The 72,089-nt window shown below is 44.2% G+C and overlaps 1 protein-coding gene across 1 annotated transcript; it reads right to left on the bottom strand.

Moving 5' to 3' along the window:
- Positions 1-39,697: 39,697 nt before the first annotated feature.
- Positions 39,698-40,207, bottom strand: LOC109780516 (uncharacterized). The gene has a single exon (XM_020339098.1). The coding sequence runs from the start codon at positions 40,205-40,207 to the stop codon at positions 39,698-39,700; it is 510 nt and encodes a 169-aa protein (XP_020194687.1).
- Between the last annotated feature and the right edge of the window lie 31,882 nt (positions 40,208-72,089).

The raw sequence follows: 72,089 nt of genomic DNA on the forward strand, positions 1-72,089 counted from the left end.
GATTATCTTGGGGTTCCATGGGCATCCCCAAGCTTAGGCTCTTGCCACTCCTTGTTCCATAATCCATCAAATCTTTTACCCAAAACATGAAAACTTCACAACACAAAACTTAACAGAAAATCTCGTGAGCTCCGTTAGCGAAAGAAAACAAAACACCACTTCAAGGTACTGTAATGAACTCATTCTTTCTTTATATTGGTGTTAAACCTACTTTATTCCAACTTCTCTATGGTTTATAAACTATTTTACTAGCCATAGATTCATCAAAATAAGCAAACAACACACGAAAAACAGAATCTGTCAAAAACAGAACAGTCTGTAGTAATCTGTAACTAACGCAAACTTCTGGAACTCCAAAAAATCTACCAAAATAGGACGACCTGGACAAATTTTTTATTGATCTTCTGCAATTGGAATCAATATTTTATCACGTTCTGGTGATTTTAATAATTGTTTTCGTGAACAGAAAGTTTCTGGAATTTTCAGTAAGATCAAATAACTATCATCCAAGAAGATCCTATAGGTTTAACTTGGCACAAACACTAATTAAAACATAAAAAAAATCTAACCAGAGGCTAGATCAAATATTTATTCCTAAACAGAAGCAAAAAGCAAAAAAATAAAAAATAAAATTGGGTTGCCTCCCAACAAGCGCTATCGTTTAACGCCCCTAGCTAGGCATAAAAGCAAGGATAGATCTAGGTATTGCCATCTTTGGTAGGCAATCCATAAGTGGCTCTCATAATAGATTCATATGGTAGTTTAATTTTCTTTCTAGGAAAGTGTTCCATGCCTTTCTTTAACGGAAATTGGAATCTAATATTTCCTTCCTTCATATCAATAATTGCACCAATCGTTCTAAGGAAAGGTCTACCAAGAATAATAGGACATGAAGGATTGCAATCTATGTCAAGAACAATAAAATCTACGGGCACATAGTTCCTATTTGCAACAATAAGAACATCATTAATTCTTCCCATAGGTTTCTTAATGGTGGAATCCGCAAGGTGCAAGTTCAAAGAACAATCATCAAATTCACGGAAACCTAGCAAATCACACAAAGTTTTTGGAATCGTGGAAACACTAGCACCCAAATCACACAAAGCATAGCATTCATGATCTTTAATTTTAATTTTAATAGTAGGTTCCCACTCATCATAAAGTTTTCTAGGAATAGAAACTTCCAACTCAAGTTTTTCTTCATAAGATTGCATCAAAGCATCAACGATATGTTTAGTAAAAGCTTTATGTTGACTATAAGCATGTGGAGAATTTAGCACGGATTGCAACAAGGAAATACAATCTATCAAAGACCAATTATCATAATTAAATTCCTTGAAATCAAAAATAGTGGGTTCATTAATATCTAGAGTTTTGATCTCTTCAATCCCACTTTTACCAATTTTTGCATCAAGATCTAAAAACTCCAAATTTGGGACGCCTTCTAGGTAAAGGTGGCTCATATTCAGTCCCATCATTATCAAGATTCAACTTGGAAAACAAAGATTTAATAGGGGACACATCAATAACTATTAGATCTTCATCTTTATTCTCATAAAAATTAGAAGAACACGCCTTCACAAAGCAATCTTTCTTAGTACGCATCCTAGCGGTTCTTTCTTTGCACTCATCAATGGAAATTCTCATGGCCTTGAGAGACTCATTGATATCATGCTTAGGTGGGATAGATCTAAGTTTCAACGAATCAACATCAAGAGAAATTCTATCAACGTTCCTAGCCAATTCATCAATCTTAGGCAACTTTTCTTCAAGCAAAGCATTGAAATTCTTTTGCGGATTCATAAATTCTTTAACACTAGTCTCAAATTCAGAGGGCATCTTATTAAAATTTCCATAAGAATTGTTGTTGGAATTACCATAATTATTAGAGGGATTACTAGGATACGGCTTAGGATTAAAGTTTCCTCTATACGCGTTGTTACCAAAATTATTTCTACCAACAAAATTCACATCCATAGATTCATTATTATTTTCAATCAAAGTAGACAAAGGCATATCATTAGGATCAGAAGAAACACTTATATTAGCAAATAATTTCATAAGTTCATCCATCTTCCCACTCAAAACATTAATTTCTTCTATCGCATGCACCTTTTTACTAGTAGATCTTTCAGTGTGCCATTGAGAATAATTAACCATAATATTATCTAGGAGTTTAGTAGCTTCTCCTAAAGTGATTTCCATATAAGTGCCTCCCGCGGCCAAATCTAAAAGATTTCTAGAAGCAAAATTCAATCCGGCATAAAAAAATTGTATAATCATCCACAAATTCAAACCATGTGTAGGGCAATTACGTATCATTAATTTCATCCTCTCCCAAGCTTGTGCAACATGTTCATGATCAAGTTGCTTAAAATTCATAATATCGTTTCTAAGAGAGATGATCTTAGCGGGAGTAAAATACTTAGAGATAAAAGCATCTTTGCACTTATTCCAAGGATCAATACTATTTTTAGGCAAAGACGAAAACCATGCTTTAGCACGATCTCTAAGCGAAAAAGGAAATAGCTTCAATTTAACAATATCATTGTCCACATCTTTCTTCTTTTGCATATCACACAAATCAACGAAGCTATTTAGATGGGTAGCAGCATCTTCACTAGGAAGGCCGGCGAATTGTTCTTTCATGACAAGATTCAACAAAGCAGCATTAATTTCACAAGATTCAACATCGGTACGGGGAGCAATCGGAGTGCTAAGAAAATCATTGTTGTTGGTATTGGTAAAGTCACACAATTTAGTATTATATATCTTGAGCCATCGTGACAAGCAAGCAATCCAACACACGAGCAAAGAAGAAGCGAGCGAAAAAGAGGCAAACGGAAAGGCGAGAGGGCGAATAAAATGGCAAGGGTGAAGTGGGGGAGAGGAAAACGAGAGGCAAATGGCAAATAATGTAATGCGGGAGATAAGAGTTTGTGATGGGTACTTGGTATGTTGACTTTTGCGTAGACTCCGCGGGAACGGCGCTAGAAATCCTTCTTGCTACCTCTTGAGCACTGCGTTGGTTTTCCCTTGAAGAGGAAAGGGTGATGCAGCAAAGTAGCGTAAGTATTTCCCTCAGTTTTTGAGAACCAAGGTATTAATCCAGTAGGAGGACACGCTCAAGTCCCTCGCACCTACACAAACAATTAAAAACCTCGCAACCAATGCAATAAAGGGGTTGTCAATCCCTTCAAGGTCACTTACGAAAGTGAGATCTGATAGATATGATAAAATAATATTTTTGGTATTTTTATAATAAAGATGCAAAGTAAAATAAAATGCAATAAAAATAGCTAAGTGTTGGAAGATTAATATGATGGAAAATAGACCCGGGGGCCATAGGTTTCACTAGTGGCTTCTCTCAAGAGCATAAGTATTACGGTCGGTGAACAAATTACTATTGAGCAATTGATAGAATTGAGCATAGTTATGAGAATATCTAGGTATGATCATGTATATAGGCATCACGTCCGTGACAAGTAGACCGACTCCTGCCTGCATCTACTACTATTACTCCACACATCGACCACTATCCAGCATGCATCTAGAGTATTAAGTTCAAAAGAACAGAGTAATGCTTGAAGTAAGATGACATGATGTAGAGGGATAAACTCATGCAATATGATATAAACCCCATCTTGTTATCCTCGATGGCAACAATACAATACGTGCCTTGCTGCCCCTGCTGTCACTGGGAAAGGACACCGCAAGATTGAACCCAAAGCTAAGCACTTCTCCCATTGCAAGAAAGATCAATCTAGTAGGCCAAACCAAACTGATAATTCGAAGAGACTTGCAAAGATAACCAATCATACACAAAAGAATTCAGAGAAGATTCAAATATTGTTCATAGTTAAACTTGATCATAAACCCACAATTCGTCGGTCTCAACAAATACACCGCAAAATAAGATTATATCCAATAGATCTCCACGAGAATCGTGGAGAACTTTGTATTGAGATCCAAAGAGAGAGAAGAAGCCATCTAGCTAATAACTATGGACCCGAAGGTTTGAGGTAAACTACTCACACATCATCGGAGAGGCTATGGTGTTGATTTAGAAGCCCTCCGTGATCAATGCCCCCTCCAGCAGGACGCCGAAAAAGGCCCCAAGATGGGATCTCACAGGTACAGAAGGTTGCGGCGGTGGAATTAGGTTTTCGTGGATGCTTCTGTTGGTTTGGGGGTACGTAGGTATATATAGGAGGAAGAAGTACGTCGGTGGAGCAACATGGGCCCCACGAGGGTGGAGGGCGCGCCCAGGGGTGTAGGCGCGCCCCCCTGCCTGGTGCTCTCCTGGTTGATTTCTTGACGTAGACTCTAAGTCCTCTGGATCACGTTTGTTCCGAAAATCACGTTCCCGAAGGTTTCATTCCGTTTGGACTCCGTTTGATATTCTTTTTCTGCGAAACTCTGAAATAGGCAAAATAACAGCAATTTGGGCAGGGCCTCCGGTTAATAGGTTAGTCCCAAAAATAATATAAAAGTGTATAACAAAGCCCATTAATCATCCAAACAGAATATAATATAGCATGAAGCAATCAAAAATTATAGATACGTTGGAGACGTATCAAGCAATTGACCGATAAAGATCTTCGTAGAATATGTAGGAGCCAATATGAGCATCCAGGTTCCGCTATTGGTTATTGACTGGTGATGAGTCTCGGTCATGTCTACATAGTTCTCTAACCATAGGGTCCGCACGCTTAACGTTCGGTGATGATCGGTATTATGAGTTTATGTGTTTTGATGTACCGAAGGTAGTTCGGAGTCCCGGATATGATCACGGACATGACGAGGAGTCTCGAAATGGTAGAGACATAAAGATCGATATATTGGATGACTATGTTTGGACTTCGGAAGGGTTCCGGATGAGTTCGGACGAATACCGGAGTACCGGGGGGTTACCGGAACCCCCCGGGGAGTGTGATGGGCCTCGTGGGCCTTGGTGGAGAGAGGAAGGGGCGGCCAGGGCAGGCCGCGCGCCCCCTCCCCCTCTAGTCCGAATTGGACAAGGAAGGGGGGGCGGCGGCCCCCTTTTTCCTCCCCCCTCTCTCCTCCTTCCTTCCCTCCTACTCCTACTCTTGGAAGGGGGGAATCCTACTCCCGGTAGGAGTAGGATTCCCCTTGGGGTGAGCCTAGGAGGCCGGCCTCCTTCCCCTCCTCCACTCCTTTATATACGGGGGTGGGGGGCACCCCATAGACACACAAGTTGATCATTGATCTTTTAGCTGTGTGCGGTGCCCCCCTCCACCATAATCCACCTTGGTCATATCGTAGCGGTGCTTAGGTGAAGCCCTGCGTCGGTAGCTTCATCAACACCGTCATCACACCGTCGTGCTGACGGAACTCTCCCTCGAAGCTCTACTGGATCGTGAGTTCGTGGGACGTCACCGAGCTGAACGTGTGCAGATCACGGAGGTGTCGTACGTTCGGTACTAGGATCAGTCGATCATGAAGACGTACAACTACATCAACCGCGTTGTCATAACGCTTCCCCTTTCGGTATACGAGGGTACGTGGACGGCACTCTCCCCTCTCGTTGTTATGCATCACCATGATCTTGCGTGTGCGTAGGAATGTTTTTGAAATTACTACGTTCCCCAACAGTGGCATCCGAGCCAGGTTTATGCGTAGATGTTATATGCACAAGTAGAACACAAGTGAGTTGTGGGCGATACAAGTCATACTGCTTACCAGCATGTCAGACTTTGATTCGGCGGTATTGTTGGATGAAGCGGCCCGGACCGACATTACGCGTACGCTTACGCGAGACTGGTTCTACCGACGTGCTTCGCACACAGGTGGCTGGCGGGTGTCAGTTTCTCCAACTTTAGTTGGATCGAGTGTGGCTACACCCGGTCCTTGTGAAGGTTAAAACATCACATACTTGATGAAATATCGTTGTGGTTTTGATGCATAGGTAAGAACGGTTCTTGCTCTGCCCGTAGCAGCCACGTAAAACTTGCAACAACAAAGTAGAGGACGTCTAACTTGTTTCTGCAGGGCATGTTGTGATGTGATATGGTCAAGACATGATGCTAAATTTTATTGTATGAGATGATCATGTTTTGTAACAGAGTTATCGGCAACTGGCAGGAGCCATATGGTTGTCGCTTTATTGTATGAAATGCAATCGCCATGTAATTTCTTTACTTTATCACTAAGCGGTAGCGATAGTCGTAGAAGCAATAGTTGGCGAGACGACAACGATGCTACGATGGAGATCAAGGTGTCGCGCCGGTGACGATGGTGATCATGACGATGCTTTGGAGATGGAGATCAAAGGCACAAGATGATGATGGCCATATCATATCACTTATATTGATTGCATGTGATGTTTATCTTTTATGCATCTTATTTTGCTTAGATCGACGGTAGCATTATAAGATGATCTCTCACTAAATTTCAAGGTTTAAGTGTTCTCCCTGAGTATGCACCGTTGCGAAAGTTCGTCGTGCCGAGACAGCACGTGATGATCGGGTGTGATAAGCTCTACATTCACATACAACGGGTGCAAGCCATTTTTGCACACGCAGAATACTCGGGTTAAACTTGACGAGCCTAGCATATGTAGATATGGCCTTGGAACACTGAGACCGAAAGGTCGAGCGTGAATCATATAGTAGATATGATCAACATAATGATGTTCACCATTGAAAACTACTCCATCTCACATGATGATCGGACATGGTTTAGTTGATATGGATCACGTGATCACTTAGATGATTAGAGGGACGTCTATCTAAGTGGGAGTTCTTAAGTAATTTGATTAATTGAACTTTAATTTATCATGAACTTAGTACCTGATAGTATTTTGCATGTCTATGTTGTTGTAGATAGTTGGCCCGTGCTGTTGTTCCGTTGAATTTTAATGCGTTCCTAGAGAAAGCTAAGTTAAAAGATGATGGTAGCAACTACATGGACTGGGTCCGTAACTTGAGGATTATCCTCATTGCTGCAGAGAAGAATTACGTCCTGGAAGCACCGCTAGGTGCCAAACCCGCTGCAGGAGCAACGCCAGATGTTATGAACGTCTGGCAGAGCAAAGCTGATGACTACTCGATAGTTCAGTGTGCCATGCTTTACGGCTTAGAACCCAACGACATTTTGAACGTCATTGAGCATATGAGATGTTCCAGGAGTTGAAGTTAATATTTCAAGCAAATGCCCGGATTGAGAGATATGAAGTCTCCAATAAGTTCTACAGCTGCAAGATGGAGGAGAATAGTTCTGTCAGTGAGCATATACTCAAAATGTCTGGGGTATAACAATCACTTGATTCAACTGGGAGTTAATCTTCCGGATGATAGTGTCATTGACAGAATTCTTCAATCACTGCCACCAAGCTACAAGAGCTTCGTGATGAACTATAATATGCAAGGGATGGATAAGACAATTCCCGAGCTCTTCGCGATGCTAAAGGCTGCGGAGGTGGAAATCAAGAAGGAGCATCAAGTGTTGATGGTCAACAAGACCACCAGTTTCAAGAAAAGGGGTAGAGGGAAGAAGGGGAACTTCATGAAGAATGGCAAGAAAGTTGCTGCTCAAGTGAAGAATCCCAAGTCTAGACCTAAGTCTGAGACTGAGTGCTTCTACTGCAAAGGGACTGGTCACTGGAAGCAGAACTGCCCCAAGTATTTGGCGGATAAGAAGGATGGCAAGGTGAACAAAGGTATATGTGATATACATGTTATTGATGTGTACCTTACTAATGCTCGCAGTAGCACCTGGGTATTTGATACTGGTTCTGTTGCTAATATTTGCAACTCGAAACAGGGACTACAGATTAAGCGAAGATTGGCTAAGGACGAGGTGACGATGCGCGTGGGAAATGGTTCCAAAGTCGATGTGATCGCGGTCGGCATGCTACCTCTACATCTACCTTCGGGATTAGTTTTAGACCTGAATAATTGTTATTTGGTGCCAGCGTTGAGCATGAACATTATATCTGGATCTTGTTTGATGCGAGACGGTTATTCATTGAAATCGGAGAATAATGGTTGTTCTATTTATATGAGTAATATCTTTTATGGTCATGCACCCTTGAAGAGTGGTCTATTTATATTGAATCTCGATAGTAGTGATACACATATTCAGAATATTGAAGCCAAAAGATGCAGAGTTGATAATGATAGTGCAACTTATTTGTGGCACTGTCGTTTAGGTCATATTGGTGTGAAGCACATGAAGAAACTCCATTCTGATGGACTTTTGGAATCACTTGATTATGAATCACTTGGTACTTGTGAACCATGCCTCATGGGCAAGATGACTAAAACACCGTTCTCCAGAACAATGGAGCGAGCAACAGATTTGTTGGAAATCATACATACTGATGTGTGTGGTCCGATGAATGTTGAGGCTCGCGGCGGGTATCGTTATTTTCTCACCTTCACAGATGATTTGAGCAGATATGGGTATATCTACTTTATGAAACATAAGTCTGAAACATTTGAAAAGTTCAAAGAATTTCAGAGTGAAGTGGAAAATCATCGTAACAAGAAAATAAAGTTTCTACAATCTGATCGTGGAGGAGAATATTTGAGTTACGAGTTTGGTCTTCATTTGAAACAAAGCGGAATAGTTTCGCAACTCACGCCACCCGGAACACCACAGCGTAATGGTGTGTCCGAACGTCGTAATCGTACTTTACTAGATATGGTGCGATCTATGATGTCTCTTACAGATTTACCGCTATCGTTTTGGGGTTATGCTTTAGAGACGGCTGCATTCACGTTAAATAGGGCACCATCTAAATCCGTTGAGATGACATCTTATGAACTCTGGTTTGGCAAGAAACCAAAGTTCTTGTTTCTTAAAGTTTGCGGCTGTGATGCTTATGTGAAAAAGCTTCAACCTGATAAGCTCGAACCCAAATCGGAGAAATGTGTCTTCATAGGATACCCAAAGGAGACTGTTGGGTACACCTTCTGTCACAGATCCGAAGGCAAAATATTCGTTGCTAAGAATGGATCCTTTCTAGAGAACGAGTTTCTCTCGAAAGAAGTGAGTGGGAGGAAAGTAGAACTTGATGAGGTAACTGTACCTGCTCCCTTATTGGAATGTAGTTCATCACAGAAATCTGTTCATGTGATTCTTACACCAATTAGTGAGGAAGCTAATGATGATGATCATGTAACTTCTGGTCAAGTTACTACCGAACCTCGTAGGTCAATCAGAGTAAGATCCGCACCAGTGTGGTACGGCAATCCAGTTCTGGAAGTCATGTTACTTGACCATGACGAACCTACGAACTATGAGGAAGCGATGATGACCCAGATTCCGTGAAATGGCTTGAGGCCATGAAATCTGAGATGGGATCCATGTATGAGAACAAAGTGTGGACTTTGGTTGACTTTCCCGATGATCGGCAAGCCATCGAGAATAAATGGATCTTCAAGAAGAAGACTGACGTTGACGGTAATGTTACTGTCTACAAAGCTCGACTTGTTGCGAAAGGTTTTCGACAAGTTCAAGGAGTTGACTACGATGAGACCTACTCACCCGTAGCGATGCTTAAGTCCGTCTGAATCATGTTAGCAATTGCTGCATTTTATGATTATGAAATTTGGCAAATGGATGTAAAGACTGCATTCCTGAATGGATTTCTGGAAGAAGAGTTGTATATGATGCAACCTGAAGGTTTTATCAATCCAAAGGATGCTAACAAAGTGTGCAAGCTCCAGCTATCCATTTATGGACTCGTGCAAGCATCTAGGAGTTGGAATAAACGTTTTGATAGTGTGATCAAAGCATATGGTTTTATACAGACTTTTGGAGAAGCCTGTATTTACAAGAAAGTGAGTGGGAGCTCTGTAGCATTTCTAATATTATATGTGGATGACATATTGTTGATTGGAAATGATATAGAATTTCTGGATAGCATAAAATGATACTTGAATAAGAGTTTTTCAATGAAAGACCTCGGTGAAGCTGCTTATATATTGGGCATCAAGATCTATAGAGATAGATCAAGACACTTAATTGAACTTTCACAAAGCACATACCTTGATAAAGTTTTGAAGAAGTTCAAAATGGATCAAGCAAAGAAAGGGTTCTTGCCTGTGTTACAAGGTGTGAAGTTGAGTCAGACTCAATGTCCGACCACTTCAGAAGATAGAGAGAAAATGAAAGGTGTTCCCTATGCTTCAGCCATAGGCTCTATCATGTATGCAATGCTGTGTACCAGACCTGATGTGTGCCTTGCTATAAGTTTAGCAGGGAGGTACCAAAGTAATCCAGGAGTGGATCACTGGACAGCGGTCAAGAACATCCTGAAATACCTGAAAAGGACTAAGGATATGTTTCTCGTTTATGGAGGTGACAAAGAGCTCGTCGTAAATGGTTACATCGATGCAAACTTTGACACTGATCCGGATGACTCTAACTCACAAACCGGATACGTGTTTATATTGAACGGTGGAGCTGTCAGTTGGTGCAGTTCTAAGCAAAGCGTCGTGGCGGGATCTACGTGTGAAGCGGAGTACATAGCTGCTTCGGAAGCAGCAAATGAAGGAGTCTGGATGAAGGAGTTCATATCGGATCTAGGTGTCATACCTAGTGCATCGGGTCCAATGAAAATCTTTTGTGACAATACTGGTGCAATTGCCTTGGCAAAGGAATCCAGATTTCACAAGAGAACCAAGCAGAGACGCTTCAATTCCATCCGCAATCAAGTCAAGGAGGGAGACATAAAGATTTGCAAGATACATACGGATCTGAATGATGCAGACCCGTTGACTAAGCCTCTCTCACGAGAAAAACATGATCAGCACCAAGACTCCATGGGTGTTAGAATCATTACTGTGTAATCTAGATTATTGACTCTAGTGCAAGTGGGAGACTGAAGGAAATATGCCCTAGAGGCAATAATAAAATTGTTATTTATATTTCCTTATATCATGATACATGTTTATTATTCATGCTAGAATTGTATTAACCGAAAACTTAGTACATGTGTGAATACATAGACAAACAGAGTGTCACTAGTATGCCTCTACTTGACTAGCTCGTTGAATCAAAAATGATTAAGTTTCCTAACCATAGACATGAGTTGTCATTTGATTAATGGGATCACATCATTAGAGAATGATGTGATTGACTTGACCCATTCCGTTAGCTTAGCACTTGATCGTTTAGTATATTGCTATTGCTTTCTTCATGACTTATACATGTTCCTATGACTATGAGATTATGCAACTCCCGAATACCGGAGGAACACTTTGTGTGCTACCAAACGTCACAACGTAACTGGGTGATCATAAGGTGCTCTACAGGTGTCTGTGATGGTACTTGTTGAGTTGGCATAGATCGAGATTAGGATTTGTCACTCCGATTGTCGGAGAGGTATCTCTGGGCCCTCTCGGTAATGCACATCACTATAAGCCTTGCAAGCAATGTGACTAATGAGTTAGTTGCGGGATGATACATTATGGAACGAGTAAAGAGACTTGCCGCTAACGATATTGAACTAGATATTGAGATACCGACGATCGAATCTCGGGCAAGTAACATACCTATGACAAAGGGAACAACGTGTGTTGTTATGCGGTTTGACCGATAAAGATCTTCGTAGAATATGTAGGAGCCAATATGAGCATCCAGGTTCCGCTATTGGTTATTCACTGGAGATGAATCTCGGTCATGTCTACATAGTTCTCGAGCCCGTAGGGTCCGCACGCTTAACGTTCGGTGACGATCGGTATTATGAGTTTATGTGTTTTGATGTACCGAAGGTAGCTCGGAGTCCCGGATATGATCACGGACATGACGAGGAGTCTCGAAATGGTCGAGACATAAAGATCGATATATTGGATGACTATGTTTGGACCTCGGAAGGGTTCCAGATGAGTTCGGACGAATACCGGAGTACCGGGGGGTTGTAATGGGCCTCATGGGCCTTGGTGGAGAGAGGAAGGGGTGGCCAGGGCAGGCCGCGCCCCCCTCCCCCTCTAGTCCGAATTGGACAAGGAAGGGGGGGCGGCGCCCCCTTTTTTCCTTCTCCCTCTCTCCTCCTTCCTTCCCTCCTACTCCTACTCTTGGAAGGGGGGAATCCTACTCCCGGTGGGAGTAGGACTCCGCTTGGGGCGCGCCTAGGAGGCCGGCTGAGGGAGTCCTGGACTAAGGGGTCCTCGGGCGTCCGGCCTGTTAGCCATGGGCCGGACTGATGGGTTGTGAAGATACGAAGACCGAAGACTTCACCCGTGTCCGGATGGGACTCTCCTTGGCGTGGAAGGCAAGCTTGGCAACAAAATATGAAGATTTCCTTTCTCTGTAACCGACTTTATGTAACCCTAGATTCCCCCGGTGTCTATATAAACCGGAGGGCTTAGTCCGGATAGATATATCCATTACCATAGTCATACAGGCTAGACTTCTAGGGTTTAGCCATTATGATCTCGTGGTAGATCAACTGTTGTAATATTCATATTCATCAAGATCAATCAAGCAGGAAGTAGGGTATTACCTCCATCAAGAGGGCCCGAACCTGGGTAAACATTGTGTCCCCCGTCTCCTGTTACCATCGATCCTAGACGCACAGTTCATGACCCCCTACCCGAGATCCGCCGGTTTTGACACCGATATTGGTGCTTTCATTGAGAGTTCCACTGTGCCGTCGTTGAAAGGGTTGATGGCTCGCCTTGTTGTCAAGGAAAATATTACCTCCGGAGTAACCCTGGCCCCAGGCCAAACCGTCCGGCTGGGCGGCTTCGTTATGACCGCCTGTCCGGCCCTTAAGCCGACGATGACCTCTCGAGTCATCGAAAATTGCCTCCGCGTTGATCTTGAACACTACAAACGGATGGATCCGACGGAGCTATCGTCCTTAAACGAACTCCTAGATCGCATCGCCGCCCTGGGAGTCACTATAGACTACGATCGGATTGGGATTAAACCCGACCAGAGAGAGATTAAAACTCCGCCGATCACCCACCAGATAGCGGTAGTCGAGGAGCAAGACAACTCTTCCTCTACGTTGAGGACGAACTATGTTCCGATCTCCGATCTCGAAGAGCCGGACACCCACCGGCTGAAAGACACACCTTGTACTCCGAACATAGAATCAGATGGCAAGCCTGAAAATCAGTTAATATCTCGGAGCCCGAACTGTTATTCCGGAAGATCTTCAAACTCCGGATCCAAAGTTGGGCCAGGGTTCAGATTTAAATCCACCCACCCACCCGAACATAAGCGCTCTCATCAGCACACAACAGCACTCTCAGGAAACGGTCCATCACTTCTGGGCCAGATTCCTCTTTGTCAAAGACAAGATAAAATATTGCCGTGACGAAGACGCGATCTCAGCGTTCCGCAACAACTGCACGGACGAAGGAATCCTTAACGCCATCAATCGTCGCTGCATTTTACACTTCGCCGACTTGGCAACTATCGTACAAAAGTACAGCGCAATGGAAAGCGCCTGGTAGACTCAGGCGACCTGCTGGGAATCATCGGTCCCCACTCAACCCCTCGTTCAGGCAAAAAGGGCGCACCCTCGTGGCACGTCCGGTCCAAGAGTAAAGAAATACAAGCCCATTATGGGGCGCGGAACCGTTCTGGAAGGATGGCTCGATGGGCCATGCAGAATACATACAACACCGGATAACACGCCAACCCACAGCCTTAGAGCATGTTGGGTACTCTGGCAAGTGGCCAAGAGCGGCGAGGATATCCTCACCAAGAGCACCCGAGAACAACACCCCCCAGAAGACAACAACCTCAAAGTATTAATGGTCTTCGAGACATTTGCTTCAAACAATAGGCGCAAAAGGGCACTCCGCGAACTCGCTGAAGTCTGCCAAATCGCAGCAATAAACCCTTGGAATGACACGGCTATAACTTTTAATGCCGGTGACGAAGCAAAGTACAGGACAGTCCGAGCACCAGCCGCCTTGGTCCTCAGTCCAATTGTGGACGGCTTTCGGCTCAACAAGGTCCTCATGGACGGCGACAGCGGACTAAACCTCATCTATGAGGATACACTCCGCAAAATGGAAATAGACAGGAACCGCATCGAGCAAACCAGCACGACCTTCCGAGGAATCATTCCCAGTCGGGAGGCTCGGTGTGCGGGAAAAATCACACTTGACGTGGTATTCGGCACGCCGGAGAATTACCGGTCCGAAGAGATAACCTTCCAAGTGGCCCCTTTCAACAGCGGATATCACGCTATCTTGGGGCGAGATGCATTTACACGCTTCCAAGCTATACCTCATTACGGGTACATGAAGCTTAAGATGCCCGGGCCCAACGGCATAATTACTCTTGCCAGTGATCTGGACATAGCACTCCGCGCCGAAAATAAAACCGCAGCCTTAGCCCTTGAGGCATTATCTGAGACCCTCGCGGCCGAAGAATTAACCGCACTGCGCTCCACGATGGATAGGGACGACGTAATCCTAGACAAACGACCCAAATCCACCTCCTTCAAACCGGCAGAAGAAATAGTCAAATTCCAAGTCCATCCAACGGACCCCAAGAAGACAGCATCCATTGGTGCACAATTAGACCTAACGGTTGATGCCGCGCTACGAGAGTTCCTACGCGAGAATTGGGATATATTCGCCTGGCACCCTTCTGATATGCCAGGAATCCCACGCAAGTTGGCGGAACACAGCCTCAATATATTGAAGGGATATAAACCGGTCAAACAAACACTGCGGCGCTTTTCAGAACCTAAACGTCAAGCTATGGGGGAGGAGCTAGACAAGCTAATCGAGGCCAGATTCATTAGAGAAATAAAACACCCGGACTGGCTAGCAAACTTGGTGATGGTGCCAAAGAAGGATAAATCCTGGTGCCTGTGCGTCGATTTTAAAGACCTCAACAAGGCATGCCCTAAGGATCCCTTCCCCCTCCCCCGCATCGATCAGATCATTGATGCCACCGCAGGGCATGACTCACTATGCTTCCTCGACGCATACTCCGGATACCATCAAATAAAAATGAAGGAGTCCGATCAAGCCGCAACGTCATTCATTACCCCATATGGGCCTTTCTGCTTCAACACCACGCCTTTTGGGATCGAAAACGCTGGTGCCACTTACCAACGCATGATTCAAACATGCTTGGAGAAACAGATCGGCAAGACAGTTGAAGCATACGTGGATGACGTCTTCATCAAAACTAGGCACGTCGAGTCACTAATAGACGATCTACGTCTCACATTCGACAACCTCCGTGCATATGACATCAAGCTCAATCCAGAAAAATGTGTTTTTGGCGTCCCCGCCGGAAAATTGCTGGGCTTCATCATTTCCAATAGAGGAATTGAGGCAAATCCAGCCAAAATCCAAGCTTTGTCACAATTGGCTACGCCAACGGACCTTAAACAGGTCCAAAAGCTTGCGGGATGTGTGGCAACTTTAAGCCGCTATATCTCCAGATTGGGAGAAAAAGCCCTGCCACTCTACCGCCTTCTCTGACGCACCGACCACTTCGAGTGGACGGACGCGGCAACGGCCGGACTGGAGGAAATAAAGGCCCTTTTGGAAAGCAACCCAATCCTGGCCGCGCCGAACATCGGTGAACCCATGTTATTATATATATCGGCAACACACCAGGTGATGAGCGCCGTGCTCGTTGTCGAGCGAGAACAGGATGGACACAACTTCCCACTTCAGAAGCCAGTATATTACGTGTCCACTGTCCTCACACCATGCAAATCCCGGTACCCTCATTACCAAAAGATAGCATACGTGGTCTTCATGGCATCCCGGAAGCTACGACACTACTTTCAGGAGTGTTCGATCACGGTGGCCTCAGAAGTACCACTCAACGACATAATAAACAACCGCGATGCTACGGGCCGGATTGCCAAATGGGCCATTGAGCTCCTTCCATTTGACATAACATACAAACCGCGTCGAGCCATTAAATCCTAAGTACCAGCTGACTTCGTCGCCGAATGGACAGAGGCCGACCTCCCTAAAGAGTACGACACGTATTCCAACTGGGTCTTGTATTTTGATGGTTTCAAAATGCTGGTAGGATTAGGAGCGGGTGTCATGTTAACGTCGCCCACCGGAGACGTAGTTCAGTACGTACTCCAAATATTATATACAGACTCCAACAACGCAGCCGAATATGAGGCCTTATTACATGGACTTCGGATGGCCGTCTCCATGGGCATACAACGCCTGGAAGTGCGCGGGGACTCAAGCGTCGCAATATCTCAAATAAATGGAGACTTTGACGCCAAAGATCCAAAGATGGAAGCTTATCATAATGTCGTTCTTAAAATGTCAGCTTGATTCGAGGGGCTTGAGTTCCATCACGTGGCTCGAGAAAGCAATCAAGCGGCGGACATCCTTGCTCGCATCGGCGCCAAGCGCGACCCCGCCCCACCTAACATATTTCTAGAAAGGCTTTTTAAACCTTCCGTGGTGTGGCAAGGGGAGAGCGGCAACACCAGTCCGGATCCGACCACATCCCCAGATCCCGAACACACTGACACCATCGGGGGCTCAGCCATGGAAATAACACCATCAGCCCATCTTATCATGGAAGTCGTTTCCCCATGGACCGAACCCTTCTTGGCTTACCTTAATAGGCGAGAACTCCATGAGGACCAGAATGAGGCCCGCCGCATTGTTCGGCGTTCGAAAGCCTACAAAGTTCATGACGGAGAACTCTACAAGGAGAGTGCTACCGGAGTACTTCAAAGATGTATCTCTGAGGACGAAGGGCGGCAGCTCTTGGCTGAAATTCATGCTGGTCTTGGCAGTCACCACGCCGCGGCTCGGGCCCTCATAAGCAAAGCCTTCCGTACAGGTTTCTATTGGCCAACGGCCCGAGCGGACGCACAGGACCTTGTCCAACGTTGCGTCGGATGTCAGCTTTTCGCCAACCAAAGCCATATGCCACCCACCACCCTACAAACGATCCCCATCACTTGGCCCTTCGCGGTCTGGGGGCTCGATATGGTCGGACCCCTTAAAGGGGGAAGCCATAAGAAAAAGTACCTGCTGGTTATGGTGGATAAATTCACTAAGTGGATAGAGGCCAAACCGGTTAAAACGGCCGAGGCCGGGCCGGTGATAGAATTTATATCTGGCGTTGTGCACCGTTATGGTGTTCCACACAGCATCATCACCGACAACGGCTCCAATTTCACAGCCGACGAGGTGAGGAATTGGTGTGCTAATCTGAGCATTAAGCTCGATTATGCCTCTGTCTATCACCTGCAAACAAAATGGCCAAGTCGAAAGGGCCAACGGTCTAATTATGAGCGGCATTAAACCCAGACTAGTGCGGTCTTTGAAAGAATCAGACAAACACTGGGTTTAGGAGCTCGACTCTGTACTCCGGGGGCTGCGGACCACGCCCAACCGCACTACTGGATATACACCTTTTTTCATGGTGTACGGCGCAGAGGCTGTGCTACCCTGCGACATTATTCATGACTCACCTCGAGTGCGCATGTACGAAGAGAGAGAGGCCGAGCTTGATTGGCAGGACAACCTAGATGCCCTGGAGGAGGAGCGCGACGTTGCAAAAGCCCGTTCCACATTTTATTAGCAGCAGGCTTGCAGGTATCAAAGCAGAGAAGTGCGGGCCAAGACTTATAACGTTGGCAAACTGGTTCTACGCCTACCGGAGAAGAAAAAGGACAAACTCAAGCCCAAGTGGGAGGGTCCCTTCATCATTGACGAAGTTCTCACCGGAGGAGCGTACCGCCTGCGTGATGTGTCAGACAATCGCCTAGAGCCGAACCCATGGAACGCGACCAGACTCCAAAGATTCTACGCCTAAGCGCCGAACTCTTTGTTCGTCTCCTCCCAATTATTTCTATTATTTTTTCCTCTCTTTTCGCCTTTTCTTCCTTTTTTAGCCTTCAAGCTTTTTCGTGCGGCTCGACCGCACACCCGCGACGAATACATACTCAACTATGTACGTCCACTATACCCGGGGGCTTCTTTAACAGAAGCTTAGTAATGTTATTTTCCGAGCATCAAGCTCATCACATATGCGTTTCGTTTTTTCCATATGTACCTTTTCTTCGCCATTATATGCATCGATAGACTTAAGTTTTGGCCAAGCTGGGTTGCCTGGCTCCTGTGCTTATGCCCTACATTCCCGTTAGTTCGGCTAGGGCATAAAGGGAGGACCTCTGCGATTGTTACTGCCGGGTCATCCGGATGTGTACCTCAGACTGGGTGAAGCCAAAAGCTAGTGTTCTTAAGGGAATATTCGGTCGGTGAACTAAAGATGTTCTTGCACTCACTCCATTGTGAACCCCCAGAAGTTAAATATACTGCGATTTTTCAATCATAGTTCGGACATGCACGATAACGCATGTACACCCAGGGAAAGGAACCCTTAACGGAACTATTCTCTCTGGAAGATGTTTCTTACAATTTTAATGTAATATAACATAACTAGCCGGATACTTGTCTGTTCAAGCAACTATGACCCCTACGCCTGGTTTCCAAGCATACCCCGGTCTACTCGGCTGCTCGGGTATTCGGAAACACTCCGCGCCTTTGGGCCCAGAGGTTGAAGTGAAAAGGTCTGCCATGACAAATGTTTTACAATTCAGCTAGAGTTACATATGAAAAGGAAAGTACATAGTCATTTAAGACTCAAAAACTTCCTGTTCTATGCCGTCCAGCAGGCTATCTAATTTGCAATCCTGCTGAGAATACTTAGCGGGTACTTCTACTTGGTTATACACCAAACTCACGGGAATTTCCTTCCCATCTGACCCTAGAGGCCCGACCCGGGCCATACGATTTGGAGCAAGCTTGGTATACCGTGTCTTCACCATGGCCCAGGCTTCTCGCGCACCCTCCCGGCAGGCCGATATCTTCCATAATCGGATACGCCGCCGTGCTCCCTTGTATAGCTCTACAAGCTCCTCCATACTTCCTGGAGGGGAGGCGGATGGCCATAAAGGCTTGGCAACACTCTGCATTGCCTGTCGAGCCTGCTCATGCATTTGGGACAGCCCTTGAAGCAGATCGCTCGATGATCCGGATACCTCCGCCGCGGGACGGCCAGTCAACATACCTACAGACATAACTCTGTTAGTTCCTTTCCTTGCCGAATTACACGATGGTAAGTTTGAACACATACTAAATATGCCGCCTCGCAGCCTCTTATTTCCCTCACGGAGTTGGCTAGCTGAGCCCGCATGTCCTTCAGCTCTTCGCCCAGATGGGTCTTGGAATCCTGGAGCTGATTTTTCTCCGCAATGGCTTGTTTCAGCACACGTTCGCCCACAGCACATAGCCTTTTGGCTTCTTTTTCATTCGCTTGCGCGACTTCCAGTGCCTCCGCCAGTTTATCTGACGATCATGCCATGATACATGCAAAATTGTTAGCATTACTGACATATACTTATATTTCCTCGTTGGAGGGGAATATTACCAGGTGATGCCTTCCTGGATTTCTCCAGTTCGGCGGTAACAGCGCTTAGCTGTGTCCGGCACTTCTCCAGCTCTTGAAACAACAGTCTGTTTTTCTCTGTCAACACCTAGGTACACAGCGATCCTTAAATCAGTTGTGCCAACTGCTCCAAGTCTCGGGGGCTACTGGTATATAACCATTGCATTTGGACGAAGTAAAATTACCTGCACATCTTTCAAATATTGGTCCGTGGCTCCGGCAATCCCATCTCGGGCAGTCCGGATGTATGCATCAGCTGAGTTGAAGGCATTGAATGCCTCCGTTGAAAAGTTGGGGTCACGAAGAACGGCCCTTCGGTGCCGATGATTCATGGCGCTCTCCACTTCCGAGTTGGTGATGGACATATTGTCCGAACCCTCGGCCGGAGGACAATCCGGCGTCACCCCCATATCAGCCCTCGTCTTTACGGCAGGATTTGGATCCCGGCTGTGGGGAGTCCGACCGGCCGAACCCCCGGACATAGTCCGGCTTACTTTTTTCCTAATACAGGACAAATATATGAATCGCAATTCGATGCAACTGCTGAAGCACATATTTGCAAACCCATACCTCTTGGACGAAGGCTCGGCCATATCTTTGTCTACCTTCCTCTTCGAAGGCTCGCCCGGCATGGGGACCGCTCTCTTAGGAGACGCCCCTGGTACGGCATGGCGCGCCGTACGCCTCCCCTTTTTAGCACAGGATGGTGCGGTGGGTGAGGCGGAATGATAAAACCCTTTCGGGGAAAATATCTCCCCATTACTTACATGGGAGGCGGGAAGAAGACCAGGGTAGTCGGCGATGATGGCCACTTCCGTGCCGTCGTAGCTCGCCTGGTAAAACATCCCATCCGCGAGCGTCACGAATATATCCGGATCCTCCTCGAATCCAGGGTCGAGGTCTCGGTTGTGGCCCTTTGGCTGGGGGCGGGGTTGTGAAGCCCCTCGAAGACCTTTCGCCAGTGCTATAATAAACAGGCGGATTACTAATTCATTAAAAGATGACTTGAGGAGGGGAGTAAGCAGAACGGAGAAGAGGGGTTAAGACTTACCCAGCTAGGTGGATTGTACATGGAATATCCATCTCGGCGCTTGATATGAAGGAACTCCTCCTCCTCCCCTTTGTACAGTTCGGCCAATATTTTGGCCAGAGCAGCGGGGGTGTCCGGACCCTTCCTACTGCAGCGGGAGGCGTCATGTTTCCCGTTGTAGTGCCACATGGGAAGTCCTCGATATTGGAGTGGCTGAACCCCCCACACTATTGAAGTCGCCATTACTACGGCTATTGATAATCCGGACTAGGCGAGCATCTTTATGTTGCCCATGAGTTGACAAACTTCCGCGCTGTCATCTTCTTCAAGACTCCGGGGGCGCCAGCTGTGGCGTTTCTTCAAAGGAACTCTCACAAATTCGGGGAGACCCCTCCGAACTGGTTCCGGAAGCGCGACATCCTCAATATAAAACCATTCGGATGGCCACTCTTCGGATGCCTTCTTTGGTGTGCCGGATAGGTATCCGGTCTCGGCAATGCGCCATATTTCGGCTCCGCCCACTTCAAATATTGATCCCTCGTGGTTGCGTGGGACGAGACAGAATAACTTTCTCCATAATTAAAAATGGGCCTCACAACCCAGGAATAGCTCGCAAAGGGCCACATAGCCCGTGATATGCAGGATGGAGGCCGGAGTAAAGTTGTGCAGTTAGAGGCCATAATACTCCAAAAGCCCGCGGAGGAATGGATGAATTGGAAATCCGACACCTCTTAGCAGATAAGGGACAAAGCACACCCGTTCCCCCCCGGATGGATTGGGGAAATCTTCAGCCTGAGCCCCGCCATTGAAGACGGTCAATCCTGCTCGAACAGGGACTAGATCTGCTGGGGGAAGAAATCCCTGTGTTTGTAGCTTCTCCAGTTGACCATGGGATACGGAACACCTCTGCACTCGCCTTTTTCTGGGCTGCAGGGATGGGAGGAAGAGCTGGGTGCGCTCGCCATGTTGGGATGGTCTTTTCTGGCTGTCTCTGAGGATTTCTTCCATGTGGTGCCGAATGGATCTAGGATCCAATCTCTTTATATAGAGGCTCTTTTTCATGGCTAGGGTGTTATATGCAAAAATACTCTGACCTCTCGCATTTGCTCGACACGTGGAAGCTAAAGCCGTTGACGCACAGAAGTCGAGGGGTACGACATTAAATGGAAGGACGGATACATCACCTTGAGGTCATCGGAGGGAGAACCCGCCTTGCAATGCCGAAGACAATCTGCGTGCTGGACACCTCGTCATTGAAGCCTAGTTCGGGGGCTACTGAGGGAGTCCTGGACTAAGGGGTCCTCGGGCGTCCGGCCTGTTAGCCATGGGCCGGACTGATGGGCTGTGAAGATACGAAGACCGAAGACTTCACCCCGTGTCCGGATGGGACTCTCCTTGGCGTGGAAGGCAAGCTTGGGAACCAAATATGAAGATTTCCTTTCTCTGTAACCGACCTTATGTAACCCAAGATTCCTGATGTCTACTACGCAACCTTCTTCTTGTAGACGTTGTTGGGCCTCCAAGTGCAGAGGTTTGTAGGACAGTAGCAAATTTCCCTCAAGTGGATGACCTAAGCTTTATCAATCCGTGGGAGGTGTAGGATGAAGATGGTCTCTCTCAAGCAACCCTGCAACCAAATAACAAAGAGTCTCTTGTGTCCCCAACACACCCAATACAATGGTAAATTGTATAGGTGCACTAGTTCGGCGAAGAGATGGTGATACAAGTGCAATATGGATGGTAGATATAGGTTTTTGTAATCTGAAAATATAAAAACAGCAAGGTAACTAATGATAAAAGTGAGCGTAAACGGTATTGCAATGCTAGGAAACAAGGCCTAGCGTTCATACTTTCACTAGTGCAAGTTCTCTCAACAATAATAACATAACTGGATCATATAACTATCCCTCAACATGCAACAAAGAGTCACTCCAAAGTCACTAATAGCGGAGAACAAACGAAGAGATTATTGTAGGGTACAAAACCACCTCAAAGTTATCCTTTCTGATCGATCTATTCAAGAGTCCGTAGTAAAATAACACGAAGCTATTCTTTCCGTTCGATCTATCATAGAGTTCGTACTAGAATAACACCTTAAGACACAAATCAACCAAAACCCTAATGTCACCTAGATACTCCAATGTCACCTCAAGTATCCGTGGGCATGATTATACGATATGCATCACACAATCTCAGATTCATCTATTGAACCAACACAAAGCACTTCAAAGAGTGCCCCAAAGTTCCTACCGGAGAGTCAAGACGAAAACATGTGCCAACCCCTATGCATAAGTTCACAAGGTCACTGAACCCGCAAGTTGATCACCAAAACATACATCAAGTAGATCACGTGAATATCCCATTGTCACCACAGATAAGCACATGCAAAACATACATCAAGTGTTCTCAAATCCTTAAAGACCCAATCCGGTAAGGTAACTTCAAAGGGAAAACTCAATCCATTACAAGAGAGTAGAGGGGGAGAAACATCATAAGATCCAACTATAATAGCAAAGCTCGCGATACATCAAGATCGTGCCAAATCAAGAACACGAGAGAGAGAGAGAGAGAGAGAGATCAAACACATAGCTACTGGTACATACCCTCAGCCCTGAGGGTGAACTACTCCCTCCTCGTCATGGAGAGCGCCGGGATGATGAAGATGGCCACTGTTGTAAATATGCCCTAGAGGCAATAATAAAATGGTTATTATTATATTTCCTTGTTCATGATAATTATCTATTGTTCATGCTTTAATTGTGTTATCCGGAAATCATAATACATGTGTGAATACATAGACCATAACATGTCCCTAGTGAGCCTCTAGTTGACTAGCTCGTTGATCAATAGATGGTTACGGTTTCCTGACCATGGACATTGGATGTCATTGATAACGGGATCACATCATTAGGAGAATGATGTGATGGACAAGACCCAATCCTAAGCATAGCACTAGATCATGTAGTTCGTTTGCTAAAGCTTTTCTAATGTCAAGTATCATTTCCTTAGATCATGAGATCGTGCAACTCCCGGATACCGTAGGAATGCTTTGGGTGTACCAAACGTCACAACGTAACTGGGTGGCTATAAAGGTGCACTACAGGTATCTCCGAAAGTGTCTGTTGGGTTGGCTCGGATCGAGACTGGGATTTGTCACTCCGTATGACGGAGAGGTATCTCTGGGCCCACTCGGTATTGCATCATCATAATGAGCTCAATGTGACTAAGTAGTTAGTCACGGGATCATGCATTACGGAACGAGTAAAGTGACTTGCCGGTAACGAGATTGAACGAGGTATTGGGATACCGACGATCGAATCTCGGGCAAGTAAAGTACCGATTGACAAAGGGAATTGTATACGGGATTGCTTGAATCCTCGACATCGTGGATCATCCGATGAGATCATCGTGGAACATGTGGGAGCCAACATGGGTATCCAGATCCCGCTATTGGTTATTGGCTAGAGAGGTGTCTCGGTCATGTCTGCATGATTCCCGAACCCGTAGGGTCTACACACTTAAGGTTCGATGACGCTAGGGTTATAAGGAAGGTTTGTATGTGATTACCGAATGTTGTTCGGAGTCTCGGATGAGATCCCGGACGTCACGAGGAGTTCTGGAATGGTCCGGAGGTAAAGATTTATATATGGGAAGTCACCATACGGTCACTGGAAATATTCGGGGGTATACCGGTATTGTACCGGGACCGCCGGAGGGGTTCCGGGGGTCCACCGGGAGGGTCCACCTGCCCCGGAGGGCCTTATGGGCTGTAGGTGGAAGGGAACCAGCCCTTAGTGGGCTGGGCGCCAAGCCCCCTAGGGCCCATGCGCCTAGGGTTTGGGGGAACCCTAAAGGGGGGGGCGCCCCCCTTGCTTGGGGGGCAAGCTCCCTCCCCCCTTGGCCGCCGCCCCCCCTCTAGATCTCATCTAGAGGGGCCGGCCCCCTTCCCCCTTCTCCCTATAAATAGAGGGGTGAGGGGAGGGCTGCAGAACTACATCCAAGGCGCAGCCCCTCCCCTCCCCAACACCTCTCCTCCTCCGCGTGTGCTTGGCGAAGCCCTGCCGGAGAACTGTCACTCCACCACCACCACGCCGTCGTGCTGCTGTTGGAGCCTTCTTCCTCAACCTCTCCCTCCTCCTTGCTGGATCAAGGCATGGGAGACGTCACCGCTCCGTACGTGTGTTGAATGCGGAGGTGCCGTCCGTTCGGCGCTTGGATCATCGGTGATTTGGATCACGACGAGTACGACTCCATCAACCCCGTTCTCTTGAACGCTTCCGCTCGCGATCTACAAGGGTATGTAGATGCACTCCTCCCCTCTCGTTGCTAGTAAACTCCATAGATTGATCTTGGTGATGCGTAGAAAATTTTAATTTCTGCTACGATCCCCAACAGTGGCATCATGAGCTAGGTTTATGCGTAGTTTCTATGCACGAGTAGAACACAAGTTGTTGTGGGCGTCGAATTTTTCAATTTACTTGCCATTACTAGTCTTATCTTGATTCGGCGGCATCGTGGGATGAAGCGGCCCGGACCGACCTTACACGTACGCTTACGTGAGACAGGTTCCACCGACTGACATGCACTAGTTGCATAAGGTGGCTAGCGGGTGTCTGTCTCTCCCACTTTAGTCGGATCGGATTCGATGAAAAGGGTCCTTATGAAGGGTAAATAGAAATTGGCATGTCACGTTGTGGTTTTGGCGTAGGTAAGAATCGTTCTTGCTAGAAACCTATAGCAGCCACGTAAAAGTTTGCAACAACAATTAGAGGACGTCTAACTTGTTTTTGCAGCAAGTGTCATGTGATGTGATATGGCCAGAAGGATGTGATGAATGATATATGTGATGTATGAGATTGATCATGTTCTTGTAATAGGAATCACGACTTGCATGTCGATGAGTATGACAACCGGCAGGAGCCATAGGAGTTGTCTTAATTTATTTATGACCTGCGTGTCAACTGGAACGTCATGTAATTACTTTACTTTATTGCTAACCGTTAGCCATAGTAGTAGAAGTAATAGTTGGCGAGACAACTTCATGAAGACACGATGATGGAGATCATGGTGTCATGCCGCTGACGATGATGAACATGGCGCCCCGAAGATGGAGATCAAAAGGAGCAAAATGATATTGGCCATATCATGTCACTATTTGATTGCATGTGATGTTTATCATGTTTTACATCTTATTTGCTTAGAACGACGGTAGCATAAATAAGATGATCCCTCGCTAAAATTTCAAGAAAGTGTTCCCCCTAACTGTGCACCGTTGCGAAGGTTGGTTGTTCCGAAGCACCACGTGATGATCGGGTGTGATAGGTTCTAACGTTCGCATACAACAGGTGTAAGCCAGATTTACACACGCAATGCACTTAGGTTGACTTGACGAGCCTAGCATGTACAGACATAGCCTCGGAACACAAGAGACCGAAAGGTCGAACATGAGTCGTATAGCAGATACGATCAACATGAAGATGTTCACCGATGATGACTAGTCCGTCTCACGTGATGATCGCACATGGCCTAGTTGACTCGGATCATGTATCACTTAGATGACTAGAGGGATGTCTGTCTGAGTGGGAGTTCGTTAATAATTTGATTAGATGAACTTAATTATCATGAACTTAGTCTAAAAAACCTTTACAATATGTCTTGTAGATCAAATGGCCCACGCTAATGTTGCCCTCAACTTCAACGCGTTCCTAGAGAAAACCAAGCTGAAAGACGATGGTAGCAACTACACGGACTGGGTCCGTAACCTGAGGATTATCCTCATAGCTGCCAAGAAAGCATATGTCCTTGAAGCACCGCTAGGTGATGCACCTGTTTTCCCAGCAACTCAAGACGTTCTGAACGCCTGGCAGTCACGTAGTGATGATTACTCCCTGGTTCAGTCGGCATGCTTTACAGCTTAGAACCGGGGCTCCAAAAGCGTTTTGAGCAGCACGGAGCATATGAGATATTCCAAGAGTTGAAAATGGTTTTCCAAGCTCATGCCCGGGTCGAGAGATATGAAGTCTCCGACAAGTTCTACAGTTGTAAGATGGAGGAGAATAGTTCCGTCAGCGAACACATACTCAAAATGTCTGGGTTGCACAACCGCTTGTCTCAGCTGGGAGTTAATCTCCCGGATGACGCGGTCGTTGACAGAATCCTTCAGTCGCTCCCACCTAGCTACAAGAGCTTTGTGATGAACTTCAATATGCAGGGGATGGAAAAGACCATTCCTGAGGTATATTCAATGCTGAAATCAGCGAAGGTGGAGATCAAAAAGGAACATCAAGTGTTGATGGTGAATAAAACCACTAAGTTCAAGAAAGGCAAGGGTAAGAAGAACTTCAAGAAAGACGGCAAGGGAGTTGCCGCGCCCGGTAAGCAAGCTGCCGGGAAGAAGACAAAGAATGGACCCAAGCCTGAGACTGAGTGCTTTTATTGCAAGGGAAACGGTCACTGGAAGCGGAACTGCCACAAGTACTTAGCGGATAAGAAGGCCGGCAATACCAAAGGTATATGTGATATACATGTTATAGATGTGTACCTAACCAGCGCTCGTAGTAGCTCCTGGGTATTTGATACCGGTGCGGTTGCTCATATTTGTAACTCAAAGCAGGAGCTGCGGAATAAGCGGAGACTGGCGAAGGACGAGGTGACGATGCGCGTCGGGAATGGTTCCAAGGTCGATGTGATCGCCGTCGGCACGCTACCTCTACATTTACCTACGGGACTAGTTTTAAACCTCAATAATTGTTATTTAGTGCCAGCTTTGAGCATGAACATTGTATCTGGATCTCGTTTAATGCGAGATGGCTACTCATTTAAATCCGAGAAAAATAGTTGTTCTATTTGAGAGATATGTTTTATGGTCATGCCCCGCTGGTCAATGGTTTATTCTTAATGAATCTCGAACGTGATGTTACACATATTCATAGTGTGAATGCCAAGAAATGTAAGGTTGATAATGATAGTCCCACATACTTGTGGCACTGCCGCCTTGGTCACATTGGTGTCAAACGCATGAAGAAACTCCATGCAGATGGACTTGTGGAGTCTCTTGATTATGAATCATTTGACACGTGCGAACCATGCCTCATGGGCAAAATGACCAAGACTCCGTTCTTCGGAACAGTGGAGCGAGCAACCAACTTATTGGAAATCATACATACTGATGTGTGCGGTCCAATGAGCGTTGAGGCTCGCGGTGGCTATCGTTATGTTCTCACCCTCACTGATGACTTGAGTAGATGTGGGTATGTCTACTTAATGAAACACAAGTCTGAGACCTTTGAAAAGTTCAAGGAATTTCAGAGTGAGGTTGAGAATCAATGTGACAGGAAAATAAAGTTCTTACGATCAGATCGTGGAGGGGAATATTTGAATCACGAATTTGGCACACACTTAAGGAAATGTGGAATTGTTTCACAACTCACGCCGCCTGGAACACCTCAGCGTAATGGTGTGTCCGAACGTCGTAATCGCACTCTATTGGATATGGTGCGATCTATGATGTCTCTTACCAATCTACCGCTATCATTCTGGGGTTATGCTTTAGAGACTGCCGCATTCACTTTAAACAGGGCTCCGTCGAAATCCGTTGAGACGACACAGTATGAATTATGGTTTGGAAAGAAACCTAAGCTGTCGTTTGTTAAAGTTTGGGGATGCGATGCTTATGTCAAGAAACTTCAACCTGAAAGGCTCGAACCCAAGTCGGAAAAATGCGTCTTCATAGGATACCCTAAGGAAACCATTGGGTATACCTTCTACCTCAGATCCGAAGGCAAGATCTTCATTGCCAAGAACGGGTCCTTTCTGGAGAAAGAGTTTCTCTCGAAAGAAGTAAGTGGGAGGAAAGTGGAACTTGATGAGATGACCCCTCTCGAACCAGAAAGTAGCGCAACACAAGAAAATGTTTCTGTGGTGCCTGCACCGACTAGAGAGGAAGTTAATGATGACGATCATGATCAAGTTACCACTGAACTTCGTAGGTCCACAAGGACACGTTCCGCACCAGAGTGGTACGGCAACCCTGTCCTAGAAATCATGTTGTTGGACAATGGTGAACCTTCGAACTATGAAGAAGCAATGGCGGGTCCAGATTCCAACAAATGGCTTGAAGCCATGCAATCCGAGATAGGATCCATGTATGAAAACAAAGTATGGACTTTGATAGACTTGCCCGATGATCGGCGAGCGATAGAAAATAAATGGAACTTTAAGAAGAAGACGGACGCGGATGGAAATGTTACCATCTATAAAGCTCGACTTGTCGCTAAGGGTTATCGACAAGTTCAAGGAGTTGACTACGATGAGACCTTCTCACCCGTAGCGAAGCTGAAGTCCGTCCGAATCATGTTAGCAATTGCCGCATTCTACGATTATGAAATATGGAAAATGGACGTCAAAACGGCATTCCTTGACGGCTTCCTTAAGGAAGAATTGTATATGATGCAGCCGAAAGGTTTTGTCGATCCTAAGAATGCTGACAAAGTATGCAAGCTCCAGCGCTCAATCTATGGGCTGGTGCAGGCATCTCGGAGTTGGAACATTCGCTTTGATGAGATGATCAAAGCGCTTGGGTTTACGCAGACTTATGGAGAAGCCTGTGTTTACAAGAAAGTGAGTGGGAGCGCTGTAGCATTTCTCATATTATATGTGGATGACATACTGTTGATGGGAAATGATATAGAATTCTTGGGAAGCATAAAGGCCTACTTGAACAAGTGTTTTTCAATGAAGGACCTTGGAGAAGCTGCTTATATATTAGGCATCAAGATCTATAGAGATAGATCAAGACGCCTCATTGTTCTTTCACACAGATCTGGAGGTGACGAAGAGCTCGTCGTAAAGGGTTACGTCGATGCTAGCTTCGACACAGATCTGGATGACTCTAAGTCACAAACCGGATACGTGTATATTTTGAATGGTGGGGCAGTCAGCTGGTGCAGTTGCAAGCAAAGCGTCGTGGCGGGATCTACATGTGAAGCGGAGTACATGGCAGCCTCGGAGGTAGCACATGAAGCAATCTGGATGAAGGAGTTCATTGCTGACCTAGGAGCTATTCCCAATGCATCGGGGCCGATGACTCTCTTCTGTGACAACACTGGAGCTATTACCCTTGCCAAGGAGCCCAGGTTTCACAAGAAGACCAGGCACATCAAGTGTCGCTTCAACTCCATTCGTGAAAATGTTCAAAATGGAGACATAGATATTTGTAAAGTGCATACGGATTTCAATGTCGCAGATCCGTTGACTAAACCTCTTCCACGAGCGAAACATGATCAACACCAGAACTCTATGGGTGTACGATTCATCACAATGTAACTAGATTATTGACTCTAGTGCAAGTGGGAGACTGTTGGAAATATGCCCTAGAGGCAATAACAAAATGGTTATTATTATATTTCCTTGTTCATGATAATTATCTATTGTTCATGCTTTAATTGTGTTATCCGGAAATCATAATACATGTGTGAATACATAGACCATAACATGTCCCTAGTGAGCCTCTAGTTGACTAGCTCGTTGATCAATAGATGGTTACGGTTTCCTGACCATGGACATTGGATGTCATTGATAACGGGATCACATCATTAGGAGAATGATGTGATGGACAAGACCCAATCCTAAGCATAGCACTAGATCGTGTAGTTCGTTTGCTAAAGCTTTTCTAATGTCAAGTATCATTTCCTTAGACCATGAGATCGTGCAACTCCCGGATACCGTAGGAATGCTTTGGGTACCAAACGTCACAACGTAACTGGGTGGCTATAAAGGTGCACTACAGGTATCTCCGAAAGTGTCTGTTGGGTTGGCTCGGATCGAGACTGGGATTTGTCACTCCGTATGACGGAGAGGTATCTCTGGGCCCACTCGGTATTGCATCATCATAATGAGCTCAATGTGACTAAGTAGTTAGTCACGGGATCATGCATTACGGAACGAGTAAAGTGACTTGCCGGTAACGAGATTGAACGAGGTATTGGGATACCGACGATGGAATCTCGGGCAAGTAAAGTACCGATTGACAAAGGGAATTGTATACGGGATTGCTTGAATCCTCGACATCGTGGTTCATCCGATGAGATCATCATGGAACATGTGGGAGCCAACATGGGTATCCAGATCCCGCTGTTGGTTATTGGCTAGATAGGTGTCTCGGTCTTGTCTGCATGATTCCCGAACCCGTAGGGTCTACACACTTAAGGTTCGATGACGCTAGGGTTATAAGGAAGGTTTGTATGTGATTACCAAATGTTGTTCGGAGTCCCGGATGAGATCCCGAACGTCACGAGGAGTTCCGGAATGGTCCGGAGGTAAAGATTTATATATGGGAAGTCACCATACGGTCACCGGAAATATTCGGGGGTATACCGGTATTGTACCGGGACCGCCGGAGGGGTTCCGGGGGTCCACCGGGAGGGTCCACCTGCCCCGGAGGGCCTTATGGGCTGTAGGTGGAAGGGAACCAGCCCTTAGTGGGCTGGGCGCCAAGCCCCCTAGGGCCCATGCGCCTAGGGTTTGGGGGAACCCTAAAGGGGGGGGCGCCCCCCTTGCTTGGGGGGCAAGCTCCCTCCCCCCTTGGCCGCCGCCCCCCCCTCTAGATCTCATCTAGAGGGGCCGGCCCCCTTCCCCCTTCTCCCTATAAATAGAGGGGTGAGGGGAGGGCTGCAGAACTACATCCAAGGCGCAGCCCCTCCCCTCCGCAACACCTCTCCTCCTCCGCGTGTGCTTGGCGAAGCCCTGCCGGAAACTGTCACTCCACCACCACCACGCCGTCGTGCTACTGTTGGAGCCTTCTTCCTCAACCCCTCCCTCCTCCTTGCTGGATCAAGGCGTGGGAGACGTCACCGCTCCGTACGTGTGTTGAACGCGGAGGTGCCGTCCGTTCGACGCTTGGATCATCGGTGATTTGGATCACGACGAGTACGACTCCATCTACCCCGTTCTCTTGAACGCTTCTACTCGCGATCTACAAGGGTATGTAGATGCACTCCTCCCCTCTCGTTGCTAGTAAACTCCATAGATTGATCTTGGTGATGCGTAGAAAATTTTAATTTCTGCTACGATCCCCAACAGCCACCAGTGAGGGATCCCCCCTCCGGCAGGGTGCCGGAACAGGGTCCCGATTGGATTTTGGTGGCTAGAGAGGCTTGCGGCGGCGGAACTCCCGATCTAGGTTATTTTCTGGAGGTTTCTGTATTTATAGGAATTTTTGGCGTAGGTTTCACGTCAGGGGGGGTCTCCGAGCCATCCACGAGGCAGGGGCCCACGCCCAGGGGGTGGGCGCGCCCTCCACCCTCGTGGACAGCTCGGGAATCTTCTTGCCCAACTCTTTTGCTCCGGAGGCTTCTTTTGGTCCATAAAAAATCATCAAAAATTGGCACGTCAATTGGACTCCGTTTGGTATTCCTTTTCTGTAAAACTCAAAAACAAGGAAAAAACAGAAACTGGCACTGGGCTCTAGGTTAATAGGTTAGTCCCAAAAATCATATAAAATAGCATATAAATGCATATAAAACATCCTAGAAGGACAATATAATAGCATGAATACTTCATAAATTATAGATACGCTGGAGACGTATCAGCATCCCCAAGCTTAATTCCTGCTCGTCCTCGAGTAGGTAAATTATAAAATAAATAATTTATGAAGTGTGAATGCTAGCAAGTCATAAGTTTGATCAACGATAGTTCCAATCACTTTTTCTAGCATCATTATATATCATAACAGTAGCTCATATCATAAAGCTTCTAATGATCAAGTAACAAGCTATTCACATGTTAAAGTGTAGATCATAAACTTTCTTGAAAACTAAAAAACCGTTCTCAATCATCAAACAATTGCAATTCATCTTATTTTCAGGAAGGGTCTATGTAAGAGCTTTGATTTAGCAAATCCCACATACTCAACTATCATGTAGTATTCCATGATTGCTACCACTCAAAGCATATTTTTAGAACAAATAGCATCCATCGAACACAGAGAAAGATAGGGGCTTAATGTTTCGCCTCCCAACTTATTTATCATATAGATAATTGTCAACAATAATAATTCATGATCAAATATATTTGAATGGCCATATATGCTTAGATCTTTCCATCACATGATGCTTGCCAACTAAAGAGTAGGTTGGAATGAGAAGGAATACTACTGACTCTTGCATAAAAGTAAAAGATAGACCCTTCGCAGAGGGAAGCAGGGATTTGCAGACGTGCCAGAGCTCGAAGCAAAAACAGAGATGAAAATAATTTTGAGAGGTATGCTTTCATTGTCAACATAACGACCAAGAGTTCCCAATATCTTCCATACTACATACATTATAGGCGGTTCCCACGCAGAAAGGTAAAGTTTTTACTCCCCTTCCACCAACATTCACACTCCACAGCTTGTCTGAAACAACGGGTGCTGTCCAACTATCAACATTCCTGGGGGAGTTTTGTTTAAATTATTTATGAATTTGTTTTTGATCTTTTGATCATAGGACTGGGCATCCCAGTTACCAGCCATTTTCTCGTGAATGATGAGCGGAGTCCACTCATCGTGAGAATAACCCACCTAGCATGGAAGATACTGACAGCCCCTAGTCACTACATGAGCGATTCGGGCATACAAAACAGATTATTATTTGAAGGTTTAGAGTTTGGCACATGCAAATTTACTTGGAACGGCAGGTAAATACCGCATATAGGTAGATATGGTGGACACTCATGGAAGAAACTTGGTTCAAGGAATTTGGATGCACAAGCAGTATTCCCGCTTAGTACAGATATTTTGGCTAGCAAAGGATTCTAAATAGCAAGCACCACATGTTAGAGGATCCATAACAATATAACTTCTATACAAATATACCCAAGCATAACTCATTATGTTGTCTTCCTTGTCCAACTTCAACTAATTTGCTCAGGTTTGGAAATAATTAATGGAGATCACAATCATAGAAGATGTCTGATACGTCTCCGTCGTATCTACTTTTCCAAACACTTTTTGCCCTTGTTTTGGACTTTAACTTGCATGATTTGAATGGAACTAACCCGGACTGATGTTGTTTTCAGCAGAATTGCCATGGTGTTATCTTTGTGCAGAAACAAAAGTTCTCGGAATGACCTGAAACTTCACGGAGATTATTTTTGGAAATAATAAAAAATACTGGCGAAAGAATCAAGGCCAGGGGGCCCACACCCTGCCCACGAGGATATAAGTGAAGCACACGAGTAAATGACAAACTACTCCAAAAAGATATAAGTGAAGATCAATGAGTAGTTAAATAATTATGTAGCTATGTGAAGACTCTCTCTCATTTAAGAATTTCAGATCTTGGGATATTATTCAAACAGCAAGCAAAATAAAATAAAACGACATTTCAAGGATAGCACTCATCATGTGAAGAAGCAAGAACTTAGGCTCAACCGATACTAACCGATAATTGTTGAAGAAGAAAAGTGGGATGCCTACCGGGGCATCCCCAAGCTTAGATGCTTGAGACTTCTTGAAATATTATCTTGGGGTGCCTTGGGCATCCCCAATCTTGAGCTTTTGTGTCTCCTTAATTCCTCTCATATCACGGTTTCCTAAATCTCGAAAGCTTCATCCACACCAAACTCAACAAGAACTCGTGAGATAAGTTAGTATAAACCAATGCAAAAACCTTATCATTTTCTACTGTAACAAATCACTAAAACTATTATTCAACATTGCATACTAAATGCCTCTGCATATTTAATACTCCTATCCTCAAATAGAATCATTAAACAAGCAAACATATGCAAACAATGCAAACATAACAGCAATCTGCCAAAACAGTACAGTCTGTAAAGAATGCAAGATTCATCACACTTCCCTAACTCCAAACATTATGAAATTCTACCACACTGTATAAAATTTACCTGAGCTCAATATGCAAAAAGTTTCAACATTTTATCATATTCTGTCTTTTCTAGGGAATTTTTGCAACAGCGATAAACTTTCCGTTTTGAAACAGCAACATGTATACTTGCAAAATAAGCATGGTAAAGGCTATCCTTGACACTTTTATTGAAAATAGAGATGCAAAACATTATTCTAAATAACAGCAAGCAAATACTAACAAAATAAAATGACACTCCAAGCAAAACACATATCATGTGGTGAATAAAAATATAGCTTCAAGTAAAGTTATCGATGAACGAAGACGAAAGAGGGGATGCCATCCGGGGCATCCCCAAGCTTAGGCTCTTGGTTGTCCTTGAATATTACGTTGGGGTGCCTTGGGCATCCCCAAGCTTAGACTCTTGCCACTCCTTATTCCATAGTCCATCGAATCTTTACCCAAAACTTGAAAACTTCACAACACAAAACTTAACAGAAAACTCGTAAGCTCCGTTAGTGAAAGAAAACAAAACACCACTTCAAGGTACTGTAATGAACTCATTCTTTATTTTTATTGGTGTTAAATCTACTGTATTCCAACTTCTCTATGGTTTATAAACTATTTTACTAGCCATAGATTCATCAAAATAAGCAAACAACACACGAAAAACAGAATCTGTCAAAAACAGAACAGTCTGTAGTAATCTGTAACTAACGCAAACTTCTGGAACTCAAAAAATTCTAACAAAATAGGACGACCTAGAAAATTGGATTATTGATCTTCTGCAATTGGAATCAGTATTTTATCACTTTCTGGTGATTTTAAACAATTGTTTGTGAACAGAAAGTTTCTGGAATTTTTCAGCAAGATCAAATAACTATTATCCAAGAAGATCCTATAGGTCTTACTTGGCACAAACACTAAATAAAACATAAAACCACATCTAAACAGAGGCTAGATCAAATATTTATTACTAAACAGAACCAAAAAGCAAGAAACAAAAATAAAATTGGGTTGCCTCCCAACAAGCGCTAACGTTTAACGCCCCTAGCTAGGCATGATGATTTCAATGATGCTCACATAAAAGATAAGAATTGAAACATAAAGAGAGCATCATGAAGAATATGACTAGCACATTTAAGTCTAACCCACTTCCTATGAATCGGGATTTTGTGAGCAAACAATTTATGGGAACAATAATCAACTAGCATAGGAAGGCAAAACAAGCATAACTTCAAAATTTTAAGCACATAGAGAGGAAACTTGATATTATTGCAATTCCTACAAGCATATGTTCCTCCCTCATAATAATTTTCAGTAGCATCATGAATGAATTCAACAATATAACCATCACATAAAGTATTCTTTTCATGATCTACAAGCATAGAAATTTTATTACTCTCCACATAAGCAAATTTGTTCTCATGAATAGTAGTGGGAGCAAACTCAACAAAATAACTATCATGTGAAGCATAATCCAATTGAAAATTAAAATCATGATGACAAGCTTCATGGTTATCTTTGTTCTTTATCGCATATGTGTCATCACAATAATCATCATAAATAGGAGTCATGCTTTCATCATAATAAATTTGCTCATCAAAACTTGGGGGACAAAAATATCATCCTCATCAAACATAGCTTCTCCAAGCTTGTGGCTTTGCATATCATTAGCATCATGGATATTCAAAGAATTTGTACTAACAACATTGCAATCATGCTCATCATTCAAAGATTCAGTGCCAAACATTTTATAGACTTCTTCTTCTAACACTTTGGCACAATTTTCCTTTCCATCATACTCACGAAAGATATTAAAAAGATGAAGTGTATGAGGCAAACGCAATTCCATTTTTTGTAGTTTTATTTTATAGACTAAACTAGTGATAAAACAAGAAACTAAAAGATTCAATTGCAAGATCTAAAGATATACCTTCAAGCACTCACCTCCCCGGCAACGGCGCCAGAAAAGAGCTTGGTTGACGGGGTGTGAGTGCCGCTTACCTAGCCTCACCGGCAACGGCGCCAGAAAAGAGCTTGATATCTACTACGCAACCTTCTTCTTGTAGACGTTGTTGGGCCTCCAAGTGCAGAGGTTTGTAGGACAGTAGCAAATTTCCCTCAAGTGGATGACCTAAGGTTTATCAATCCGTGGGAGGCGTAGGATGAAGATGGTCTCTCTCAAGCAACCCTGCAACCAAATAACAAAGAGTCTCTTGTGTCCCCAACACACCCAATACAATGGTAAATTGTATAGGTGCACTAGTTCGGCGAAGAGATGGTGATATAAGTGCAATATGGATGGTAGATATAGGTTTTTGTAATCTGAAAATATAAAAACAGCAAGGTAACTAATGATAAAAGTGAGCGTAAACGGTATTGCAATGCTAGGAAACAAGGCCTAGGGTTCATACTTTCACTAGTGCAAGTTCTCTCAACAATAATAACATAACTGGATCATATAACTATCCCTCAACATGCAACAAAGAGTCACTCCAAAGTCACTAATAGCGGAGAACAAACGAAGAGATTATTGTAGGGTACGAAACCACCTCAAAGTTATCCTTTCTGATCGATCTATTCAAGAGTCCGTAGTAAAATAACACGAAGCTATTCTTTCCGTTCGATCTATCATAGAGTTCGTACTAGAATAACACCTTAAGACACAAATCAACCAAAACCCTAATGTCACCTAGATACTCCAATGTCACCTCAAGTATCCGTGGGCATGATTATACGATATGCATCACACAATCTCAGATTCATCTATTCAACCAACACAAAGCACTTCAAAGAGTGCCCCAAAGTTCCTACCGAAGAGTCAAGACGAAAACATGTGCCAACCCCTATGCATAAGTTCACAAGGTCACTGAACCCGCAAGTTGATCACCAAAACATACATCAAGTAGATCACGTGAATATCCCATTCTCACCACAGATAAGCACATGCAAGACATACATCAAGTGTTCTCAAATCCTTAAATGACCCAATCCGATAAGGTAACTTCAAAGGGAAAACTCAATCCATTACAAGAGAGTAGAGGGGGAGAAACATCATAAGATCCAACTATAATAGCAAAGCTCGCGATACATTAAGATCGTGCCAAATCAAGAACACGAGAGAGAGAGAGAGAGAGATCAAACACATAGCTACAGGTACATACCCTCAGCCCCGAGGGTGAACTACTCCCTCCTCATCATGGAGAGCGCCGGGATGATCAAGATGGCCACCAGTGAGAGATCCCCCCTCCGGTAGGGTGCCGGAACAGGGTCCCGATTGGGTTTTGGTGGCTAGAGAGGCTTGCGGCGGCGGAACTCCCGATCTAGGTTATTTTCTGGAGGTTTCTGTATTTATAGGAATTTTTGGCATAGGTTTCACGTCGGGGGGGGTCTCCGAGCCGTCCACGTGGCAGGGGCCCACGCCCAAGGGGGGTGGGCGCGCCCTCCACCCTCGTGGACAGCTCGTAACTCTTCTTGCCCAACTCTTTTGCTCCGGAGGCTTCTTTTGGTCCATAAAAAATCATCAAAAATTGGCACGTCAATTGGACTCCGTTTGGTATTCCTTTTCTGTAAAACTCAAAAACAAGGAAAAAACAGAAACTGGCACTGGGCTCTAGGTTAATAGGTTAGTCCCAAAAAGCATATAAAATAGCATATAAATGCATATAAAACATCCTAGAAGGATAATATAATAGCATGAATACTTCATAAATTATAGATATGTTGGAGACGTATCAATTCCCTCGGTGTCTATATAAACCGGAGGGCTTAGTCCGGATAGATATATCCATTACCATAGTCATACAGGCTAGACTTCTAGGGTTTAGCCATTACGATCTCGTGGTAGATCAACTCTTGTAATACTCATATTCATCAAGATCAATCAAGCAGGAAGTAGGGTATTACCTCCATCGAGAGGGCCCGAACCTGGGTAAACATTGTGTCCCCCGTCTCCTGTTACCATCGATCCTAAACGCACAGTTCGGGACCCCCTACCCGAGATCCGCCGGTTTTGACAACGACACCGGCCTCCTCCCCCACCTCCACTCCTTTATATACGGGGGAGGGGGGCACCCCATAGACACACGAGTTGATCATTGATCTTTTAGCCGTGTGCGGTGCCCCCCTCCACCATAATCCACCTCGGTCATATCGTAGCGGTGCTTAGGCGAAGTCCTGCGTCGGTAGCTTCATCAACACCGCCATCACACCGTTGTGCTGACGGAACTCTTCCTCGAAGCTCTACTGGATCGTGAGTTCGTGGGACGTCACCGAGCTGAACGTGTGCAGATCGCGGAGGTGCCGTACATTCGGTACTAGGACCGGTCGATCGTGAAGACGTACGACTACATCAACCGTGTTTTCATAACGCTTCCGCTTTCGGTCTACGAGAGTACGTGGACGACACTCTCCCCTCTCGTTGCTATGCATCACCATGATCTTGCGTGTGCGTAGGATTATTTTTGAAATTACTACGTTCCCCAACACTATGATCATAAACCTTGGCGACAAACAAGCATTTTTTGTCCTCCTCCACACTATTGCAATGCTTGACAAAATGCGACGTTAAGAGGTTGGTGCTTCCATTAGGGCGTGTGAAAAGATAAAAGATGTGTCAAACATTTTTTTGCCTTAAGCATCGAAAGCATTGCAATTTGAGAAACACACTCTTTCAAGATGCAATATAGGTATCAAGAATGGGTACTAGCTCGGGTTCCTATACATGTATCTTTTGGTGGATAAACACATCGTGGATCACATTCGCGTGTTATGTAATAAGGGACGTGGTTTTTCTCGCTTTTAACTAGAAGGCCTCCTAGAGGGAAGCCCTATGTTTGTATGTCTTTGTTTGCTATTTAACCATGTTGAAACCGTCAGTTCCTCGTCGTTGCCCTCCTCTCTCTGTCACACAGCTCACTCTCCCTCGCCGTGGCTCACTCGAGAAAGAAGAAGGGAGGAGGAGGAAGAACACGGTGGACACAAGAGGTTTTCCGGCGCTCGAACGCCTCTTTCCTTCCTTGAGCATGAACTCGACAATGTCGGTCTGTTACAACGCCACCGTGCGGCTTTATACCCAGAGCCAGCGCACCGGGCACGCACCCACGCCTCCACTCGCACCCCGATCGTGCACGCGCTCTCCGCGCTCTGACCGCGCCCGCGCCGCGCCCGAACGCGCGCTTCTCGCGGTGAGCCTCGCTGGATCGCGCCCGGTCGGGCCGCACGGCTCGCCAACAGACCCACACACGCACACACGCCTACGATGTACACTTGCATGGCCACCCCGTGCACCACACGCACGCACACACTACTCGCCGCGGACCCGACGCGCCCGACCCGGCCAGCTCGCGCCCATACACGTGCTGGTCGTGTCCGGTGCATCGCCGCAGCTTATTAGCCCAACACTCGCGCCCTAAGCCGTGGCTCAAAGCAGCCCGGCGTCCTCGACGTCGCCGTCCGCCAGTAGTGCCCGCTCTGCCGTCGGCGCCTTCTTCCACTGCGGGCAATCGCGCTTGAAGTGGCCCCGCTCACCGCACTTGTAGCACCGGCCTCGTCTGTAGCCGCCGAAGCCCGACGCCTCGCTGCGCGCCCCGTCGTCGTCGTCCCGAGCGCCGCCTCGCTGCCGCTCGCGCGCCCGCCACTGTGCCGCGGTGAACATCTGCTGCTCGCCGCCGTGGTTGCCTCCGTCCTGCCCGCGCCGACGCAGTGTCTCGTCGAAGGCCTTCAGCCAACCCAACGCGTCCTCGAACGCCATTATGTCGACGTCACAGAACCGCTCGATCCCGGCCACCGCCGGGTACAGGCGGTTTGGCACCAAGTCGAGCAGCTTCTTGACGAGGGCGGCGTCCTCCAGGGTCGAGCCCAACGCCGCGTAGCGCGCCGCCATCCCACCGAGCCTGCCGGCGAAGTCATCCAGGGTCTCGGCGTCCGCCATGCGCAGGAGCTCAAACTCCCCGCGCAGCGTGCCCAGCCGAGCCGCGCGCATGCGATCCGCCCCCACAAACCTGGCCTTCAAGCTCGCCCACACCTCCGCCGCAGTTTTCTTCGACGCCACCTGCAGCAGCAGGTTCTCCGCGAGCGCGCCGAGTAGGTACGCCCTCGCCGGCTTGTCCTTCTTGGCGATCACGGCCGCCGCCGCGTCCTCCGGCACGACCACCGCCTCCCACAGCCCGGCTACGTCGAGGTTCGCCTCGACCTTGATGGCCCACGCCGTGTAGTTGTTGCCGGTGAGCTGCGGCACCGACTGCGGCAGCGATCCGCTCGCTCCGCCACCGTATGGGACGATCGACATCGCCGGCGCGCCCTGGCCTGAACGTGGCTCTGATACCAATTGTTGGAACCGCCAGTCCCTCGCCGCTGCCCTCCTCTCTCTGTCACTCAGCTCACTCTCCCTCGCCGTGGCTCACTCGAGAAAGAAGAAGGGAGGAGGAGGAAGAACACGGTGGACACAGGAGGTTTTCCGGCGCTCGAACACCTCTTTCCTTCCTCGAGCACGAACTCGACAATGTCGGCCTGTTACAACGCCACCGTGCGGCTTTATACCCTGAGCCAGCGCACCGGGCACGCACCCACGCCTCCACTCGCACCCCGATCATGCCCGCGCTCTGACCGTGCCCGCGCCGCGCCCGAACGCGCGCTTCTCGCGGTGAGCCTCGCTGGATCGCGCCCGATTGGGCCGCACGGCTCGCCAACAGACCCACACACACGCACGCCTACGGTGTACACTTGCACGGCCACCCCGTGCACCACATGCACGCACGCACACACTACTCGCCGTGGACCCGACGCGCCCGACCCGGCCAGCTCGCGCCCATTAGCCCAACAAACCATAGTCCACTTATTCAAATATATAGTTCATGAGTAATTTCTTCATGCTTTTTTTTTATTCTCTGCTTCTTGCAAGCTTATTGCATCAACTTCTAACTGAACAAAAGGGTTCCTTATTTGGCAGAAAAAGGCCACACTGGACTATTGGAGGTGGTATTCTCCAAGTTGTATTTCCTCCAATGTAAACTAGTTAAAATCCAGTTAGCATTTCACAGCTTCCTTTTCGTCTGCAAAGTTCGTTCTTAGTCATCTAATCAAGAAAAGGAAGAATTAACTAATATGTGCGTTGCTTGGTGTTGGTACAAATTGTTTCTATTTTAAGTTGTGGCACATTGTGTGATGGTGTAGGGAATCTCAGCATCTCGCCTTTCGGTTAGTGCTAACCCCACGGTATAGTTGATAGAACAATCAAATGCGAAATGCTAGTAAGCCTTCTCAATAAATTGTGTGGAGTGCTTGACACTATTTATTCTCTCTTTCACTAACAAGTTGTGTGTGGAGCGAGATAGGGTGTGAGAGGTGCACTAGCATAATTCTGCCAAGCGGGTGTGTGTACTGCCCTAAATTGATCTTATTTTTTTATACGTATTTGTAGATGTGGTGGTCGAGAGTACAGGGTATACGTATGCATTTGTATATATACAAGTTGTAGCAATGAGTGGCTAGATAAACAACCAGTGATCCAACATTTATTTAAGAAAATAATAGTAAGTAACAAGTAGTTGAATTTTCATGCTACTAGAATTAGTACTAACTAGAGTGTCTATTCCATATATTTTTGTACTCAGTTTGTTTTTTATTTAATCTGCATATTAGGTTTTCCTCAAGTCAAAGTTTACAAATTTTGACCAAGTTTATAGAAAAATTTATTAACATCTACAATATGAAATCAATAACATTAGATTTATCATTGAGTATATTTTCACATCATATATACTACATGTTATTTAAATGTTCATATTTTTTTTGTTAAATTGGTCAAACTTTATGCAGTTTGAATTAGAACAAACCTAATATGCAGAGTAAATAAAACAAATGAATTATATTTCGTTAAGGCTTCCTTTGTATGACATGCTACTGAAATTTTTCCTATTGAGCCTTTTGGTTTGTAGGAATGAATTTCTGTTCATATGTAGGATTGGTTCCTATTATGCGCATTTCAAAAAAAGAAAAACAATAGCTAAGATTTAATAAAAAGAATCTTATTCTGTGAATCGAATGAAATTTTCTTTTCTATAGGAATTGAATTTGAGATACATATCATCTCATTTCTTATATGACTTTTCTATTCCTACAATATTTCTGTCTTATAAACCAAAGGAGGCCTAAAGCATGTCTCTAAGCCCTTCAATTTTCTCGCCCTTCGTGCATCAGCAGGACGGACTCGATGTGGATCTGCGTGCGCACAGCAGGATTGTTGTGCCTTTTGCGCAGTGCTGCATCACAAGCAAAGCGCATCGCGCATCGCGCAGAAAGGTCTCGGGCCATTGCTTAATTAGCTCGCGCTAAAAAGGCGATTAAAGTTGACATCACTGTGGAGGCTGAACCTTTGCTGTGCTCCAGGGGGTGCGTGGCCAGGCTTCACTGCGCTTTCAATGGGACAAAACGGCTTCCAAGCCAACTAAAATAATGTTGGTATGACGCACTTCTTTCTTTTATAAATGGGGCGTGGAATTAACTAAGTGATTGATATATAGGGGGGCCCCTCGTGCCAGACCATGGAGTAGCACTAGCCGTCCATGTATGCTTAGGTTTGTCGACCTGTCTCGAGGCTATGCTTCTGATTTCTGATCTACAAATCAGTGAGCAGCTCCGTGCATTCCTGCCTGGATGCATGCATGATTCATCTTTGCAAATCTAAAGGTGACATCGCTTGCAATCACCTTTGTTGTTTCACTGGTGACCAGAATCCAGCACTGTTTCTGACCTTTAGGCCATTGCTTGGCAACTTCGCTGAGCAAAATGACCACCGACAAAAGGTTTCGGCTACCGAGATGGATGTTACTGGATATACCCGACCGGTATCCAGAAAATACAGGGTTTTACTGCCCTGTGAGTCCAGAAATTTAAATGATATTTAGCCAAAATTTCAATTTTAAGCAAACATTGTGCGATGAACTTCTTTGTTTCAGTATGACGGTTTGCCAAGAGGAACCAGTAAAGTCGGTGATAAAAGTAATGGCTTGGGACTGTGGCAGATCTAGGATTTTACCGCCTGTAGTCATTCTTTACACACACAACTTAATTGACTTGAAATCACAAATTAAACACATAAGTTTAAATTTCAGAAAAAAATACAAATAGTTTGACATGGCTCATACAATTACCGATCCATATTAACTGTCGTTGTTGTACTAGTAAATCAATGAATATAGATTAATATGGATCGGGGAAGTAATAAATTTGAACAAATATATTAAAATATACCGAAAACAGTTATAGGGTTTGGGGTGGATGGTTCTTTAGTATTTTTGGACACTAAAGCAGGTAGACTAAGTATAAATATTAAATAATTTATAACTTAGCTACAATATAATCCAAAACAAATATTATATGCTAAAAACAGTTTTTGCATGTTTAGGGGGCTGCCGCCAATGGGTGCACTATTTCACAGTTTCTTTTGGTGCTTTAGTAGAATATTTCTTTGTTGTCCATTGCCATCTAACTTTTATAAATCTGCAATTCATGAGTGAATGTTTCACAAACTCTTGGTTTATCTGCTTTACGCAAATTTATTTCATCGTTGCTTCAAACAAAACGCTTCGAGATCTTTGGCAGAAAATATGACATTACTGGAAATAGCTTTTCGCTCCACTTCATAGATAAAACCACACGGTCGAACGATACAGGCAATGAGGAAGTTCTTTTACAAAGAAGATAAAAAAACCAGACATCAGAGAATGTAACACAAACAACAAACATGGGATACACTACTGATGCCATGATCTCATTGTCGAGTATGATCGCCATACTGTTATTTGGAGAGAGGTATTCTTCCAACTGTATTCAGTCAAAACCAACCCATTTAAGTCCGATTGGTATTTTGCAGCATCATTTTCCTATGCAAAAAGATTATTCTTGGTGGACTCAAAGATAAAAGTGAAGAACTGCACATTCTCTTGGTAGTAATCTCTTATAGTATTTTATGTTGGGACAAATTGTGCGATAGTATTCGGATATATATGCATACATGTTGCATTAATGTGTTTGCCGGAAGTAGATGCCGAACTCATAGTGAGTAGTATCATGCATATGATATATACCAGTATAAGATACTATTTGCATGGTGTATTGTTAGTATTTTAGATGACCTCATCTATTGTCATGCATGACACATAGTAGCATGTCACTTATTATGATATAGTATCATATGATATGATATCTAATTCTTTTTTTAATTAATTATATGTCACCTCAGCAAAATTGCTTAGTTGGCATACATAATACTTACTAGAGAGGTTACGAGAAAGTGTTCTTTTTTTCAGTTCGGACATTTGGGTGAGAAATGGATCATCAGTGATGACACTTATTTAAGGAGCATATTATATTAATTAACAAGCAGTTGGTTTATGTTAGTAAGTCAAAATTACTAGTACCAATCGGGATGGCCATTGCTAATTGCCAACTATATTTCTTTCTTCCTTGTTTATGTGAAAGAAAAGCATGTCTGGAACCTTTAATCTGCTTGTCCACCGTGCATCAGCAGCATAGACTTTGTTTTATTCAATGACAGGCTTTTCCATTTTTGAGGGTACATGGTATAATGACTTGTTAAGAATCTGCGGGCGCACAACAGGATTCTCCTTACCTTTAGAGAGGCACACATGCAAAGCACATCGAGAAGAAAGGTTCCGGCCATTGTTTAGCTCGTGTCAAAAGGCCCCTAAGTTGACATCATTCAGCATGAGGATCGCTGAACCTGCTGCGCTGAAGGGGCTTGGTGACTAGGCTTCGTCAATTTGCTTTGTGTGAGACAAATTAAGACGGCTTTCATTTCATGCTAATTGGTACTAAAATGATGTTGGTGTGACGCATTGACTAACTTGGTTGCTTGGACATCTACAAAGTGCTCGAATGTGGCCTGCTCGTGCCAGACTGGCGTAGCACTAGCCGTCTAGGGTTGTCGAGTTGTTCCGGTGGGCGCTGGTGCTGAGCTCCTCCAAATAAGTGTTGCTGCATCTGCATGCGTTCATGCGTGGAGCCGTGGAGGATTGATCTTTGCAGATCTGAAAGGTGACAGCGTAATCTATTCTCCGATTGATTGCCATTACCTTTGCTGGTTCACCGATCCAACATTGTATTTGAAACCTCACTGCCGTTGTCGGCCATATTCTCCGACCAAAATGACCAGGGATGATCGGGGTTTTGGCTTTACCGGAATGGGTATTTTTGCCGAGGGGCCCCGAAGGACTTGTAATCAGAAAAAAAACTATTTTTCAGCTAAGGACAATATATTAATATCAACATGATATCATATGCATCTAGGCTCTAAAACAACATGATATCAAAACTTAGTTGAGACGTTGAGGATGCAATGACTCCAAGAAGGGAAACACAAGGGCAGCTGCCGTTGCCGAATCCAACTGGAAGATACTGTTAAAAGTTAACAAAGATTTTGCCAAGTTTACACAACTTTGATCAAAGGGGGCAAAGGGTTACCAGAACCAATGGACTGCATACATTGTTAAGGAAGAAGAACATGGTGGCGTAACATTTGAAGTTAAAACCATGGCCTTGTTTTGCCGCGTTTCAACCGTGTGTTAAGAACAAGGCGAGGAAGGGAAGGTTAATCAATTGCAAAAGCAAAGGCCGGGGGTCGTGCTTTGCTCTGAAAGCGAGAGCATTTTGACGTCATGTTGTCTCTCCTGGAGGCTGGAGCAATGCTGGCCAACCGTTGATGAAACCCCAAGGGTCACCCTAGAGCACGCTTTCTACAAACCAGGCAAAAGGAAGAGCACTTGTTTAGAGATGGAACATAACACCCTTTCACTTAAGAAGAGAAAAGTAGGTGTATTGGTCTACAGCCATGCATATAGATCGGTACCACGTAACCAACCCTAGATCGATACTCCTGAACAAATATGCAAAAGTTGGAACGTAATGCATCACCGACCCTGCTCTGAAAGCGAAAGCATTTTGATGTCACCTCTCTTGGAGCGATACTGGCCAACCATTAATGTATCAACATGGCTGTAGGTCTATAATTCGCAAATTAATCTTGCAATTATACCTTGACCTGAGCCGTCCAAATAATGTTGGAAGTGATCATATGTATCAGCAACGTCAGGGAAATATATGCCCCGAGTACAATACTGATTTGACTAAACTCTTGAATCTCTGGTTTAAGAAAACCGCTCCTCCAACCTGGATTCTTTCCGGGAAATAAAATGCAGCCGGCAAATGTCATTGTTTTCCAACCAAACCGACCCCTCTCCATTAATTACATAACAAAAAACACTGGATAAAATAGCGTTATAGCGTGTCAAGAATTGTCTCGCAACAAATTAGTATACAATGTCTTGCTAATAGCACGCTACAACATGCTAATAGCATAATTTAAGGGGTGTCACTATTTTGTATAGCGCACTATTTTTTTCCTTGACAAAATAACAACATAGTACACTCACAACTATGTCGAGTACACTCACAAAAATAACCTTCGCTGTCCACACAAAGTGAAGAATCATGAATACTTTGAGGTGGTTATTTTGTTTTTTGAAACTGGGCAAAAGATTTGCCACTTTCATTGATTAAGAAGAAGGTTTAGAGCTTTTTGTCCAAAGGCCGAATTACAAAACGTTACTCTCGCGGCACTACATTAAGTGTGGTTATTTTAGTTGTGTGCATCTTCGAGGCAAAGGCCGGAGAAGTTTTTGCTCTCTGTTACTCGAAATTATGTTTCTTTGGGTGTTAATTTAGCGATAATCAACATACAATGAGTGAAACTGATTGCAGTTTATCATACGGTTTTATGCACCGTATCCACGTAGCAGTAACAGGTGCGGGCCACGTCTCACAGTCGTTTTCCTTCCTATCCGACTCCATCCGTTTCCTTCTTATCCAACTCCGAGAACAGAAATTGACCGGTACAGAAAGTTCCTCTTTCACAAAGCAGAGCAGCAACCAACCATTGCGTGTATACATCGCCATCAAGCTGGTAAAATGGATATCACATGCAAGTTATTGCTTGAGGATTATGTACGCCTCGATCGGCTAACAAATTATGAAACGTCAATTTTGGAGTGCAATTGCTGGCCACGAGGATAAAGCGGGCACTAATAATTCTTTTGAAACACGAGGCAAAAGCTTTGCCCATTTCATTAAGTATAAGAAGGGGACTGTTGCCCAAATAATTACGAAAAATCAGATTAAAATCGATACAAACAAGACCAAGCCTACTCGACCAACAACATCACAAGGCCACACACGCTCTTGCCGACAGCTCGGCGAAGATCACTTCAGCACGCCAACCAAACTCGCATAAATCAACAGTGACTCGCTCCGCGGAACTACCCAGCATCCCACCACATTGCCGGAGAGAAGAAGTCATGACTACTATAGGAGGAAGAGCCTCTGGACGCTCCTGCAGCGGTGAAGATGCCTACACTCCACTGGACGCGTGCCAAATGCGACACTTGGTACACCAACGACCAACATCAAGAGCAAGCTCACCGCACACACGACTCTAGGTCGACACACTCAAAGTTATAGAATTCTATGGGTCGTTGCCCCGATTTTCATCCGCTCTGTGTAGGGGAAGGTGCTACACAACAACAACAACAAAAACTACCGCACACCAACAAGACCAGGATTATAGGTACATGTGACGATGGTCATACCAACAATAGCGAAAGTAGAGAAGATTGTCGGTGAAGCCTTCTAATTCATACAGCTAGTTTATACCCCCCGGCTATGAGAATGTTTGCCCGAACGATCTGCCCGATCTAGTGTCGAAGTAGATGACAACTCCAAAGTATCGACACACCGTTCTAGCAGCACTGTACAACACGAAGAACAACATGAAGAACTGAGGGGAGAAGTAGACTAGTGGCGTATGCTAACTAGATAAGATCTAGCCGGAGAGAAGTGGGTGACAGCTAGCAAGGGAGGGGTCGGTCGAGGGGCATGGTGTGCCCCCACCTATATATATCTGGAGGGGCAAGGGGGGGGGGTCGACCAACCTCCAGGAAGAGTCCTTCTCTGCCTGCGCAGAGAGTCCTCCTAGGACTCCTACTAGCTTGCCTTGCCCCCAAGAAACAAGGGGGCTGCCAATTTGGGCCCTTTGCACCGCATTGTCCCCCCAACCCCCAAGCAAGAGGGGAGGGTCCCCATTAGGAACCTCCTGAACCATTTCAAAAGTTTTCTTCACGTTCCTTAACATTTCGGTACCTTCCAGAACACTTTCGGACATCACAGGGACACTACAGGATCTCTCGAAACACGTTTGAGATCACAAGAAACACTTTTGCAGCCCTTGTCTCATTCTCCATCATCTCATAGTACTTTTAAATGTCGCTAGTCATTAAGCGTGTGATCCTATAGGTTCGAGCATATGTGGACATGTCCAGAACACCTTTGGGCCTATAACTACCAACGGGGTCTGGACACCCATAAAAGTTCCTAGGTATCATCAAAGATCTTTATCGAGCGAACCTTGTATTATCGTATACAATTCCCTTTGACTCGCGGTATGTTAGACAAATAGAGGTGAGACTTTGACGGTATTCATGTGATTAACTCCTTGATCACTATACCTAGTTATTCTCATTACTGGTTTGCACTCTTTTTTCGTTCCTTATTCCAGTATCCTCGTGACTAACTCCTTCATCACAATACCTAGCAGGCAATGTTGGACACCATAAAAGTGGGTCCGGAGTGTATCTCTCCCCGCCGGAGGGGCAAATCCCGGTTTTGAAATATCGAACACCGCGCCATACTTTTCTGGCGTACCCGAAAGTCACCTTTATTATTGCCTACTTGCAGAGTAATATTTGTCAACCCCAAAGTACATCCGGTATCCGAGTATACGAAATTCTCATGGTCTAAGGACGCAAGTAAACTTCAACACTTTATATGAAAATACCAATAACATATTGATGACCTGATGAGGACAATTGTCAAGTAGAGAACAATACCTTATATAGGCTTTAACTAAGCTTTCACTTGGTTTTGTATAAAGTTACCTATGATGAGCCTCACTCCATAAGATTTCTTTTTTGAATAAAATCGAGTAAAGAACACACTAGACAATTTCTTCTGGGTGTCAAACGTACCTGCAGGGTAGACATGTAACCATGTTTTCGCTTTGGCAGTTAGAGTACGACCAAAAAGAATTCAATTTCATTTCATCACACTGAAAGCTTTAAATTTAAAAGTTCCACATATCTCGTCAAATTGTTACACATGTTGATATGTGTCCTCTGTACCATCCCCTGTAAATAGCTTACTCTTCAATATATAGTAAACACGTACGGGTTGATTTTCTAAGTTTCACCATTGGGTCTCGGTCCTACAGATATGAAAGTATTTGATAGGTAGTCCCGATATCCTAATTGTGATGGGTTGACACAGATGTTCACACTCTGCCATGGTTGCTTAGAACCTACAAAATAACTTACTACACAATATAAACCGAAACATAAAAAACAAGACCAAAAGCGCTTAGCTCTCCGACAACGGCAACAGAAGAAAGCTTGATAATCTGCAAGTGCACAAAGTTTAGTTGTAACTCTTTTGAAGTAAAAGTATTAATCCCACAGAAAGCACATGAAATGCCTCTTATAGAGGTTTATGGAGTTGTGCATGCAAGTTAATCATGGTTCAAAGAAAAGCATAGACGAAAGTTTTGAAATATTGCGAGTGGTTACCGATTGAAAACAAGGTACGGAAGTAAAATAAAATAGCATGAGAGAATAAATGGAAGTAATGAAATCAATAGGGCTAAGGTGTTCTCAAGGAGTCTGGATTCCTCACTAATTTGTGTAATGTAAGATATGCACAAAGCATAACTCTGGGTTCAGTTAACTAAGCCGCCTTGCATATTTTTGTAAGTGGGTGGAGCATGGTACAATATATGTTCCACTTGCCTAGCTCCATGTCACACACACCACTATTATTCCTCTGCAGAGTAGTTTATGACAACGATGATTAAGGGTTACCTCGTGGACGTGACCAATGGTCGATTCTCCATTATTTCCCTATGAATTTCTCAGGAAAGGAAGGGGGGATATTGCTATCACGTCTTTACCTCCGTGATACGTCTCCGTCGTATCTATAATTTTTAATTGTTTCATGACAATATTTTACTCATATACTTATGGAAACAATTTATATGATTTTCTTGGACTAACATATTGATCCAGTGCCCAGTGTCAGTTCCTGTTTGTTGCATGTTTTTTGTTTCGCGGAAAATCCATATCAAAAGAAGTCCAAACGCGATAAAATTTTACGTTTTTTTGGAATATATGCAAATTTGGGGAAAAAGAATCAATGCAAGATAATGCTCAAGGGGCTCACAAGCTCACACGGCGCGCCCCAGCGCGCCCCCTACCCTGGGGTGCGCCAAGAAATCTTGTGGTCACCCTGTAAGTCGGTTGGGGCCCTTTTTTCCCCGCAAGAAATATAATTTCTGGATAAAAATCATGTTAAAACTTCAGCCCAATCAGAGTTACGGATCTCCGAGAATATAAGAAACGGTGAAGGGCCAGAAAACAGGAACGCGAAACAGAAGAGAAACATAGAGAGAGATCCAATCTCAGAGGGCTCCTGCCCTCCAGGAGCCATGGCGGCCTAGGACCAGAGGGGAAGACCTCCTACCATCTCGGGGGGAGGCCAAGGAAGAAGAAGAAGGAGGGGGCGCTTTCTCCATCTATCCCGGTGGCGCTGGAGCACCCGCTGGGGGGAACCATCATGGCGGTGATCTACTCCAAGAAAGCCGTCGTCTTCCTCAACACCTCCATCACCTTCGTTCATCTATTATCAGCGGTCCGCTCTCCCGCAACCCGTTGTACCCCCTACTTGAATATGGTGCTTTATGCTTCATATTATTATCCAATGATGTGTTGCCATCTTATGATGTTTGAGTAGATTTTTCTTGTCCTATGGGTAATTGGTGAATTGCTATGATTGATTTAAATTACTTGTGGTCATGTTTCTGTCCTTTGGTGCCCACCATATGAGCGGGCGTGTGGATCACATCATAGGGTTAGTTGTATGTTGATAGGACTATGCATTGGAGGGGAATAGTGACAGAAGCTTTTTCCTACCATAGAAATCGATTCATACGGGATTGAAGGGGGACCAATATATCTTAATATTATGGTTGCATTTTACCTTAATGAAATTTAATAGTTGAGGATACTTGATAATAGTTCCAATCATAAGTGCATAGAATTCAAGTAAGGGATGACATGCTAGTAGTGGCCTCTCCCACATAAATACTTTCCATTGGTCTAGTAACTTAGCCAATTTCTTAGGGACAATTCCACAAATCCTACCACCACTTTTCCACACTCGCTATACTAACTTAATTATTCTTTTATTAAAACGGCACCTAACTTTTATTTTCACGTTCTTTATTATCTTGCAAACTTATCCTACTACACCTACAAAGTACTATTAGTTTTATTACTTGTTTCTAGGTAAAGCAAACATTGGTGTGCGTAGACTTGTATCGGTGGTCGATTGAACTTGAAGAGAATAGTAATTCTACCTTGAGCTCCTCGTTGGGTTCGACACTCTACTTATCGAAAAAGTCTATAAACGATCCCCTATGCTTATGGGTCATCACTACGCATCCCACCATTGCAACGACAGTAATATCCTTCATTGCTATAAAGGCTAAATGTCGAGTGGACGACCTTACATGTCATTCATGAAGAAAATTAACTTAAACATGCAAAGGAGGATTTTATATCCTATCGGCGTTCAACACCTAAATATACTAGGGTTCCTCATATCCCCCAGAACTAGGGGTATTACTCGGACATAGAGATAGCAAGCATCACAAGGATAATCATGGATAAATGGTCAAAGTAATACACATAAGTATCCTCCTAGGGTTTGGTATTACAAAGAGATGAATAGGGGATGGTGATGACGAAGGTTGATGCCAGAGTTTCCTTTGTCGGGATGGTGTGGCGTGGCAGAGCCCTTCTATCGATTTCCCCTCTGGATCCCCTTTTGAAGGCTAGGGTTCTTGATTCTGGTGAAGTTGTAGGGATCTCTAAAACTTTGATTCACGATCCGAAGATGCTGAGGGTGAAATAGTCAACCAGAGGGAAGCGATGTTGTAAGGGCATATTTATCCCTTAGTAGTTTTAGTGATTGATGACAATGCTTTTGCGGACTAATCGTGTGCATTGAGCATTTCAGATATACCATGTCTAAGCACACGACAATTTGGTGCCCCTCGGAGCTTATTGAAGATGGCGTTCTCTACACGTTTCTTTTTCGGTGGATTTAAGTCATAGGAAAGACGTACTATTAAGAGGGGGTCCGCGTTGGAAAGGTTTGGGTGGAATCAACACGTACACGTCTGTTCCTTTTGCACCACCTTTTCGTTGGCTCTTTGGAGCATCCTCCGTCTCTTCGTGTCTCTACAAAATAAAGGACTCCTAGTGTTGCTAAACTAAGGCATGCGGTAGTACTGCTCTTCGGAGCGGTAGTACCGTAGGCCCTTGCGGTAGTACCTGTTGGAATTTAGTCTATTTTGGGACAGCCCAATAACTTTTTCAGAAATTCCTAAATAAATCCCAGAGGCCCACTTAACCCATTTGTGCAAGGCAAGGGATACTACTAAAGTTTAGTCCCACATTGCTAGTTTAGAGGGAGTTGGACCTCTTTATAAGGGAGGCTCTTTCTCCACATTTATGAGGATGAGAACAAGAGGGACATCCACGCGCGCTCCTCCTCCGCCGCCCGCCTCGCCACGCCACGCCACGCCTCGTCATGACGCACCACACCGCGGGAATGAGCCGAGCCGATGTCTAATTTTTGCCACGCACGACGGGTATACGAAAGGTCACGCAAAAGCTGAAACGTTTTTGCTGCAGTGGAGATTGAATACGAATGGTGCACCTCTTTGCCTGCTGTCTGTTCGTTTCATCTCCCTCGTTCTGTTCCGCTCCCGGCGCAGCCTCTCGCCTCCTTCTCTTGCGCGTATAAAAGGGAGGTCGCTTCTCTCAGAGAGACGCACCAGAACTTCTACCTCTCGCCACCGGTTCCAATCTCTGAGCTGCTGCTGTCTTCCCCATCCCGGCTTGCGGCGTGCACCGCAGGTCGGGACAGTAGGCCTCCAGAACCGCACCTTTTGAGTCCTGTACGGGAGAAGGGTGATAAGGTTTTTGGGGAGCGCTCAGCGCGACTACTGACTTCTTCGTCACGGACGCCCCGGACTCTGACTTCTTCGTCACCGACGCCCCAGACTCCGACGACTTCGTCACCGATGCCACAGTTCCTTGTTCTGTTGTTTGCTCTAGATATGTTAGGTCCTACTTCATATATGAATCTTGTCCTACAGTCTGCTCTAGAGAAACCTAGTTACAGTTCATATATGCAGATGATGTTTACCTTCTCTTTGTCAAATCACATGACTTGTTTTATCACTGCTATACTAGTCGTGCTTTATCTAGTATTTCTGTTAATAAAATCATTCCGTAAAGTGCTCATATTTCCAACAATCCAAAAACCTTATGATAGCCAATTTACCCCGAGTGGTTTTGCTGCTTCCATGAGATGTCCTATGTTTGAGGGTATCCACTATAAGAGGTGGCGCGTGAGAGCAATCTTATGGTTTCAAACCATGAGTTGCTATGATGCCACTCTTGGCAAACCTGAAGGAGAGCTTGATGCTCAATAGGCACAAGCTTTTCAGAAAATGGATACTCTGTTTAAGGCTGCTCTCTTGAGTGTTCTAGGTGAGAACATAGTTGATGCTTATGCGTCAATTGATAATGGAAAATATATGTGGGACGCACTCGAGGCCAAGTTTGGGGTCTCGGATGCTGGCACTGAGCTGTACATCATGGAGCAATTCTATGATTACAGGATGACTGAAGAGCACTCCGTGGTTGAGCAAGCTCATGAGATACACTCATTTGCTAGAGAACTTGAGCACTTCAATTGTATGCTACCGGACAAGTTTGTTGCCGTAGGTATCATTACTAAGCTTCCTCCTTCATGGAGGAACTTTGCTACCTTACTGAAGCATAAGAGACAGGAGTTTTCCGTTCTGGATCTCATTGGTACTCTTGATGTGGAAGAAAAGGCGAGAGAAAAATACACACGTGCTCGAGGTATTGAGGGAGGATCTAGTGCCAATCTGGTACAGAAGAAGAACTTCCAGCCCCACAAGTTCAAGAACAAGGGCAAGTTTGATGGTAAAGCAAAGTTTGATGGGAAGAACAAGGCTGTGCAACACACGAACTTCAAGAAGAAGAATGACAAGAAGAAAGGTGTTTGTCATGTGTGTGGGGATCCTGATCATTGGGCCCCTAGTTGCCCTAATCGCTATGACAAGCGTCATCCTGGGAAAGGCAGTAAGACCGCTAATGTTGTCATTGAAGACACTGACATGAAGGATGATGGGTATGGTATATTTCCCACTATTCTTTCAGTATGTCATTCTCCTGATTGGTTGATTGACACGGGTGCTAATGTGCATGTATGCGGTGATATTTCCATGTTTTCGTCTTATCAGACCACAGGGACTTCAACTGTGCTGATGGGCAATGGTTCAAGTGCTTCTGTTCGTGGTGTTGGCACGGTCGATCTGAAGTTTACTTCGGGGAAGATCGTGCGGCTGAAGAACGTGCATTATGCCCCCTCCGTCAATAAAAATCTTGTTAGAGGATCTCTTCTGTGTAGAGATGGCTATAAGCTTGTCTTTGAGTTAAAATTTGTAATGTCCAAGTATGGAACCTTTGTTGGTAAAGGCTATGAGTCAGGAGGCCTATTTCGTTTATCCTTGTCAGACGTTTGCAATAAAGTTGTTAATCATGTTTGCAACAATAGTGAATCAAATGTGTGGCATTCACGTCTTTGTCATGTTAACTTTGGTTGCATGTCGCGACTAGCGAAGTTGAACTTAATCCCTAGTTTCACCATTGTCAAGGGATCTAAGTGTCAAGTTTGTGTGCAAGCTAAGCAACCTCGTAAGTCTCACACGACTGCGGAAACGAGAAATATTGCACCACTAGAGCTCATACATTCAGATCTATGTGAAATGAATGGTGTTTTGATAAAAGGTGGAAAGAAATATTTCATGACGTTAATTGACGACTCCACTAGATACTGCCGTGTGTATCTTCTGAAATCTAAGGATGAGGCTTTGAAATTTTTCAAGATCTATAAAGCTGAAGTGGAAAACCAACTTGATCGAAAAATCAAGAGGCTTAGGTTCGACCGTGGTGGAGAGTATTTTTCCAATGAATTTGATGTTTTTGTGCAGAACATGGTATAATCCATGAGAGGACGCCTCCCTATTCACCTCAGTCAAATGGGGTGGCCGAAAAAAAGAACCGTACTCTAACTGATTTGGTTAATGCCATGTTGGACACATCGGGTCTCTCCAAGGCATGGTGGGGGGAGGCGATATTGACGGCATGTCATGTCCTAAACCGAGTTCCCACAGAGAACAAAGAGATAACTCCATTCGAGGAATGGGAGAAGAAAAGGTTAAAACTCTCTGATCTACAAACATGGGGTTGTTTGGCGAAAGTCAATGTTCCAATTCCAAAGAAGCGGAAGCTTGGACCAAAGACTGTGGATTGTGTTTTCCTGGTATATGCTTTTCATAACATTGGCTATAGATTCTTGGTTGTAAAATCTGAGGTACCTGACATGCATGTTGGTACGATCATGGAGTCGAATGATGCGACTTTCTTTGAAGATATCTTTCCCATGAAGGATATGGCTACCTCATCTAATCAGGAGATGCCTAGTTCATCGAATCAGGAACCAATTACAATTACCGAACCTGCCATTTCGATGGAACGCTTTGAAAGTCCTGTGGAGGAGAACAATGAAGTTCCTACTAGGAGCAAGAGACAGAGGACTGTAAAGTCCTTTGGTGATGATTTTCTTGTGTATCTCATAGATGACAGTCCCAGTTCTATTTCAGAGGCCTATGCATCTGAAGATGCTGACTACTGGAAGGAAGCGGTTCGTAGTGAGATGGATTCCATCTTGGCGAATGAAACTTGGGAGATAACTGGTCGTCCTTATGGGTGCAAACCTATAGGATGTAAATGGGTATTCAAGAAGAAGCTTAGGCCTGATGGTACTATTGAAAAGTACAAGGCTCGGCTCGTGGCTAAGGGTTATACCCAAAAGGAAGGTGAAGACTTCTTTGATACTTACTCACCTGTGGCTCGACTGACCACTATTTGAGTTCTACTTTCACTAGCTGCCTCGCATGGTCTTCTCGTTCATCAAATGGATGTTAAGATTGCTTTCCTAAATGGAGAGTTGGACAAGGAAATTTATATGGAACAACCAGATGGGTTTGTACTAGATGGTCAGGAAGGAAAAGTGTGCAAGTTGCTGAAGTCTTTGTATGGACTCAAGCAAGCACCCAAGCAGTGGCATGAGAAGTTTGAAAGAACTTTAACAGCTGCAGGCTTTGTTGTAAACGAAGCTGACAAATGTGTGTACTATCGCCATGGTGGGGGCGAGAGAGTTATCCTTTGCTTGTATGTTGATGACATACTAATTTTCGGAACAAATCTGAATGTTATTAAGGAGGTCAAGAATTTCCTATCTCGCTGTTTTGAGATGAAGGATTTAGGAGTGGCTGATGTCATTCTGAACATCAAGTTGTTGAGAGACGATGATGGTGGGATTACATTGCTTCAATCTCACTATGTGGAAAAGATCTTGAGTCGCTTTGGATATAGTGACTGCAAGCCTTCTCCAACACCATATGATGCTAGCGTGCTGCTTCGAAAGAATCGAAGAATTGCTAGAGATCAATTGAAGTATTCTCAAATTATTGGCTCGCTTATGTACTTAGCCAGTGCTACAAGACCCGACATCTCTTTTGCTGTTAGCAAACTGAGTCAGTTTGTCTCAAAACCAGGAGATGTGCATTGGAAAGCTCTAGAGAGAGTTTTGCGTTACTTGAAAGGCACTGCGAATTATGGAATTCACTACACTGGGCGCCCTACGGTGCTTGAAGGGTATAGTGACTCAAACTGGATCTCAGATGCTGATGAGATAAAGGCCACGAGCGGATATGTATTCACTCATGGAGGTGGCGCTGTTTCTTGGAAGTCTTGCAAGCAGACCATCTTAAAAAGGTCAACAATGGAAGCAGAACTCACAGCACTAGATACAGCTACGGTCGAAGTAGATTGGCTTCGCCGGCTCTTGAATGACTTGTCGGTTGTTGAGAAACCTGTACCGGCTATCCTTATGAACTACGATAATGAAACTGTGATCACGAAAGTGAGCAGCTCAAAGGATAACATGAAGTCATCAAGACACGTTCAGAGAAGGTTAAAGTATGTCAGGAAAATGAGAAACTCCAGAGTTATTGCATTGGATTATATCCAAACGTCTAAAAATCTGGCAAATCCTTTTACTAAGGGTCTATCACGTAATGTGATAGATAATGCATCGAGGGAGATGGGTATGAGACCCACAATATGAGTTGTTCACAGTGGTAACCTATTCTTTGTGATTGGAGATCCCGTGAATTAGATGTGGAAGACAAGCTGTTGATCAACTGAGAGGAGAGTATCCTTACTATTAACAGTACCACTCCATGAAGATGCAATACTCTCGTAATATGCATGGCAGGTTGATGTATATCTTAATGTGTTCTAAGTGGCTCATTTAAGCAGAGATGTTGTCCTGCAGAACATCTTTTGAAGAACACACCTAATGTGCTATGTCGTGCTAGTGATGGACATGTTTATGCTAAATTTGTTGGATCTCCTTATGAGTACATTGAATGGTCTATTTGGGTTCCTAAGACCCTTGTCACTAACATCAAAGGACCCATTACAAAATGGGTACCTAAAACCAAGCATTGATCTCTTGTAGGTGTTTGCTTCCGGTGGGGGATCATGGTTGCTCGATAGTGGAGCTACTAATCATATGACCGGAAGCAAGGACTTGGTGGTGGACGTGCACAAGATTCCATCTATGCACACCAATGTCGAGTCGGGTGATGCCTCGTCTTCTAAGGTATTGGGTCTTGGCAAGGTTGTCATTTCTCATGATCTCACGATCGAGAAAGTCATGCTTGTTGAGTCCCTTGCATACAATTTACTTTCCGTTTGTCAACTTGCACTTATGGGCTTTGCTACTTTCTTTGATATTGATACCGTGGCCCTCTTGTGGAGCAAGACTCTTAAAGTAGCCTTTGTTGGGCATGTCGAGAACGGTCTCTATGTGATTAACTTCTCGGAGCGACCCACTAAGACCGCGACATGCCTAATGGCTAAAGTTGACGTGGGATGGCTTTGGCATCGCCGTTTAGCCCATGTCAAAATGAGATCTTTGCAAAGTCTTCTCAAGGGGGACCATGTCTGTGGACTAACAAATGTTAGTTTTGCCAAAGATCATGCTTGTAGTGCTTGTATCGAAGGAAAGCTACATGAGAAGGCACACCCTCCCATGACTATTATTTACTCGAAGAGGCCTTTGGAGCTCCTTCACTTGGATCTCTTTGGGCCTCCATCCTTTGATAGTCTTGGGGGTAGAAAGTATTGCTTGGTGATTGTGGATGATTATTCAAGATACACTTGGGTATATTTCTTCTAGAGGAAGAGTGATACCCAACAAACCGTCATTGATTTTGCAAATGAAGCTCAACGCCAACACAATGCAAAGATCTTGACGATAAGAAGTGACAACGGCACCGAGTTCAAGAACTACACCTTGGATGAGTTCCTCAGTGATGAGGGGATCAAGCATCAATATTCCGCACCTTACACCCCTCAACAAAATGGTGTAGCGGAGAGGAAGAACCGGACGTTGATGGATGCGGCAAGGACCATGATGGCAGAGTTCAAGTCTCCATACAACTTTTGGGCCAAAGCCATCAACACCGCGTGTCATGCATCCAATCAGCTCTATCTCTGCAAAGGCTTGAACAAAACTCCATATGAGATTCTCACCGGTAACAAGCCCAACCTCAAGTACTTTCGGGTGTTTGGGTGTAAGTGTTTCATTCTCAAGAAAGGTGTTCGTTTGTCTAAATTTGAGGCTAGAGCTCATGAGGGCATATTTGTTGGTTATGCTACAAACTCTCATGCTTACCGTGTCCTCAATAAGTCCACGTGTAATGTGGAGTTTGATGAGAATAACGGCTCCCAAGTGGAGCAAAGTGATACTTGTGATGTAGGTGATGAAATTCCTCCCCAAGCCATAAGAAGAATGGGTACGGTGTTGGTCATGTCCTACCCATTGAGGAACCCCTTGTGGCCGAAGGAGAAGGACAATGTTCCACTCAAGTGGAACCATCACCAACCCAAGACCCACATGCTTCTGAAGAACAAAGTGAAGGCCCTCAACCAAATGGACAAGATCAATCTCAAGATGGTGGTGAACCACCAAGTGATGCCCAATATCAAGTTCACTCCTCCGAGCAAGTTCAAGATCAAGAGCAAGCTCAAGATCAAGAACAAGCTCAAGACAACACTCAAGATGATCAAGTTTCCGCTCCTCTTCTCACCCCTGAGGAGGAATTGGAGCGTCGTGCCGCCAAGATTGCATCCAAGCTCTCTACCAAGGGTCATCTCATGACGAATGTGCTTGGAAGCATACGAAAGGGGGTAAGCACTCATAGACAATTAGCAAACTATTGTGAACATCACGCATTTGTCTCTTGTGTTGAACCCCAAAAGGTCTATGAGGCACTCAAAGATCCGGATTGGCTTAATGCCATGCATGAAGAACTCAACAACTTCGAGCACAACAAGGTGTGGAGATTGGTGCCAAGGACATCGGGGAACCACAATGTCATTGGAACCAAGTGGATATTCAAGAACAAGCAAGATGCTCAAGAGATTCAAGCTAAGTGATGTCAAGCCGGCTTCCACTCCAATGCCCGTTAAATGCCAACTTGACATAGATCCCAATGGTAAAGCGGTGGATCAAAAGGTATATCGCTCCATGATTGGCTCCTTGCTTTACCTTTGTGCATCTAGACCGGATATCATGTTGAGTGTGGGAATTTGTGCACGGTTTCAAGCCGCACCTAAGGAAAGCCACTTTGTGGCGGTCAAGCGAATCTTTCGATATTTGGCTCATACCCCAAACTTTGGCTTATGGTACCCAAGAGGTGCAAACTTCAAGCTCGTAGGATATTCGGACTCTGATTGGGCGGGAGACAAAGTGGATAGGAAGTCCACTTCCGGAGGGTGCCAATTTCTTGGTTGCTCTTTGTGAGTTGGTCTTCTAAGAAGCAAAGTTGTGTATCTCTCTCGTCCACCGAAGTGGAGTATGTGGCGGCCGGTAGTTGTTGTGCACAACTTCTATGGATGAGGCAAACTTTAAAGGATTACGGTGTCATTTGTGACAAAGTGCCTCTTTGGAAAGTGCCATCAAGATTTCTCTCAACCCGGTGCAACACTTCAAGACGAAGCATATTGAGATTCGGTATCACTTCATCCGGGATCATATTAGGCGAGGGGAGATCGAGCTCAACTATGTCAACACTCATGATAACCTTGCAGATATCTTCACGAAGCCCTTGGATGAAGCAAGATTTCACGAGTTAATGCATGAGCTAAATATCATTGATTCGAGCAATGTGGCTTGAACCCTTGCACACCCCACCATACTCAACTTGTTATCTTGTTTAGGTGTAGGCATGGACATAGGGGGAGTGTTGTTCTCTCAATGAACTCTCCCTCCCCCCCCCCCCATTATGCGTAAATTGATCAACGCTTTCACATTAGCCATTTTTTATGGTACTTGTGTTTCAAAGACGAGTTTTGGTCATGGGCCCAAGGATAATTCTTCGCGGTGCCATACCAATTGACTCAAACATAGGTGGCTCCGGCCACCGCCCTCCCTTTGGAGAGGTTGTGTCACGTGTTTGGTCCTTGTCGTCTCTTGCCTTTCTTTCTTCGTGTCGTGCTTGTGTTTGAGTTACCTCGTGTGCTAGCTCTTTGGTGTGTCCGTTTGCGTGAAGGTTGCATTGCAAAGGCTGTTTTCCTCTCTTGTGTTGCGAAACTTGCATTTTCTTGGGTCTACGGTACTACCATGGCTTGCCACAGTACTACCGCAGGAGCTGTGCACGGTATTACCGCAACCAGCACGGCAGTAATTTTTTACTGCCGCTGGACGAGCGGTACAACCGCCCAGCGTGCGGTACTTCCGCCCGGGCGGTACTACCGCGATGACCCGCGGTATTACCGCGCAGTCGTGAGCGCGTGGGGGTTAAGACCGGGCAGGGGGAGTTCTAACTCCCTGATACGTCCATTTTCCATCATGCTTTTATATTGATATTTATTGCATTATGGGCTGCTATTACACATTATGTCACAATACTTATGCCTATTCTCTCTTATTTTACAAGGTTTACATAAAGAGGGAGAATGCCGGCAGCTGGAATTCTGGGCAGGAAAAGAAGAAAATATTAGAGACCTATTCTGCACAATTCCAAAAGTCCTGAAACTCCACGGGAAGTTATTTTTGGAAATAATAAAAAATACTGAGCGAAGAAAATACCAGAGGGGGCCCACAACCTGGCCACGAGGGTGGGAGGCGTGCCCTACCCCCTGGGCACGCCCCCTGCCTCGTGGGCCCCCTAGTAGGCCTCCGGTGCCCATCTTCTGCTATATGAAGTCTTTCGTCCAAGAAAAAATCATAAGCAAGCTTTCGGCAAGAAACTCCGCCGCCACGAGGCGGAACCTTGGCGGAACCAATCTAGGGCTCCGGCGGAGCTGTTCTGCCGGGGAAACTTCCCTCCGGGAGGGGGAAATCATCGCCATCGTCATCACCAACGCTCCTCTCATCGGGAGGGGGCCAATCTCCATCAACATCTTCACCAGCACCATCTCCTCTCAAACCCTAGTTCATCTCTTGTATCCAATCTTTGTCCCAAAGCCTCAGATTTGTACCTGTGGGTTGCTAGTAGTGTTGATTACTCCCTGTAGTTGATGCTAGTTGGTTTATTTGGTGGAAGAACATATGTTCAGATCCTATATGCATATCAATACCCCTCTGATTATGAACATGAATATGATTTGTGAGTAGTTACGTTTGTTCCTGAGGACATGGGAGAAGTCTTGCTATTAGTAGTCATGTGAATTTGGTATTCGTTCGATATTTTGATGAGATGTATGTTGTCTTTCCTCTAGTGGTGTTATGGAACATCGACTACATGACACTTCACCATTATTTGGGCCTAGAGGAAGGCATTGGGAAGTAATAAGTAGATGATGGGTTGCTAGACAGACAGAAGCTTAAACCCTAGTTTATGCGTTGCTTCGTAAGGGGATGATTTGGATCCATATGTTTCATGCTATGGTTAGGTTTACCTTAATACTTCTTTTGTAGTTGCGGATGCTTGCAATAGGAGTTAATCATAAGTGGGATGCTTGTCCAAGTAAGGACAGCACCCAAGCACCGGTCCACCCACATACCAAATTATCAAAGTAACGAACGCGAATCATATGAGCGTGATGAAAACTAGCTTGACGATAATTCCCATGTATCCTCGGGAGCGCTTTTCTCTATATAAGAGTTTGTCTAGGCTTGTCCTTTGCTACAAAAAGGATTGGGCCACCTTGCTGCACTTTATTTACTTTCATTACTTGTTACCCGTTATAAATTACCTTATCACAAAACTATTTGTTACCGATAATTTCAGTGCTTGCAGAGAATACCTTACTGAAACCCGCTTGTCATTTCCTTCTGCTCCTCGTTGGGTTCGACACTCTTACTTATCGAAAGTACTATGATAGATCCCCTATACTTGTGGGTCATCAAGACTCTTTTTTGGCGCCGTTGCCGGGGAGTGAAGCGCCTTTGGTAGGTGGAATTTGGTAGGAAAAATTTATATAGTGTGCTGAAATTTACTGTCACTTGTTACTATGGAAAGTAATCCTTTGAGGGGCTTGTTCGGGGTATCTTCACCCTGACCAGTAGAGCAAAGAGTTGCTCCTCAACCTACTGAACCTACTGAAAATGTTTACTTTCAAATTCCTTCGGGTATGATAGAGAAACTGCTAGCTAATCCTTTTGCAGGAGATGGAACATTGCATCCCGATTTACACTTAATCTATGTGGATGAAGTTTGTGGATTATTTAAGCTTGCAGATATGCCCGATGATGTTATCAAAAAGAAGGTCTTCCCTTTATCTTTGAAGGGAGATGCATTGACATGGTATAGGCTATGTGATGATATGGGATCATGGAACTACAAACGATTGAAATTGGAATTTCATCACAAGTTTTATCCTATGCATCTTGTTCATCGTGATCATAATTATATATATAATTTTTGGCCTCACGAAGGAGAAAGCATCGCTCAAGCTTGGGGGAGGCTTAAGTCAATGTTATATTCATGCCCCAATCATGAGCTCTCAAGAAAATGATTATTTAAAATTTTTATGCTCGGCTTTCTGACAACAATCGTTCCATGCTCGATACTTCTTGTACTGGTTCTTTTATGATGAAGACTATTGAATTCAAATGGGATTTATTGGAAAGAATTAAATGCAACTCTGAAGATTGGGATCTCGACGAAGGTAAGGAGTCAGGTATAACACCTAAGTTTGATTGTGTTAAATCTTTTATGGGTACCGATGTTTTCCGTAAATTTAGCACTAAATATGGACTTGACTCTGATTTTTGTGAATCTTTTGCTGCTCATGTTGATCTCCCTAAGGAGAAGTGGTTTAAATATCATCCTCCCATAGAAGTAAAAGTAGTTGAACCTATTAAAGTTGAAGAAAAGACTATCACTTATAATGATCCTATTGTTCCTACTACTTATGTTGAGAAACCACCTTTCCCTGTTAGAATAAAGGATCATGCTAAAGCTTCAACTGTGGTTCGTAAGAGTAATACTAGAACTTATACACCTCCTGAGCAAATTAAGGTTGAACCTAATATTGCTATGGTTAAGGATCTCTTGGCTGATAATATTGATGGGCATGTTATTTATTTCTGTGAGGAAACTGCTAGAATTGCTAAACCTAGTGCTAAAGATAAACATAGACCTGTGGTAGGCATGCCTGTTATTTTTGTTAAAATAGGAGATCATTGTTATCATGGCTTGTGTGATATGGGTGCTAGTGCTAGTGCAATACCTATTTCTTTATATCAAGAAATTATGCATGATATTGCACCCGCTGAGTTAGAAGAAATTGATGTCACCATTAAGCTTGCCAATAGAGATACTATTTCACCGATTGGGATTGTTAGAGATGTTGAAGTCTTGTGTGGGAAAGTTAAAATATCCTGCTAATTTTCTTGTTCTTGGTTCCCCACAAGATAGCTTTTGTCCCATTATATTTGGTAGACCCTTCTTGAACACTGTTAATGCTAAGATAGACTGCGAAAAGGATGTTGTTACTATTGGTTTGGATGATATGTCTCATGAGTTTAATTTTTCTAAATTTCGTAGACAACCCCGTGATGAGGAATTGCCTAGTAAAGATGACATTATTGGTCTTGCTTCTATTGCCGTGCCTCCTAGTGATCCTTTAGAACAATATTTGCTAGACCATGAAAATGATATGTTTATGAATGAAAGAAGGGAAATAGATGAAGTATTCTTTAAACAGGGACCCATTCTGAAACACAATTTGCCTGTTGAAATCCTAGGGGATCCTCCTCCACCCAAGGGTGATCCCGTGTTTGAGCTTAAACCATTACCTGATACTCTTAAATATGCTTATCTTGATGAAAAGAAGATATATCATGTTATTATTAGTGCTAACCTTTCAGAGAAGGAGGAAGAAAAATTATCAAAAACTCTGAAGAAGCACCGCGCTGCTATTGGATATACTCTTGATGATCTTAAGGGCATTAGTCCCACTCTATGTCAACACAAGATAAATTTGGAGAAAGATGCCAAACCGGTTATTGATCATCAACGACGGTTAAATCCTAAGATGAAAGAAGTGGTAAGAAAGGAAATATTAAAGCTCCTTGAAGCAGGTATAATTTATCCCGTTGCTGATAGTCAGTGGGTAAGTCCTTTTCATTGTGTTCCTAAGAAGGGAGGTATTACTGTCGTTCCTAATGATAAAGAAGAATTGATTCCGCAAAGAATTATTACAGGTTATAGGATGGTAATTGATTTCCGCAAATTAAATAAAGCTACTAAAAAGGATCATTACCCTTTGCCTTTCATTGGTCAAATGATAGAAATATTATCCAAACGTACACATTTTTGCTTTCTAGATGGTTACTCTGGTTTCTCTCAAATACCCGTGTCAGCTGATGATCAAGCAAAGACCACTTTTACTTGCCCTTTCGGTACCTTTGCTTATAGACGTATGCCTTTTGGTTTATGTAATGCACCTGCTACCTTTCAAAGATGCATGATGGCTATATTCTCTGATTTTTGTGAAAAGATTTGTGAGGTTTTCATGGATGATTTCTCCGTTTATGGATCCTCTTTTGATGATTGCTTGAGCAACCTTGATCGAGTTTTGCAGAGATGTGAAGAAACTAACCTTGTCTTGAACTGGGAGAAATGCCACTTTATGGTTAACGAAGGAATTGTCTTGGGGCATAAAATTTCTGAAAGAGGTATTGATGTTGATAAAGCTAAAGTTGATGCTATTGAAAAGATGCCGTGTCCCAAGGACATCTAAGGTATAAGAAGTTTCCTTGGTCACACCGGTTTTTATAGGAGGTTCGTTAAGGACTTCTCAAAAATTTCTCGGCCTCTGACTAATCTATTACAAAAAGATATACCTTTTGTCTTTGATGATGATTGTGTAGAAGCATTTGAAATACTTAAGAAAGCATTAATTTCTGCACCTATTGTTCAGCCACCTGATTGGAATTTACCCTTTGAAATTATGTGTGATGCTAGTGATTATGTTGTAGGTGCTATTCTAGGACAAAGAGTTGATAAGAAATTAAATGTTATTCAATATGCTAGTAAAACTCTAGACAATGCCGAGAGAAATTATGCTACTACTGAAAAAGAATTCTTAGCAGTTGTATTTGCTTGTGATAAGTTTAGACCTTATATTGTTGATTCTAAAGTAACTATTCACACTGATCATGCTGCTATTAAATACCTTATGGAAAAGAAAGATGCTAAACCTAGACTTAGATGGGTTCTCTTGCTACAAGAATTTGATTTGCATATTATTGATAGAAAGGAAGCTGAGAACCCCGTTGCAGACAACTTGTCTAGGTTAGAGAATGTTCTTGATAACCCACTATCTATTGATGATAGCTTTCCTGATGAACAGTTAAATGTCATAAATACCTCTCGTACTGCTCCATGGTATGCTGATTATGCTAATTACATTGTTGCTAAATTTATACCACCTAGTTTCACATACCAGCAAAAGAAAAAAGTTTTTCTATGATTTAAGACATTACTTCTGGGATGACCCACACCTTTATAAAGAAGGATTAGATGGTGTTATTAGACGTTGTATACCTGAGCATGAACAGGAACAGATCCTACGCAAGTGTCACTCCAAAGCTTATGGAGGACACCACGCTTGAGATAGAACTGCGCATAAGGTATTGCAATCCAGTTTTTATTGGCCTACTCTCTTCAAAGATGCCCGTAAGTTTGTCTTGTCTTGTGATGAATGTCAAAGAATTGGTAATATTAGTAGACGTCAAGAAATGCCTATGAATTATTCACTCGTTATTGAACCATTTCATGTTTGGGGCTTTGATTGTATGGGACCGTTTCCTTCCTCTAATGGGTATACACATATTTTAGTTGCTGTTGATTACGTTACTAAGTGGGTAGAAGCTATTCCAACTAGTAGTGCTGATCATAACACTTCTATTAAGATGCTTAAAGAAGTTATTTTTCCGAGGTTTGGAGTCCCTAGATATCTAATGACTGATGGTGGTTCACATTTTATTCATGGTGCTTTCCGTAAAATGCTAGCTAAGTATGATGTTAATCATAGAATTGCATCTCCTTATCACCCACAGTCTAGTGGACAAGTAGAATTGAGTAACAGAGAGCTCAAATTAATTTTGCAAAAGACTGTTAATAGATCTAGAAAGAATTGGTCCAAGAAACTTGATGATGCATTATGGGCCTATAGAACTGCATATAAAAATCCTATGGGTATGACTCCGTATAAAATGGTTTATGGAAAAGCATGTCACTTACCTCTCGAATTAGAACATAAGGCATATTGGGCTATTAAAGAGCTCAATTATGATTTCAAACTTGCCGTGAGAAGAGTTTATTTGACATTAGCTCACTTGATGAATGGAGAACCCAGGCTTATGAGAATGCCAAGTTGTTTAAAGACAAAGTTAAAAGATGGCATGACAAAAGGATACAAAAGCGTGAGTTTAATGTAGGTGATTATGTGTTGCTATTCAACTTTCGTTTAAGATTTTTTGCAGGAAAGCTTCTCTCTAAATGGGAAGGTCCTTACGTTATCGAGGAGGTCTATCATTCCGGTGCCATAAAAATCAACAACTTTGAAGGTACAAATCCGAAGGTGGTTAACGGTCAAAGAATCAAACATTATATCCCAGGTAATCCCATAAATGTTGAAACTAATATTATTGAAACCGTAACCCCGGAGGAATATATAAGGGACACTTTCCAAAACGTTTCAGACTCAGAAAAGGAATAGGTATGTGGTAACTGATTCCAAAACAGTTCTAATGGCAAAAAATTTCCGTTTTGGAATATTTAGGAAAATAGGAAAATAAGAAGTAGTCCGGGAAGGACACGAGGCTTCCACGAGGGTGGGAAGCGCGCCCTACCCCCTGGGCGCGCCCCCTGCCTCGTGGGCACCTCATGCACTCTCCGGACTCCGATTTCTTGCACGATACTTCTTTTGGTCGGTAAAAATTCATTATATAATCTCCCGAAGGTTTTGACCACCGTATCACGCAAATATCCTCTGTTTTTGTTTCGGGCTGTTTCTGTAGCAGATTTGGAGCAAGATGTCATCTCAGGATTCCGACGGAGAGAGCTATGTCTCACACCTCATTGCTGACCCAAAGACCTATGGGGATCTATCTCCTTGTGGTCGAACTACGGATGAGGAGGAGGATGCTCATTTGATGAGGATCAATGATTCAAGTTCGGAGGAGGAGGATGTCCCTCTACCTCAACCTGGGGATATGCACGTGAAGTTCAAGAAATCTAGTTTCCCTAAGAGGGCTAAACTATCTAACAACTGATCTATTCCTTCTCGTTTTTGGCAGAAAAGCAAAGGAGATTTATGTGACAAGATCTTGAAGCTGGAATCGGAGGTCGATGATTTAAAGGAGGAAATTGCTCTTCTCAATTACAGCATGAAGAAGCTAAAGACACAACTGTCATCATCAACAACTTCATCATCACCTCCTCCGAAAAAGGAAAACTAAGTATCTGGTATGGGCACTCCCCTTGGCAACTGCCAAGCTTGGGGGAGGTGCCCCGGTATCGTATCACCATCACACTCTTATCTTTACCGTTTTTCTTAGTTCGATCCTTTTAGTAATATCTTGATCTAGTATAATAAAGTTTAGTATGATTTAGTTTTGAGTTTTGCTTTAGGATCCCTCTATGTAATCGAGTCCGTGAGCTATATAAAATAAAGATTAGTGTTGAGTCAAGGGCTTGATTATTTTGCTATGATCTTGAGGGAATAAAAGAAAAGAGAAAGAATAAAAAGAAATAAAGAGATCACATTGATCTTATGGAGAGTAATGACTTCACATATAAAGAGTATGATGATTAAAAGTTGTTGAGAGTTGACAAATTTAGTTTTGGTCATCGTTGCAATTAATAGGAAGTAATAAAGAAAGAGAGGTTTCACATATAAATATACTATCTTGGACATCTTTTATGATTGTGAACACTCATTAAAGTATGACATGCTAAAGAGTTGATGTTGGACAAGGAAGACAACGTAATGGGTTATGTTTTCTTATATCCGAAATAAAGTATATTGTCATTGATCATCCAACATGTTGAGCTTTCCTTTCCCCCTCATGCTAGCCAATTCCTTGCACCAAGTAGAGATACTACTTGTGCTTCCAATATCCTTAAACCCAGTTTTGCCATGAGAGTCCATCATATCTACCTATGGATTGAGTAAGATCCTTCAAGTAAGTTGTCATCGGTGCATGCAATAAAAATTGCTCTCTAAATATGTATGACTTATTAGTGTGGAGGAAATAAGCTTTATACGATCTTGTGATATGGAAGAAATAAAAGCGACGGACTGCATAATAAAGGTCCATATCACAAGTGGCAATGTAAAGTGGCGTTCTTTTGCATTAAGATTTCGTGCATCCAACCATGAAAGCGCATGACAACCTCTGCTTCCCTCTGCGAAGGGCCTATCTTTTACTTTTATATTTTACCTTATGCAAGAGTCACAGTGATCTTCACCTTTCCTTTTACAGTTTATCCTTTGGAAAGCACATTGTGTTGGAAAGATCCTGATACATATATCTAATTGGATGTAAGTTAGCATGAGCTATTATTGTTGACATTACCCTTGAGGTAAAAGGTTGGGAGGCAAAACTATAAGCCCCTATCTTTCTCTGTGTCTGATTAAAAATCTGTACCCATAAGTATTGCGTGAGTGTTAGCAATTGTGAAAGACTAAATAATAGTTGAGTATGTGGACTTGCTGAAAAGCTCTTACATAGACTCTTTCTGATGTTATGATAAATTGCAAATGCTTCAATGACTGAGATTATAGTGTGTTAGTTTTCAATAAGTTTCTGATTCATACTTGACATTGTGAATAGATTATTACTTGAGCATAAGAAGGCATATGACAATATTCAAATATGTTGCTGTTATAAGAATGATCATGATGCCCTCATGTCCGTATTTTATTTTATCGACACCTCCATCTCTAAACATGTGGACATATTTATCGTTATCGGCTTCCGCTTGAGGACAAGCGACGTCTAAGCTTGGGGGAGTTGATACGTCCATTTTGCATCATGCTTTTATCTTGATATTTATTGCATTATGGGATGTTATTACACATTATGTCACAATACATATGCCTATTCTCTCTTATTTTACAAGGTTTACATAAAGAGGGAGAATGCCGGCAGCTGGAATTCTGGGCTGGAAAAGGAGCAAATATTAGAGACCTATTCTGCACAACTCCAAAAGTCCAGAAACTCCACGGAAGTTATTTTTGGAAATAATAAAAAATACTGAGCAAAGAAAATACCAGAGGGGGCCCACACCCTGGCCATGAGGGTGGGAGGCGCGCCCTACCCCCTGGGCGCGCCCCCTGCCTCGTGGGCCCCTGGCAGGCCTCCGGTGCCCATCTTCTGCTATATGAAGTCTTTCGTCCGAGAAAAAATCATAAGCAAGCTTTCGGGAAGAAACTCCGCCGCCACGAGGAGGAACCTTGGCGGAACCAATCTAGGGCTCCGGCGGAGCTGTTCTGCCGGGGAAACTTCCCTCCGGGAGGGGGAAATCATCGCCATCGTCATCACCAGTGCTCCTCTCATCGGGAGGGGGCCAATCTCCATCAACATCTTCACCAGCACCATCTCCTCTCAAACCCTAGTTCATCTCTTGTATCCAACCTTTGTCCCAAAGCCTCGGATTGGTACCTGTGGGTTGCTAGTAGTGTTGATTGCTCCTTGTAGTTGATGCTAGTTGGTTTATTTGGTGGAAGACCATATGTTCAGATCCTATATGCATATCAATACCCCTCTGATTATGAACATGAATATGATTTGTGAGTAGTTACGTTTGTTCCTGAGGACATGGGAGAAGTCTTGCTATTAGTAGTCATGTGAATTTGGTATTCGTTCGATATTTTGATGAGATGTATGTTGTCTTTCCTCTAGTGGTGTTATGTGAATGTCGACTACATGACACTTCACCATTATTCGGGCCTAGAGGAAGGCATTGGGAAGTAATAAGTAGATGATGGGTTGCTAGAGTGCTAGAAGCTTAAACCCTAGTTTATGTGTTGCTTCGCAAGGGGCTGATTTGGATCCATATGTTTCATGCTATGGTTAGGTTTACCTTAATACTTCTTTTGTAGTTGCGGATGCTTGCAATAGGAGTTAATCATAAGTGGGATGCTTGTCCAAGTAAGGACAACACCCAAGCACCGGTCCACCCAACATACCAAATATCAAAGTAACGAACGTGAATCATATGAGCGTGATGAAAACTAGCTTGACGATAATTCCCATGTGTCCTCGTGAGCGCTTATCTCTATATAAGAGTTTGTCCAGGCTTGTCCTTTGCTACAAAAAGGATTGGGTCACCTTGCTGCACTTTATTTACTTTCATTACTTGTTACCTGTTATAAATTACCTTATCACAAAACTATCTGTTACCGATAATTTCAGTGCTTGCAGAGAATACCTTACTAAAACCCGCTTGTCATTTCCTTCTGCTCGTCGTTGGGTTCAACACTCTTACTTATCAAAAGGACTACGATAGATCCCCTATACTTGTGGGTCATCACTCCCCCATACCCATTCAACTCCTTTTCCCCACGTCGTCTCTCTCTCTCTCTTGCCCAAGAACGGCACCGGAGGACCTCGCCGGATCTCCATCTCCGGACGCTCTCCTCGCATTCCGACCGGTGGGATCGTTCCCCACCTCGCCCTCTTGCCATGGAACAAGGTTTCTCCCCAAATCCCTTGCTCTTTGCTTCGTTGTTTTGTCTCTAGGTTTTTGGGGAGATGCATGTTGTTCTTGCGATTTTAGGCCAAATATTTGCAAGAGTAGGATGGAGGAGAGTAGTAGTGCAGTAGAGATGCTATTTGGTATGTTGCCACACGGAATTTTTGATCAACCGTAGTACCGCTCCGCTGTTGCGACTGTGCCCAGATCCGTTTCACCCCAGATCTGACCCCGA

Source organism: Aegilops tauschii, chromosome 1, assembly GCF_002575655.3.
Source record: "Aegilops tauschii subsp. strangulata cultivar AL8/78 chromosome 1, Aet v6.0, whole genome shotgun sequence".
Classification (NCBI taxonomy): domain Eukaryota; kingdom Viridiplantae; phylum Streptophyta; class Magnoliopsida; order Poales; family Poaceae; genus Aegilops; species Aegilops tauschii.

Coding starts and splice junctions, on each gene's coding strand:
- LOC109780516 (XM_020339098.1), bottom strand. CDS start 40,207: ATGGCGGACGCCGAGACCCTGGATGACTTCGCCGGCAGGCTCGGTGGG.